The 51968-nt window shown below is 38.5% G+C and overlaps 2 protein-coding genes across 2 annotated transcripts in view; both read left to right on the top strand.

The window, feature by feature from the left end:
* The first annotated feature begins 258 nt into the window (after positions 1–258).
* On the top strand, positions 259–30309 carry chrnb1l (cholinergic receptor, nicotinic, beta 1 (muscle) like). Its single transcript, XM_041779759.1, has 11 exons — positions 259–358; positions 3413–3546; positions 7560–7604; positions 7987–8096; positions 10075–10183; positions 10270–10417; positions 10526–10711; positions 12681–12904; positions 12992–13170; positions 29782–29920; positions 30092–30309. Exons 1-11 carry the CDS (start codon positions 259–261, stop codon positions 30230–30232), a joined length of 1515 nt encoding a protein of 504 aa, XP_041635693.1. The 3' UTR covers positions 30233–30309.
* A 12116-nt stretch (positions 30310–42425) lies between these two features.
* The window catches only part of cldn7a (claudin 7a), a 21380-nt gene continuing 11837 nt past the window's right edge, over positions 42426–51968 (top strand). Inside the window, exon 1 of the mRNA XM_041779847.1 lies at positions 42426–42769. Within this exon, the coding sequence (XP_041635781.1) occupies positions 42547–42769 (223 nt within the window). The 5' untranslated portion in view covers positions 42426–42546. The remainder of the gene's footprint in view (positions 42770–51968) is intronic.

Raw genomic sequence — 51968 nt, 5'->3', positions numbered from 1 at the left:
GCCCACTCGTCACTCCCAGCACGCGCACCCAATCAGGCCATGGTTTTACCCATGGAGCCATGGCCACAAAGAGACGAAAGGACAAGAGGGAGACACGGTAGCTGAGCTCTGGAGGCGTCTACCAGCGACATTTCCACTGAAGGTGTGACCCGAGCTAGAAAGGTGTCTGTTAAGGACGCTTCGCCTCGACTCAAGATCAGGGCATCACTTTTCCTGAACAGCGGAGAACTGGGCCTTTGATTGGCACATGAAGATGCCATGACTGTAATGATTGGACAAATGAAGATGAGAATGAACTCTAATATAAGGATGAACACATTCATTTTAGTATGCAGCTGCATTTGCGTCGCTTTAACAGGTAAGTTTTTGGAATATGTGTGCTTTGGATTGTTATGAGACCGACTAGATGCGCCAAGTGATACTATCTTAATAGAATGATGACAAATCAGAGACTGAGGCACCTGACTTTGGCTTTTTCTTTTTTTGGATCAAGAAAAATTCAAACAAACTCCTGCCAGTCATATCAAAATATTGTCAATATGCTCTCTTTATGGTAAAAACCTGTAGTTCTTTAAGATTTCTGTACTTTAGGACACCACTGATCATGTTTGGTACCATGTGATAGGAAAAAGTGTCAAAGTTTTTCAGTGTGCATGTGGAATTTGTGTGGATATTTATGTTTTTTTTATTGTCTTAATCATTAAAATACTTTTTTTTTCAACTCCAATCAAACTTCAAGCATTTTCTAGTCCAAATTTGCAACTCAAGTGCCAGCTTTTACACTGTGTGACTTGAAAACAAAGACAAATGTTGGCAGTGGTGGAAAGAAAGGAGTAGATAGAGAAACAAAAACACTCTACTGTATTTGACTTTGACCGTTGACCCCATGCCATACTTGGGAAACAAATGGTTGCCCTATTTGTGTTTTTGACCTGCGGTGCATTGTTCCCATTCCTCTAGCTGTCCTAGCGCTGCCCCTGCACCTTTTTTCCTGCTAGGCTGCTCCTTGCAACCTCCATATGCAAGCATATTTAGGCGTTTCCGCACTCAGCATATACCTACTGCTCAATCAGATAACACTCCAGCAACTCCAATCCCGCTGCAGCCTGTCAGTTCAGTTAAATTGGTATTGATCCCACTTCCTCTGCGTTTTTTGGGGATAAAAATCATAATTGGAATCGATTTGCGATGACTTGGTCTTATCTGAGCTCGGCTGAAGGGCTTTGACTTTGACCTGCTGACCTCACAGTGGGAGTGAAAAGAAAAAAAGGAGCCGTCCTGGTAGTGTTTAGGAGCCTCCTCGTGGGACCATGGCAATTGGTCCTGCCTCTGAAGTCCTCCTGCAAGGCCTGCCTAACAACTGTTTTTCCCCAAAGGGAAGAAAGATAAATAGGAGACAAAAGAAAGAGGGAAGCCCATAGAAAAGAAGTCTTTCATCTGTGCCCTTTATAAGAGTTGTATAAGTTGTTATTTCACAGAAAAATCCAAGAGTATCCTGCTCTGGATCATATAATGAATCATATTAACAACTCATTGTTTGTTAATCAGAGTCTATTTTTGTCCCTGGTATCCCAGACATCCCTTTGATCCCATCCCCCTGCTGCATATCAATTACATTAGCTCAGTCACCTTTGCTACCCATCGAACAGCACCTGCCCTTCTGGTTGCTTCTTTTGCATGTCCCATCTGTCCTTCTCCATCTTTTCCACATTGTTCTGAACATATTTGGAATAAAAGTCACGCCATCATCTTTAAATACTGGAGCATTGTAAAACCTGCCGATGCAGCAACAGCCCACAGAGGTAATAACCACCAATGTGATCGCATCTGCAGCTTTTAAAGTAATAGTCCAAGAAACCTCATCTTTACAAACCCAATAGCATTCACCTACTACAAATGTAATCATTCACTGCAAAAAACAACAAGGAATGATAAAGGAAAATTAGATTTGCTTATGTCACGCTAGAAACTTGGATTTTTATTGTTGATATCGAAGATTAAGTTAAGTTGAATTTACTTTCGCCCAGATTCATTTTTCTTAGTGCAACAACATCCAGAAATACCACCAACTTGTCCAGGCTTGAAATGGAATAACTGATTTTTGCATGATGCATGTATCTTTGCAGATGCAGGTCCTCCTGCAGAAAACTCAGTTCTTCCAGTTATAAGCTTGATATAAAATATCATGGCTTGTTTAGGGAAGGACAGTGGCATTTAGCTTATGCTGTTTGCATTCCAGTCTAAAAGAGAATATAGATGTACAAACACAAAGAGTATAGTATTTATAGCATGGGTCATCCCTGCACAACTGCACCACTGTAACCATGGTAGCTCTGGCTCAATGTATCCAGGAGAACAATCATGCTGTGGATCGTGACCTGTGTAATGTGTCATGCTTTTGTTGTGATTCACTTTAACAGCTCTGGTCCCTCTGACCCCTCCTGAACCTTGAAACAGGGGGATCTATTTCCAGTTCATGACAGAAACCGAATAAAGGATGTAAAACTGAAGTTTCACACAGATGGGCAGATTTAGACGTTTGCATAGTGGCGTGATTTAACCTCTACCTTTTCTGGTTTGATTAAAACTTAAGTTTCTAATGTGAAGATCTCCATTCGGCTCCAAACCCTCTCTTCGGAACCAATGAGTGGTGTCGACACTAATCCCAACATTCCTATCCTAACTCACTGGCTTTAAAACTCTTGAAACCATTATGTGCTGTTCTCTTGGGTCTTAGCACCTGGACATGGTTTGTTGTAGCTGATTTCCTCAATAGTAAATGGACTTTAGCCTGTGTAGCACTTTTCTAGTCATCTGACTACTCAAAGCGTTTTTACACCGCAGGCCACACACTTTCACACCCATTCACTCACTGATGACATAGGATGGAGAATTAGGCATCAGCATCAGCTAATCCCATCTAAACACATCCATACCCATTTACACGCTACCAAGGAAGCAGTGAGAGCAAACGAGTCAGTATTTTTCCATAGAGCACATCGACATGAACATGCAGGAGCTGAGAATCAAACCCACAACCTTCCTGCAGGGTGACCAAATCTACCTACAGAGATACAGTCGCCACAGTGTGGTTATATTTGAAAAAAATATCAAATTTTAGTTTACAAACAAATCCATATTCATTTTTAATGTGAAACATCCTCTTACATAGTAATAACTAGGCTAAAATGCATCTGATCAGTTACAATTAAAAAAAAAAATCTCTGCTTTTAAGAACTTTAATCACCTTGAAGATACTTTAATTGAAAGAAAGAAGATACTGATATTTTTGGCCATGTATTTAGATTTTTGAGCTTTTTCTCAGTCTTTTCTTTCTGCTGATGTTAACCTTCAGTCCCTTGGGTCTGATTTTCCCTCTCATCATTATGTGTCTCTGCATCTGTTCATCCAGGAGCCTCAGAAACAGAGCGACGGCTCCATAAGAAGATCTTTGAAAACTACAACATGAAAGTAAGACCGGCTCGCTACTGGGAGGAGAAGGTGATGGTCCGAGTTGGGATGACCCTCTCGCAGCTGGTCAGCTTGGTAAATACACACAAACATGGTGATAGCTACAAACATAAAAGTACACAGTTTACTGTACATCCTTTATGTGTTGAGGTGTTGACTCAGCTATCGGATATTTGAAGGTAGGTATGTCATCTTCCTTAACCTCCTAAGACCCTGCATGCACGTATGAGGACAGGTAACAGTTTGGCTTCCCTACACCATGGTAGGTAATCATATTATTGATCGATTTTTGAGATAAGTGTTCAGAATGCCCTTTCAAGTTAGCGTGTAGTTAGGTACCCTCCATGGCTGGAATCCACCCACATTTGGCGGCTGTCAATATCAGCCCTGCCATCGGTGCATCAACTGTTATGAGTTATTCATACTTTACATCTCTCACACATGATGCCCCCATGGAGATAGAAGCCCTGGGCTACCATACCAGCCAGCCTGTGCACTAATGCACCTTTGTTCACAGCTCATATTAGAATAAAAAACAGTCAAAACTCATCGAGGATATTTGACCGTGCAACTTTTTTTCTCTCCTGCCCAAAGAGGTGGAGAGCAGAGCAGTAAAACACCTTAGACCAGTGTTACTCAACACCGCTCAAGCAAAGAGCCACATTGTTGAAAAATATCTTTGCAAAAGCCACAATCTAAATTGTGAAAAGTGGCAAAAACGGCTTGAAGCAGCAATAGAAATAAGTTAAAGGTTGCAAAAATGGTCAAAATGCAGCAAAAAAATGGGTGAAAGGGATGAAAATGGGTTGAAAAAGTAGAAGAAATTGGTGGGATGTGACAAAAAAATTATTTACAGTTGGCAAAAAATGGTCCAAAAGTGGCAAAAATGTGGCAAAAAAATGAGTGACAAGTGACTTTAATGGGCAAAAAGCAGAAAAGATTGGCATGAATGGGCTAGAAAAATAGAAAACGTGGTATGTAATGACAAAAGGTGGCTAAAATGGGCAAAATGTGGCAAAAATTGTGAAAAATAGCAAAAAGAAGAGGCAAAAATTTTGGAAAAAAGGAAACAAGTGATATGTAATGGCAAAAAGGTAGCTTATTTGGACTGAATGTGGTGAAAAATTATGAAAAAAAGGGCAAAAATTGGAAAAAAGTGTCAAATAGAGGAATAGGAAAAAGGTTTTTTTTTAATTGCAAAAGGTATCTTAAATGGGCAAAAATTGGCAAAAAAAAAAAAAGGTGAAAGAGGGCAAAAATTGGATAAAATGGAAAAAAATGGGAAAAAGTTGCAAAAAGAAGTTGCAAAACAGCTAAAATATAAGAAAAAAGGGTGTTTAATGGCCAAAAATGGCTTAAATGGGTGAAAAGTGGCAAAAATTTGTAAATTGGCAAAAAGTCTCTGCTTTTTAAGGTTTTCTGGGGGAATAATATTTAAAATTAAGACATAAGAGAGCCACAAACAATTACAGAAGAGCCTCACATTTAGTGTCACTGCCTTAGAGGGAACATAGCACAGGGGTTGTCATTTGAAATTTTAAAGGAATTTTTGGGGGTAAATTTCTGGGATTTATTTGGACATTTGGATGTTTTTCTACCATTTCATGGAAATTTGGAGAATGTATCTGTAATTTTTTTTTTAATTGTTAGGAAACTTTAGGGGGAATTTGCTTGAAAATTTTCAGAAATTTGCATGACATTTTCACGGCTTAATGATAAAGTTTCACTAAAAGATTTGGGGACCATGAAAATAAGTTTTGGTGTACTTTTTATGGCATACTTTAGAAATATGTCTGATAGTTTTTAACCAAAATTTTAGGTAATTTCTTTGAAATTTAAGTGTTTTTTTTTTTATTTTGAAGGAATTCCTGTTCAAGTATGAGGCTGATGTTTTAACTTATCAGACTTATCCCAAATAAATGGGAGAAGCTAAAAGTTCTTTCCAAACTAAAGCTCAGGTCTCAGGAGGTTTATCTTAAATCCAAATGTGTACTGCTCTCATCAAACCCTGCACAGGAAGAAAAATACCAGTTTACAGTAAAATTCAAACCCAACCGCAATGATCACAAACTTGTCAAAGAAGGGAGAGAGAAGAGAAAAACATCTTTCCTGCCATTAAAGGTTTTAATTTGGCATTTGGCTTTTGTCGTGGTCCAGTTCTGATAAAACTGCTGTGACTCTATAGCTACATCTGAGCTGTAGCTATAGCTACAAGGTGATTTTATCTTTACAAGGGAAAAATTAAGCATATAGTGTCAGTTTAAGGCATGCCATATCTTCAAGCACAGTCATATAATTGAGATCAGCTGGTCAAGCCCTCATGAGCTGGCAGTCAGCTGATTGGCTTCTACCCTGGGCATGCTATTGGCTAATCACACTCATACTGCCATAGTTAGCCTAATCTAGGCCAGCTACGCTTCGCTGCTCCCTTTGTAAGCAACCCTCCTCCACCCCAGCTCCTCCTTTTATGCTTCTTCTGACTTAATCAGTCTCAGTCTGTTGTCACTGACACCTGCTGTGCTCTGGGTTTTTTGCTGCCTAGGCTTTACTTGGAGGTACAGGAAGAGCAGGACCATGTGCTGTTTTTGCTTTATGGTTTCCATCAAGGCAGGGGTGTCAAACTCAGTCACAGCAGGGGCCAAAATCTGAATTTATGTCTAACCTGAGGGCCTAACAAGGTCAAGATTTAACCCAGAACTGTCAAGTGTGTTTTCACAGGTAATGAATTATAGGGGAAATTAGACAGTGATGATAAATGATTTTAAGATTTCTAAAAAAAAAAAAAAAAATTTTTTTTTTATAAAAATGATTAAATTTCAAAGCATCAGTGTTACTGTGTGTCCATGTCAAATAAATGCTAAATAAATGAATGAGTTTAAAGGATAAAAATCTGAGATAAAAAGTTGACTTTATAAGTCTTAAAAGTCAAAATACAAAAATAAAAGTCAAAATAAAGTTTTTTAAAGGCAAATATATGAGATAGAGAAATAAAATCATGAGTTTAAAAGTCAAGATATAAGATAAAATACAAAATCAAGAGATTAAAAAGTCAAAATAGAAGATAAAATTCAAAATTGTGACTCTTAAAGGTAAACATGAGATAAAATTCTCAATCAGGAGTTTAAAAAGTGAAAATATGGGATTAAAAGTTAGGAGTTTAAAAGGTCAAGATATGATTTTTAATGAAAAATTGTGAATCTAAAATGTCAAAATATTAGAGAAAAGGTCAAAATTATGAATTGAAAACATCAAAATATGAAATAAAAAGACAAAATTCTAAGTTTCAGTCAGAATCTTAAGATGCAAAATGAAAATATGAAATGAAAACACAAATGAATTTCTTCCCTTCATCCCTGACTTTTTATCTAATTATTTCTACTCTCTACTTTTTCAGAATTTTAAAACTTAACAAGGATTCTTTAAAAATCTTCAAGGTTAAATTTACATTTCTATACTGGAGGAAATCTGCAGACCTCATTCTGGTGAGCCAGTTCTATTTCAGATATGATATGATCATGCAGGCCGGATAAAACTGCACTGTGGGCCGCATTTAAGTCTGACACCCGTGCATCAAGGCCTGTGGAGGAACGGGGGATCCATGAACAGTCACACCAAATATAACAATAAGTGCAAATAAATAAATGCTGATAAAGAAAAAATTAATGACTGCAAACCATGGATGGTTGCTGACAAAGCGGTCCTGACTGAGCTGATGTTGACTTGGAAAAATACCTTTTTTTTCCAGGAAACAGTTGAAAACAAAAGCAACTGATTTTATGTTATTAGATTAAGACAAAATGTGCTGATCATAGAATTCTACCCTAAGTCTACACGTAAACAAATTAAACACATTCCAAGCATTTTAACCATGCTTAAGAACACTAGAGTGTGTTTTAACAGAAATAATTCTTACATATGCAGTGCTGTCCTTCAATAAAGCACTAATGTTCACAAACATACCAGCCGGATGCTGCAGTCCAAACCTAGTGTGTTTCTATGGAGCAACTATGCTGTCATAGAACGACCCATGATGGATCATTTAAGCGTGTCCCTCTCTCCTCTCCTCTCTGTGTCCCTCTTTGCTGCAGAACGAGAAGAACGAAGAGATGACAACCAACGTGTTCATGAATCTGGTATGCACACAGACCCATTCATCTTCATCACTGAGCCTCGCTCTGCTGCTCTGACTCTGCTCACTCTCCTCCTCCTTTCTTGGCTGCTCTGTCGCTCTGCCCCTCAAGTGGACCTGCCACTTTCTATAACCACAAATTATTTCTTGCTTTGTCTCCCTGATTCTCTCGCTCTCTCTCATTTCTGTCCATCGCCTTCGCTAATGAGAAATCAGGGCAGCTTGAGTGGTTGTGACAGCCACGTTTGAGCGTCTAGATTATCATTAGGAAAAACAGGACAAACTAGGATGTTAACGACAGAGCACTGTAGTCACACTTACATCATCTTTTATTCTCTATCACACTCATTTCTCTTCTGTCTGCTCTTACCTGCTGTTTCTGACAGGCGTGGTCAGACTACAGGTTGTCATGGAACCCAGAGGAGTACGATGACATCAGCGTGTTGAGGATTCCTCCCAACAAGGTGTGGCGTCCCGACATCTACCTCATAAACAAGTGAGTCTTATGAAACTCATAGCACATGTACTTTACACTTTACAATGTCAAAATAAAAAACAACTGCAACAACAACAATGCAAAGTAGACGTCTACTTTACTAATTATAGCATTTTGGGTTACAGTTTACTTTAAGGTACGTACAAATTGTCCTTGGTATGAAGTAATGTATGAGGCTATCGATATCGGCAGATATTAGCTTAAGAAGGCCATTATCATATCGGCAAAGATAACACTTCTGCAGATATTTACAACGGATATTTTGGCTGTGAAATTCAGTATATCTTGGCTGCAAATTCTTGAGATTTGTACTAACAGACAGTTGTTAGTAACAACAGACCTACCAGAGGTGCACTTAAGTACCTGAAGACCAGACCAAAGCTGGAGCAGCAGACTTATACCAGTAGAGGTCTTTTTCTTTGTTCACCCTGGATCTTAAAACCTTAAAGTGTGTTTAAGTTCAGTACTAAGTTATTTCTTTTTAAATCCTTATACATTAAGGTGTGTTCAAAGGACTGAAGTTTTAGGTCTCAAATACACATATAAATATCAGCAATAATATCAGTATTGGCTAATATGAATCTGTAAATACCAGATATCTGAAAAAAATCTTTCCTTTCCTTTTTTCCACCTTTTTGAATTTTCACTGCAACTGTAACACACGCCATGACGGCCAATTGTTGACAGCCAGGCTAGGATTTAGATGAAGTTTTTAGTTCGTCTGAAGTCACATTTGATCTCGCATGTCTCTGTGAGATCTTATGGTGGGGAATCTACACTGAGAGAATGTTTCTCCACAGAGGGAGTTGGCAGGGCAACTCTCACCACACACCCTGTGTGTCCTCAAAGGATTTGGAGATGAGAGCTCAGTTGAAACTTTCTTTTTGTTTGTGGTCCCCAACATTTTGTTATCATTTCAGGTTTGAGAACTGTCTCGTGGGGGCCAGCATTACAAAGAGGTTTTCTCCTGCCCCTGAAACTTTGCTAAATGTTGCAGAGTTTCTTGTGGACTAATGTCTGACCTTTCTTTATGAATAGTATAACGGAAAGTACAGTCTGGAACTATCCATTTCATAGTGTCTTGAGGTTATAACTGGGGGCTATACGAAGGAAGGAGTATGGATGGATGGATGGATGGATGGATGGATGGATGGATGGATGGATGGATGGATGGATGGATGGATGGATGGATGGATGGATGGATGGATGGATGGATGGATGGATGGATGGATGCATGGATGGATGCATAGATGCATGGATGGATGGATGGATGGATGGATGCATGGATGGTTGCATGGATGGATGGAAGCATGGATGGATGGATGGATGGATGCATAGATGGATGGATGGATGCATGGATGGAAGCATGGATGGATGGATGCATAGATGGATGCATAGATGGATGGATGGATGCATGGATGATTGGACGAAAAGTCAGATGGATGGACGGAAGCATGAATGGGTTGATGCATGTATGAGTGGAGGAACAAGTGCATACATAGATGGATGGATGGATGATGGGCAAATGCATGCATGTATGTATGATGAATGAATAGGTGGACTGATGAAACTGATACAGGCATATATCAGGAAATACAATATGCAGTGTTTTTTAACCAATTTGCCACAAAATCCAGTTCTTCTTCTCCTTTAGCCTGAATCTGAACGAAAGAAAGAAAGCTTTCCTGAGGAATCCCAAGGTAGAAATCCCAACTCTGTGACTCACAATCACTGAGGCTGACATAAAACTGTCTATTTAAAAGATCAGAACTGAAAAACTCAGGCAGAAGTCTTTGAGGAGCAAGTCTATGTCAGGTCTAAATCACATCTGTTTGCAACTTAAGTGTGACTTGCATTTAAGTTTGAAACTAGAGTCCCAATCTCTACCGGAAAGCAAGACAAGTGCAATGTAATGGATGCAGACATGTTGGAGTTATAAGCATCACATGTTTGTTTGGTTTTTTTTTTATCTCAACAGTAATGACGGTCAGTTTGACGTAGCGCTCTATGTCAACGTCTTGGTTTACAGTGATGGGACAGTCAACTGGCTTCCCCCAGCCATCTACCGCAGCTCCTGCTCTATACAGGTACAACCATGGATGAAATATCAGCCAGAAGAGTTTCATTCATAACCCCACTATTTACTGTTTTATTGTGATGTCCTCTCCCTTAGGTGTCTTACTTCCCGTTCGACTGGCAGAACTGCAGCATGGTTTTCCGCTCGTACACCTATGATGCCTCAGAGGTGGACTTACAGTACTTTCTGGATGATGACGGAAAAGAGATTCATGAGATTGTTATAGATGAAAACGCTTTCACTGGTAGTGCCAGTAGTGGAATCACACATAACCTCTAGTCTTATATGATGTGTCTTTAGCTACTGTGTACTCTGCTTTCCTTTTCATAGCTATGAATGAATGTTTTAACAGAAAATGGAGAATGGGCCATCTGTCACAAACCTTCCAGAAAGAACGTCAAAGAGGACCTGTATGAAGACATCACCTTCTACCTCATCATTCAGAGGAAGCCTCTCTTCTACATCATCAACATCATTGTTCCATGCATCCTCACCAGCGTGTTGGCTATTTTTGTCTTCTACCTGCCTCCAGGAGCAGGTCAGCTCACATGATACATTCTGACACCCTGACTACACATCACTGCCAAGACGTGATATAGGACAGGCTCTGATGACATGACACAGTATCTAATGTCACAGAGAACACAGGTCTAATACTGGAATACTCCATGAGGCAGGAGACCTTTGAAGGAATTTATTAGAGATTGAAGGGAAGTGACCTTGGCTGGAAATCAACTTCACTTGTAACAGGATTGATGCTAAACTATTTGAGCTAGCAGAATTTTTGAAGCACATGACTGTAAATTCTGTTAGAGTACACAAATTCTGTGAACATATGAAATTAAATTTGAAAATCAAAATCCTACATGGCTTTATAACTTTACTATATTGCCAAAAGTATTCACTCACCCATCCAAATAACTGAAATCAGGTGTTCCAATGACTTCCATGGCCACAGGTGTATAAAATCAAGCACCTAGACATGCAGACTGTTTCTACAAACATTTGTGAAAGAATGGCTCGCTCTCAGGAGCTCAGTGAATTCCAGCGTGGTACTGTGATAGGATGCCACCTGTGCAACAAGTCCAGTGGTGAAATTTCCTCACTCCTAAATATTCCACAGTCAACTGTCAGTGGTATTATAACAACATGGAAGTGACTGGGAATGACAGCAACTCAGCCATGAAGTGGTGGGCCACGTAAAATTACAGAGATGCTGAGGCACATAGTGCACAGAGGTGGCCAGCTTTCTGCACAGTCAGTTGCTACAGACCTCCAAACTTCATGTGGCCTTCAGATTAGATCAAGAACAGTGCGTAGAGAGCTTCATGGTATGGGTTTCCATGGCCGAGCAGCTGCATCTAAGCCATACATCACCAAGTGCAATGCAAAGCGTCGGATGCAGAGGTGTAAAGCACGCCGCCACTGGACTCTAGAGCAGTGGAGACGAGTTCTCTGGAGTGACGAATCGTGCTTCTCCATCTGGCAGTCTGATGGACGAGTCTGGGTTTGACGGTTGCCAGGAGAACAGTACTTGTCTGACTGCATTGTGCCGAGTGTAAAGTTTGGTGGAGGGGGGATTATGGTGTGGGCTTGTTTTTCAGGAGCTGGGCTTGGCCCCTTAGTTCCAGTGAAAGGAACTCTGAATGCTTCAGCATACCAAGAGATTTTGGACAATTCCATGCTCCCAACTTTGTGGGAACAGTTTGGGGATGGCCCCTTCCTGTTCCAACATGACTGTGCACCAGTGCACAAAGCAAGCTCCATAAAGACATGGATGAGAGAGTTTGGTGTGGATCAACTTGACTGGCCTGCAAAGAGTCCTGACCTCAACCTGATAGAACACCTTTGGGATGAATTAGAGCGGAGACTGAGAGCCAGGCCTTCTCGTCCAACATCAGTGTGTGACCTCACCAATGCACTTCTGGAAGAATGGTCAAAAATTCCCATAAACACACTCCTAAACCTTGTGGAAAGCCTTCCCAGAAGAGTTGAAGCTGTTATAGCTGCAAAGGGTGGACTGACATCATATTAAACCCTATGGATTAAGAATGGGATGTCACTTAAGTTCATATGTAAGTCAAGGCAGGTGAGCGTATACTTTTGGCAATATAAGGTATATACCTTTGTTTTAGACAAGAGCTGACAATCAAAATTGTTTCTATAGCACTTATAAAAAGTAGCAGTTAATACTCTTGACAACAGGACATTGAAATCTAAAACTAACGCTGTGAGCTCCATGGTATGTAAATCAACAGTAGGATTATGAGGAATGGCCTAAACAGCTTCAGTCAGACTGTTGGTATACTCTGAGTTTCATTTTCAATCCATTTAAGCTTCATGTGACTCCCAAGTTCAATCACGTTAATGCATTTTAACCATTTTTAGACACTCTTGCCAGTTTTAAAGACATGATGAAAGATATGATGCATTAAACTGAAGAAAACAGAGTGACTTTGCTGTTCCACTGCTTCCTTTATTCTCTAAACAGTCTCTGTTTTCTGCAGGAGAGAAGATGACCCTCTCCATTTCTGTCCTCATTGCTCTCACCGTCTTCATGCTCCTGCTGGCTGACAGGGTCCCTGAAACCTCCCTCGGCATCCCAATTATTGTCAACTATGTCATGTTCACGATGATCCTGGTCACATTCTCTGTCATCTTAAGTGTAGTCGTCCTCAATCTGCACCACCGAACACCCAGCACGCACATCATGCCAAACTGGGTTCGAAGGGTGAGGCAAAGCTAAACATATTCAGTCTGCATCTATCCGAGCTACCTTGATACCCTTGGTTACATATTTCTAACCTGAAATTCACAGGTTTTCATTCACTTCCTGCCTAAATACATTGGCATGATGCGACCAAACCCGGAGGAGCCTCTTTTAAAGGAGGATTCCAGAGAGGACACGCCCATCCCGAGCTACAACAGCAGGCAGCCTGGTGGAGAGTACTTCTTTCGAAAGATCAACCCTGATCTGGTCTTACCCTGGAGAGGCAGGTAAGAAGAATCCACTAGTGGAACGACCAGGGATGTCAGACTCAATCACAGCAGGGGCCACATTCTGAATTTAGGTCTAAGCTGAGGGCCTAACTGGGTCAAAATCCCCCATAAACTGTCAACATCATCTTCACTGGTAACCAATTATAGGAAGAACAAAAAAAAATTAACATTGATGATAAATGATTTTGAATAAAATAAATAAAATAAAATAAATAAAATTTAAAATCAGAAGTTTAAGAGCTCAAAATATGAGATAAAATTCAAAATTATTAGTTTTGAATGCAAGACATGAGATAAAATTCGATTAGTTTAATTTTTGAATCAAAAGGGTCAATGATTGGGAATAAAAGTTATATTCAAGAGTTTAAAAGGTTTAAGATGCAAGAAAGAAATTATAAATCAAGAGATTTGAAGGTGAACTATGAGTTTAAAATCCAAAATATAAGATAAAATTCAAAACAGTAAGTTAGATTTTTGAATCAAAAGGTCAATAATTGAGAATAAATGTTATATTTAAGAGTTTAAAAGGCCAAAATATAAGATAAAATTCAAAATCATAAAATTCTTAATGTGAGATGACATTTAAAATATTGAGTTATAACAGTTCAAAAGTGAGATAAAAATAAAATAGAAAAGGTTAATATTTTGGATTAAAATTCAAATTAATTGATTTAAAATGTAAAAATATGACTTTAAATGTTAAATTGTGAATCAAAATGGTCAAAATATGAGATTAAAGTCAAAATTATGATTTAAAAAGATTAAAATATGATATTAAAAAGTCAAAACCGTATTTTTAAGTCATAATTGTGATATACAAATTAGAAAATATTAAATGAAAACACAAATTTCTTTTCCCACATTCCTGACTTTTTATCAAATTATTTCAACTCTTTACTCTTTTTTAATTCTTATGACTTAACAAGGATATTTTAAATCATCAAGGTTAAGTTTACATTTTTATACTGGAGGAAATCTGCAGACCTCATACTGGTGGGCCAGTTATGATAAAAATATGGTATGATCCCGTGGGCCACGGACCAGATTTGGCCCCCATGCCTTGAGTTTGACCCCCCTGCTGTGTGCAATTGAAAATGTAGATTTCAAAGCCGTGGACACCGTCACTTTTTAATCATATTGTTTGAAGAAATTTTGCTGAGGCTTGATCAACTTCAGGTCAGAGTGTTTGGATATTAGAAGAATAAATTGCCAAAGTTTAATTTTAATATCCATCAGGTCTGTGAAATACCAGAGACTTGTAGTTTCAAACACATCAGTGGCCTAGTTCAGATGGGCTTCACCTTATCCTTACACCAGCAGAAAGCTATTTCTATCAACGTTAATAAAAACCAGCGCAGCCGTGAATCTTCTTTGTAGTGTGCCAGTGTGAATGTTGGTGCTGGCGCCAGAATAGCTTTTATAGTAAAGTACGCTGGGAGCCTGGCAGAGTTACAGCCGGAGCCAAAGCAGCTCAGAGACCCTGTGAAGACGCTTGCTGTATGTCTGCTTTCCTGCAGTCAGTCCTTATCAGCGTTTCTGATGATGTGTGCAGCACACCGTTCACATGAGACAACTGAAAGACACAAAAATCTAACCTCAAGTTCCACCAGTGGAAGTTTAAAGGGGAATTTTCTGACAGTTATTAATGCTCTGCACCCTTTAGTTACTTTATTGATCTAAATCCTCAGAAACACATTTACAGTGATAGATAACAATAAAACAATAAGAAAAATAAGCTTAGAATATAAAATCAATGAGGTAAGCAATTAAAACTTGGAATTGCCTTACCAATGTTAATGTAAACAATTTAAGGTTTTTTTCTGAGCATTTTCCAAGCTTTTGGGGCATGAAAATAAAAAGTAGATCTTCTTATCTCTGTGCAAATGTTTGGAACCTGGTATAATAGTTTCCCATGTTGTCTGTAAGTGCTTTATAAATAGATAAATATAAATGCTGATCTCTCCTTACTGACAGAGCAGACAGGCTGCGGTTTTAAGCCATATTTCTTCTCCCTTCACCCTTCTGTGAAAAGCATCTCCATAGTCAAGCACAGAGATTAAAACAGCTTCTATTACAGCCCCACATCCATAAAAGCTGGGGCACTGTGTAAAATGTAAAAAAACAAAATACAAGTCTGCAAATCCCATAAAATCATATTTTTTTTTCACAAAAGAACATGAAGATCATATCAGATGTTGAAAGTGAGATATTTTACCATTTCAGGGTAAATGTTAGCTAATTTTAAATTTAATAGCAGCAACACATCAAAAAAGTAGGGCATTTTGCAACTAATCAGGGTAAATTTGGAACAGGTCAGGTAAAGTAAAGTAACAATGAGCAGAAGTTCACCAATCTGCAAAAAAATGTCTAAAAATTGAGGAACAATTTCAGAAAATCTCTGAAAATACCACCAGATACACTGCACAATATCGTCAAAAGAGTCAGAGAATCTGGAGAAATTTCTGTGTGCAAGGGACAATACTTTAAGCTCATGATCTTGTGGCTCTAAGGCAGCAATGCATTAATCCCAGTCATGATTCTGTACTGGAAATCACTGCAGAGGCTCAGGAACACTTCCAGAAATCATTGTCTGTCAGGACAGTTCAGCGTCTTAGCTACATATTCAAGTTAAAGCCGTATCATATAAAGAAGAAGCCATATGTGAACAGGATCCAGAAATACGCCGTCTTCTCTGGGCTTAAGCTCATTTGAAATGGACTGAGGCAAATGGAAAACTGTTCTGTGGTCAGATGAATGGAAATTTGAAATTATTTTTGGGAACCACAGACGTGTCCTGAAACCTAAAGAGGAGAGGGATCATCGAGCTTATTATCAGTGCACAGTTCAAAAGCCTGCATCTCTGATAGTATGGGGTTGCATTAGTGTCTATGGTACTATCAATGCTGAAGAGCATAGAGAGGGTTTGGAGCAACATATGCTCCCATCCAGACAACATCTACTTCAAAGAAGGCCTTATATTTCCCAGCAATATCATGCTAAACCACATACCACATCCATCACAACAGCATGGCTTCACAAAAGAAGAACTGAACTGGTCTGCCTGCAGTCTAGACCTTTCAGAAGAAGAAAGCATTTTAGCATCATGAAAGGAAAATCTGGCAAAGCAGACCCAGGACTGTTTGGCAGCTAGAATCCTACATCAGACAAAAATGGGACAACATTACTCTCCCGAAACTCCAGCAACTGTCTCCTCACTTCCCTGTCATTTACAGACTGTTGTTAAAAGAAGGAGGATGCCACACAGTGGTAAACAACATGGCCCTGCATTTCTTAGATGTGTTGCTGCCATCAAATTCAAAATGAGTTAGTGTTTTACATGGTAGGGTAAAATGTCTCGGTTCCAAAATGTGCTGCTGTTTGCCAATTTTAGTCACTTTTCAATCATTTTGCCCCACCTTTTTGCTGCTTTTGGGCAATTTTAGACTATTTTTACTGACTTTCCCCCACCTTCTTGCCACTTTTTGCCAGGTGTAGTAATTTTTCCATTATTTTCCCCCACTATTTTACTGCTTTTTGCCAATTTTAGTCACTTTTCATTCATTTTCCCCCACCTTTTTGACGCTTTTTGGCAATTTTAGTCACTTTTCAATTTTTCCCCCACCTTTTTGCCAATTTTAGTCACTTTTCAATTTTTCCCCCACCTTTTTGCTGCTCTTTGCCAATTTTAGTCACCCTTAACTCATTTTCCCCTGTTTTTTGCTGTTTTTTTTTTTTACCGATTTTAGTCACTTTTCACTCATTTTCCCCCACCTTTTTTGCTGGGTTTTTTTTTTTTTTTTTTTTTTGCCAATTTTAGTCAAAAAACAGCAAAAAGGTCGCACCTGTCTCCTCCCTTCCCTGTCATTTACAGACTGTTGTTAGAAGATGGGGGATGCATCAAATTCAAAATGAGTTAGCATTTTACATGGTAGGGTAAAATGTCTCAGTTCCAAAATTTGGCGTGTTCTTTATTTCGTACTGTGAACAAAATATGGGTATATGAGATTTGCAAATTTTTTGTGTACATTTTATACATTTTTTGGAATTGTAGTTGTAATAAGTTTTTCTAAAAATAATCCTCAAGTAAAATAAAAGTAGTAGTAAACGGGTAAGTTCTCTGTGTATTTGAAGTTTCTGTGGCTTGCACTGTTTCTCTGTCTCCTCAGTTTTCCCCTAAAACTATAACACACTCTTTACTTACGGATCAATAAATCTCTACGCGTCAATGAGCAGACCCCAGATGACACGTCTTACTGTAAATCAATCAATAAGGGAGATTATCAACATTTTTATTCAAAGCTAAGACCAGGCTTCAAACTGTTCTGCCCCTCCAACCATGCTGGCTAATCTGCCAGTAGGCTCCAGCCTTGCCACCCAGCCCTGGCATCATAAACAGCTCCGTGGTTCCCTGAACGAGCCTGGTCCTGGGCAGCTCTCATCCCGTTCCAAAGGCATCAGATTCAGCCCCAGCTAAACCCAACACCCCCGTCCACAGTCGCCAGACACTAAGCCTCTGTTTAGGTTGGGAATTAGGGGGTAATCCCACAGAGAGGAGGTGGAGGGAGGGTACACAATAGATAGTGGGCAGATGAGTGGAAGGGAAGACCAGTGCTGAGTGATAGGGGCAGGGGAGGATTTCGAGGGTTTTGATGTGGAAGAGATGGTGGTCGCACTATCAGGCACCATCAAGTGTGTGTCATACATCTCTGTTTATCTCATGATTCTGTCACATGGTTAGTAAGGAGACGAGTGCTGTTGTTTGCGTCCCATTTATAAGAATTTCCTGCATGTTTGATGATCTGTTTGCATTCAAGCCTCCGATGATCAACTCTTAAGGCCACAGATAAGACTTAATGTTGCAGGCTTCTAGCAGTTCTATCAAACATGCACTGGTTTCTGGATTTAGGCTTTAGACATCATTAGCAGAATGTCCAGTATTGTCTAAATTTTACAGCATGGTTTTTGGAGTTGCATGTAATACTTAATAACAGACTTTGGGTTTTATTTGAATTGTGCTTTTACTTATTTTTGATGCATTGTAATGTTGGAGAAACCCCGTGCTACTTTCATTTTAGTTTTAGTTGTGTGTGGCAATGGAAGCAGGAAAAGCCTGAGAGTACTTTGACAGAAAAGGTGACACTTAAGTGCAGAGCAAAATATGTTGCATTCAATTTATATGGAAGCGATAAATACTGCAAATGACTCCTGCAGATCTCTTACTGTCTAGCCAGATGCAGGTTGGTAAGGGTCTTGAGGAGTCTTGTTTAGAGGCTAGCTGCACCCCTTGACAGCTTTTCTCCTTCATTTTGTCATAGACTTGCTTTGATAGAAATGGTGATATACTTTTAAGTAAATAAAACCTTGTGAGCCAAGCAACCAAGCACTGATGTGTTGTTCATGAACGAGCCAGTCCTAAAAGCTCGCTCTTTTATTCTAAGTACAGGAGATGGAATTTGAAAGCCAGTTTCTTTTTTGTTTAAAACCTATTTCTAAAGCCAAACTGGTACCGAATGAAGAGCTGTTTGGGAGTGAATAAAGTGGTTCTTATTACTGAGTTGATCCAAATGCTCCGATCACTAAAAAAGATGTTATTCCCATCTCAATGAGCAAGGCTGGCTGGACATCGGCTTTGGAAACACAAGCGAGATCAGGGTGTACTGTTTAAACCGTGACACTCTGACACTCTACCAAACCTGACTGCCCTATGGAAAGGGAGCGTGCATGAGCAATGACTGCCGCTGGGAGTTTTTAAAAAACTTTATATCTAAATGAGTTTTGGGACTCAGAAGTATCTCCTTTTTTAAACTGCTGGCAGAGAAATAAACAGCACAAAAATTTGCATTTTGATGATGCTTCTCTGTGCAAACATTTCTCCCTGCCCTTCAATAACTGAACATAAGACCAACTAAAACCTCCCCTGAGGACTGAAGTCAGTGGTGCAGTATAGTAGTAAGAGGATGCATTACAACAGCAGTGTCCAAGTTTTTGCACAGAGGGCCACATGGTGGGGCTACTTTCATATTCCTCGGTACGAGGGTTTTAACGTAAGTAAGACTTATCCAATGCAAGTTAAAAAAGGCAAAGTAGACAGTTTCAGGATTATGAGAAGCTCCCACTGGCTCTGCACCTATAAAGTTAGTGGTGCTGCTTTTTCCCGCAATAATCCATCAGGATGCTGTTTATCAAGATATTTTCTTTGTCAAAATGTTTGTTTACAGAATAACATAGTAGCCTTGTGCTGAAACTACAAAGTACAATACAGTTCAGCACAAGCTTCATGTTTTAATGTGGGCCATATTTCATTTTATGTCTAGAGTTTGCTATGGACCAATTAACAAATTGGCCAAGGGCCGCATTTGGCCCCTGGGCCATAGTTTGGATACCCCTGTGTTAGAACAATGGATCTTTATAGATGAGTTTATAATTTTTTTACTAACTAAGATGCACAGCACACTTTGCCCACAGTTTACTATCAGTGCATTGGCTGCTACAGTCTTTAATGGGACAGAGGGCTGAGAGTGGAAGCTTTTGTTTATTTCTGTTTACAAGTTCTCCTCTCTGCACGCTTGTTCCAGTGTGCATACTAATACAGGCAGGCATGCAGAAGCACACACATCCACACACTCTCATGTAGCAGAGAACAGGATTTATAATAAACCTTAACTATCACTGATGTGAGGGCCTCCTGCAATTAGGTCCACAGATGTTTCTATACAGTCATTTAATTGTAGGCCCTTGGGCCAGATCAGAGCCCTGAGGTCATTTTTAGTGGTCCTTTGAGTGGACTACTAATACTCAAAAAAGATGGCCCGCACATTTTTAAACAATGTACATTTAATATATTTGTGTGACAATTTGTCACATTAATTCTCTGATTTATTTGTCCCAGAATTCTCACCTCATGGTGCTGCAGTTTAACCCATTTTATACAAATCTTCTCATTCCTGCCTAAACAATGGCGCTCACTGCTCTCCTCCGCTGTCTCAGTGCACATGTCAGCACCTGTGTGCATGTTCTTACTTAGCATATAAGCCACTCAAAATTTCTTTTTCTACTCAAAACAAAAAGACTAAAAGCTGATGCAGAGAGTATGAAGTTCAACTATGAACAGATGGAGAAGTATGCATTTTTACTGTATCTGTGTGTGCAGGAGCTGGGCTCACTCTGTGCATACTAGTGTGTAAGAAATACAATTTCAGAAGGCATTTCAAAACAATTTGTTCTAACTTTAATACTGCATTTTTTCACTTAGCCTCAGTGTTTGCAGTGAGAAGATTTTGGGGCAGCCTTATGTTAAGAGCAAAGATGTTAGATTTAAATTAGCATCACTAGCAGCGGCATAGATTTGAAGTAAGAGAAGAAGCCATCTGCACATGCAGAGACCGTTAAATTGTGCTTGCCTCAGTTGAGGAGGAGAAAATCCCAAACACTTGAGATGAATTCTTAAAAATGACCATGCATATGTTACTGAAATATCTCCCTGGCCCTTCTTTGGGAACTTTTCTTAGGGACTGGCCCTCATTGAAATCTAACTGAGTCGCCCTGCTGTACACCATCCAGCACCTTTTGTGCACTCATTAGAGAATAAAGCCATGTAGCAAGAGAGAAAATAAGGAGATAAACATTTACAGCCTACCTTTATTTGATGTTAAGCTCACAGGCATTACTATGAATAGTCCCGGTCTGATCCTGTCACTGTGTCTGGACAATATAATCATTAAGGAATTTATGCGTTTGTGTGAAAATGTTTACCACATCTTTTTTATTATTTCTGATTCTGTTGGAAAGCTTACAAAATTTAGCTTAAAATCCCTCATGCTAAATGTATGCAGTGTTGGTGTGTTAATGTGGGTTCAGTGGCACAATGGAAGGAGAGATTGGTCATTGTGCTTTATGCACCCCAAAAATAGGGCCTAGTATGTTTCAATCTCCAATAGGTTATAAGCACTCAAAATGAGAATACAGTTCACTGTGGATCATTTAATGAAAATAACCACAGTATATCCCTGTATAACTATACAGTACCAGTGCCCTGCATGCTGTTGTGTAAGGTTGTTTTTGTGTTGTAGTGAAAAGGCCTCCATGTTTCTGCAGTAATGAATACAAGCAGTGGAATGTGAGTGGCATGCAGCATGTAGTGAACCACATAGCAGTGCTCTGAGCTGTGACCACACCAGCTCTCTCACACAGCGCCCCGACTACAGGACCTCTTCGCTTTTATTGTCCTGCTAGCCATGTGTTGTCACGCCGTCTCCCTGTGACTCTGATAACTTGTCCTGTTCCTTCGCTGACGCCTGACACTGGCTGCCGAAGTTTCTGCACTTTATTAAAAACATCAGACACAATGTACACCCTTCATACACTACATGCATGGTCTTTGGAGCTGAAGCGCCAGTCTGACAGGTGCTCTGTGGCGCCTTCGGACGGGAAGACGCACTGATGCAGAGCCAAAGAATCTCAGAGATGAAGACGCATTACGAGGTGCTTCTATGATAAGAAATGATCTTGTGTCCTGATGTATGAGTGGATCTACTCCTGTTTACCCTGTTAAAACAGGACAACAAAAACAGAACAGCAGCACTGAAACACGAGGTTCCATTAGGCTGAATTCAGGGGTTTTGACTCAGTGAGGGCCAGCCAAAAGAGCCAGCCCTTTGTTCTAACAAGTCTTTAATTGTTGTTACATGTGACAATAATGCACCAGAAACCCTGAGGTTGCTGTTGATAATCTGAAGAAGTGGCTGTTTGATTCCCAGCTCATCTAACCTACATGTCAGGGTGTCCTAATGCTTGGGTTCTCAACTATTGGATCAGGACCCAAAGTGAGTCGCAAAGTAGGTCACACATCTTATATACTAGATAAAAAATATACTGAAAAATCATGAAAATCAGATATTGCTGTTGAATTGGGGTTTAACAGAATCATGTTTAAAACATTCTAACGAAACTGGCCAAGATTAAAATGATGGTACCCTATTAAAGACTGAAAATAATGTGACCATAGGGACATGTTAAACTGAGGTGTGTCCTGTAATTCAGTGGTTCTCAACCCCCAAAATAAAGGTGCCAGAGACCGGGGACCCCCACTGTACCTGAAGGTGGCTGAACACAGCCATGAACATTCAAGAAGAGTCATGCGGAGACAGTGCTGCCCGTAAGGAGGGATAAAGGGAAAGGTTTCTGGGACCCAGCCAGATGGAAGTTAGCAAAACCATGGTCCATTGTGAAGTTAAGCTGTGAAAAACAGATTTTATATTTGACCAAAATAATAACCACTCTTATCAAAAAAACAAATATCTCTTTATATCCATTTGTGTAGTAAATAGCCTTCTTAAAATGAAAATAACTTTTGTTAAAAACATTTAAAATGGGTGAAAAATTGCTTAAATTAGTTAATAATGGCAAAAATGGTGGAAAAAGTGTTGAAATTGGATTTCTAAAGAACATAAATGGGTTAAAAAGTGGCAAAAATTTGAAGAAAAGTGGCAAAAAAACCCACAAATGGATTAAATTGGAAAAAACGGGCACAAAAAGTGGTAAAAGGGGATTAAAAAGTGGCTGAAATGCCTTTAAAATGCAAAGAAACTGGGGGAAATAAGGTGGACTGGGATGAAAAAAAATCATATGAACTGGCAAAAATGGGTTAACTGTGGTTAAAATGGGCAAAAAGGGGTGTAAAAAGTGGTCAGTAGTGGCAATAATGTGGCAACAATAGAGAGAAAGTGTCGAGATTTGGTTTAGAAGTGACAAAAACAGGCAGAAAAAATGTGATGGAAAGGATATAAAAATGACACAAATGGGTTTTAAGTGGCAAAAATGTGCAAAAATCCGTGTTAAAAAGTAATGAAAAAGGGATCAGATTTGGTAAAATTGGTGTAAAGTGGCAACAGTGTCATTTAAAAAAAAATTCTTTGTTTTACTTAAGTATCTGGTGACCCCCTCTCAGAGTCTTACGACCCCCTTGGGGTCGGGACCCCAAGGTTGAGAACCACTGCTGTAATTAGCATCACAGGCGTCTTCAAACTCGTCATCATTCAGTCTGCCTATTTAAAGTCTGAAAAGAAGTCCCTTTACTGTTTGGTATCATGGTGTGGACCACACTGAACATGGAGCACAGAAAGCTAAGGAGACAGTTGTCCCAGGAGATTAGACACAATGATAGACACGCATGTTAAAGCTACAGGCTATAAGACCATCTCTCAGCAGCTTGATGCTCCTTGGGACTACAGTTGGCCATAATATTCAGAAGCTTAAGGCCCACAGGACTGTAGCCAACCCTCCTGGAGACAGATAGTAGGAATGGAAACCAAAGAGAATAGAGGTGAACTCCAAGGTCAAGGTACATCAGTGTTAGAACACACCATCCGTCTCATTTGACCCAAAGTGGCCTCAATAGAAGACAACTGAGGAAGACTCCACTGTTGAAGGAAAATCATAAAAAAGAGAGACTGGAACAGTGTTAATTTCGTCAATAGACTTTTTTCCATTAGAAAAACTCAACTAAGACTGACAAAAATAGATCTTTGACTAAAACTGCATAAAAGTAAGTTTAGTTTTCGTCAAGATGACTAAAACTATACTAAAATGTAATGTAGTTTTTGTCTTACATTCAAAATCTGTGATATTTCTCCACAGCGGGTAAATCTGTCAAAATACAATGCAGCTGTATCTCTTCTGCCTCCCAGCTGTAGAAACCAGGGACCCCAGGTTTGGCAGGGTGCAGAGAACACACTACCATGATTTGGTACCAGATTTAGGCAAGAAAATAAACGCTTTCACTAAAAGTAAAGACTAAAATGTGAGGACTAGACTAAACTAGACTAAAATGTTTTTGAGATTTTGTCGACTAAAACTAAAAGGGTAGAAATGACTAAAATGTGACTAAAACTAAAAGAGATTTCATCTTAAGACTAAGACTAAAATTAAAATATCTGCCAAAATTAATACTGGAGTGGAATTTGCCAAAATGCATATTGACAAGCCTCTAAGTATTCTGGGAGAATGTTCTTTGGAGAGATGAGACAAAACTGGAGCTTTTTGGACAGTCACATCAGCTTTATGTTCACAATAATGAAGCATCAAAAGAAGAGAAAACTGTAGCTTCTGTAAAACATGGAGGAGGCTCAGTTATGTTAGGGCTGCTTTGCTGCATCTGGCACAGGGGGTCTTGGATCTCAAGACGATCAAGGCATTCTGGAGACAAAAGTGCTGCCTAGTGTCAGAAAGCTTGGTCTCAGTTGTAGGTCAGGATAATGGTGTAAAGCACAGAAATAAAAACAGCCAAGAATGGCTAAGAACAAAACACTGGACTGTTCTGAAGTGACCCTCTATGACAGGGGTGTCAAACTCAAGGCCCGGGGCGAAATCCGGTCCGTGGGTACAGTTATATCCGGCCAGCAAGATCATATCACATTTTAACTATAACTGGCCCACCAGTATAAGGTCTGCAGATTTCTTCCAGCAGAAAATGTTAGAAAATGTAAAAATGTAAACTAAACCTTGATGATTAAAAATATCCTTAAGTCATCAAATTTAGAGTCAACAGTAAAAACAATCGAATAAAATAAATTGTGTATTCATTTCCAATTATTAATTTTGCATCTTACAATTACAACTAAAACTTAGGATTTCACATTTTATTTCATATTTGACCTTTTAATGAATAATTTTGGCCTTTTAAACACACAACTTTTTAATTTCATTTCATATTTTACATTTTAAATTCACATATATTCATTTTACCTCATATTTTGGCCTTTAAAGCTCATGATTTTGAATTTTACCTCATATTTTGAGCTTTAAAACTCATGATTTTGAATTTTACCTCACATTTTGGCCTTTAAAACTAATGTTTTTTTATTTCATCTCATATTTTAAGCTTTAAAATGCATGATTTTGAATTTTATCTCATATTTTGAGCTTTAAAACTCATGATTTTGAATTTTACCTCATATTTTGTCCTTCTAAACTCACAAGTTTTTATTTCATATTCTCATATTTCACCTTTAAAATTCACAGCTGTGAATTTTGTCTTATATTTTGATCTTTTACATTCATGATTTTGACTTTAAATCTCATATTTCTGCCTTATATATTTTTTTTTCTATTCTATTTGTCTTTTTATTTTGTGTTTTGACCTTTTGAACTAATAAGTTTGCCTTTTTACTTCAGATTTTGAGCCTTTAAAACTTATCATTTTGACTTTTTTATATTGACAGTTTATGGTTAAATGTAGACCCTGTTCAGTCCTCAGGTTAGACCTAAATCCAGATTCTGGTCCCCGCTGGGATTGAGTTTGACACCCCTGATCTATGAGCTCTTATCTAAAACCTTGTGAACATCTGTAGAAGGAGCTGAAACATGCAGTCTGAAGAAGGTAGCCTTCAAACCTGAGACAGCTGGAGCAGTTTGGAGTGGGCCAAAATACCTGGGACAGGTGCTGAAGTCTCATTGAGAGTTACAGATTGCCTCGGGATTGTGCAACAAAAAAAATAAGTTAAGGGTACCATCATTTTAGTCCTGGCCAGTTTCAATAGTTTGCTTTTTAAATGATTCTGTTCAAAGGCAATGTCTGATTTTCATTTGTTAATTTTCAGCACATTTTTATTGACTTCTTTTGTCAGTTTTAAGTTATTTCAGTCACAATAGTGGACGTTTGTTTCATTAATAGAAGGGTACCAATGATTTTGTCCACGTGTGTATATTTGTTTTTGTTGTTTTTTTTTTTTTTTAGTGTGCAAATTAAATTTCATAATTCTTTGAGTGAACTGTAGAGTTATCCACAAAGGCATGAAGGCACTCCAAGAACGCTGTTAATAAGACTCCGCTCGTATGTTTTGCTTCGTGGAACAGCTGTCTGAGAGGAAGAATGAAGGGGTCAGAGGTCACGGCATCGCATAAATGTTGACCCAGCAGTGTGTCAATGTCACCCCTGTGTGTGTCAGCAGTGTGTTGCTCTTGTCACTCAGTGCTCAGAGGAGCCGGGGCCTCGACATGAAGTTGTGCTTGTCACCGGTTAGAGGATAAACACAAGGACGAACTGTTTGTTATGACGCGACAACACTGACATCTTCCTCACTAATGAATGTCCTCGAGCAGACAGCTAATGTCAGCGCTGGTTTGTTTCAGCAGAGGTGAATCACGCTGTGCTAGTGACTCATGACATACGCAACATAAATCTGAGCTCGGGGAGAATTTATGATGGGTGCTGCTGCATTTTTTAAACCTTTTCCACAAGTAAAGGTCAGCAAGATGCTCTTAACAAGATAAATATCGCTCAAGTTGTTTACCAAAACAGAGCTTCATCATCATCTGTTTGCTTTACCTAACTTTAGTTAGGATTTGAATGACTGAAGTATTATCTCTATCATAAGAAATTGTGTGGTCGCTTCAGACTGAATTTTAGTCACAGAAGGTGTTCTGCATTTTTTTTGAAGTGTTCATGTTAGCTTGAGCTGCATGCAGAGAAAAGTGGCAACGTCCTGCGTTGAACAGTAAATCTAACGTTGAAGTGCAAAAGTTGACTGACAGGATAGCTGTTTGCCAGCAGGCTAAAGGCCAGCCTCAAGTTTTTTCTCATTTATTTTAATTCTACCTCAGTGTACCAACACTTGGTGTAAGGGTTAATGCCCTTTTAGCTGTCCAATCATCAGGGATTAATGGACGACATGGAGGCCTAAACCGTCAAGCATGCCTCCGGGAAGTCCATTAATCTCTGATAACTGGACACCTCAAAGGGCATTAACCACCGTGGTCACTTGCCAACAAAAATAACTAATAAAACCACTTATTCATCATTTCATAAGTTTTTGGATCAAAATAAAAAGTTTTACTAACAATTCATTTTCCCTAGCAGTCAGTGGGCTTGACTAACAACTGGAAAAGTCATTCCAATCCCATAACTTTCTTAGGGGACATAAACATTATTCAGTGCTCCAGTAAATAAGATGGGCCGTAGATACTACAGGTGAAACGGAGATGTCCACGCCCTGCAGGTGCTGATTCTCTGTTAGATACACGTCATTACTTATCAGATATTATCAGGCCAGTTAATCAGAAACACTTCAGTTGTTTCTACAAAGAAATGCTGGCTTTTTTTTTTTTTTTTTTTTTTTTGGTTTATAGACGTTAGAACTGGAGGGAAGTGAGGGTTTTTTTGTGACTCCTCTCAGTGTTAAGGTGAGCGTGGAAACAAGTCGGATACAGGAGATAAGACCGTCCTGCATTACTGGTGTTAAACCTGGAGTCTGTTTTCCACTTTAAACCCCTTTTTGCCACATTTCAATCATATTTCACCCCCTCTCCTGCCCATGTGAAGCAATTTTTCCATATTTTAAACCCTTTCCACCACTTTTTCTGCCCCCTTTTGTCATGTTCAACTCATTTTGCCATTTTAAATACATTTTGTGTCATTTAACCCATTGTTTTTTACCACTCTTTTGCCTTTTTGCCACTTTTAACCAACTCTTCACTTTCAACCCATTTTATTTTTGGACTAAGAAAAGGAGTTTACATTTTGAAGAAGGTGTTATGCTACAATCTTTATTCAAAAACAAATTGTTACTTGGTTTTTATTTGTGTTGAAACAAACATATGGTTATCCCAGCTTAACTCTACAATGCACCATGGGCCCCTAGTTTGGCTGGACCCCAGAAAGCTCTCCCTTTTATCCCCCCCTTATGGGCCGCCTTGCTATAATCTCTTCACTTCACCTTCTTCATGATACTAGTCAACAGTCTTGTAGTACAACTACACTCAAGCCAGCGCCTCTTTCTCCTTCAATGATGCTAATTGGTCCAGTCAGTCTCTAGCTGGGAACAAGTGTTTCAGCTCCAAGCTCGGCATGAGGACCCGCCAGCTGGCAGATCCTTTTCAATCCATCATCCTGCGAGGTCAACACAGACTAACTCTAGAGAAAATCACTGATAATATCTCAAGCTTTATAGATCATAGCCTATATGAATGTAGTGTGGGATAATGTCACTGTAATAACAGAGTGAGTCAAACTCCATCTGGGTTTGTTGTTCTTAGCTCTGGGTTAACACAGATTGAAAGGTGCAACCTTCAGCTTGTGTTCCTTTCAGAGGCTTAAACTGGTTTCAGACTCTTCCCTCTACAACCAAAAAAAAAACATAAAGAGTGGACTGAGAGAGGTATCCTCCATAAACAGGCAGTGGTTATAAAGTGTTCAAGTATCCTTGATGTCTGCGCTCCTGTTCTTGGTAGTCCTTTGCTGAAGTTTTCATTCAAATGACCAAATATGCTCATCAGGCTACACAAAGAAGCATTCATGGGTGTTCTTTCTTTACTGTTTTTTTCTTACATCCAATGTGGTTTAAAGTTACCAGTAATCTCCGCGGTAACGGGGCTAAGTACTGCTAGTGCTGTGCACATGGTGATAAACGCTGGGTTTTATTATTACAAGCCACAACAGAGAAAAAAGTCTAGACCTGCCCCCCTTTGTAAAGTGTCTTGAGAAAACTTGGATTATGAACTGTTGCAAATCATTGATTGATTGATCGAATGATTGATTGACAGGGTCCAGTTTTTTACAGTAATACTGATGTATCCTTGCATCAGCCATAGCTCATTCAGTGCTTCTGGTGCAAATCAGACATTGCTAGGAAGAGTGTTTTTTTTCTGTATAAATTTACTTTATCAGATGATTTTCAGGCATTTATTGTTGAAATTTCAGAATGCACATACACAGATTAAGGACTTTGTCAATAGGAGTGTTAATTTTGCACAAGCATCCAGTGAGTAGCAGGCCCGCTTTGCCATCTAGATAGGGGAGGGAACAGACTGGAGTCACATGCAAAATGTCTCTGCAAGCTGACTTTACAGGTCCATTATCTGTAACATTGGTGTGTTAAATACATTTGAAACTGTACTTAAATCCAGTTTAATTTCTATAATGCTGAAGGCCGAGGATTAAAAAACTGGGGGAAAAAACATATTTTCTTGTTTAAAATAAACTCCTCATCTTTCTTCTTCCTGTGTTATTTTTTAATATAAAAGGATTTGCAGGCATCTTTCTAAACTTTCTCTTTTCAAAATGTGCACTACACTAGGGAAAACTATTTTCATGTCTAAAATCTTCTCTTTCTTGTGTTGATTTTTTTTTCGTCTTGTATTATGAAAATATTTTTGCAAAAATTACTTGCAGGTTTCTAACACTGGCATTCATGCTTGCTAAACTTTCATCATTCAGAATGTACACTACACAAAAAGCAAACTTGTTTTCTTGTTGAAAAATTCTTCCTTGTCTTCCTTTTGTTGTCTCATTTTTCAACAAAAATATTTGCCAGCATCTACTACTGACATCACAAGCTAGCTTAACTTTCCATGTACAAAATGTGCACTACACAGACTACTGCATGAAACTTGTCTACAGGAGTATTTATTTAGCTGTAGCATCTGGTTTGTACTGGGCAGATTTTGCCATCCAGACAGTGTCGAGGTCTTTACAAGCTGAAGTCCATTCTCCATAACACTAGTTTGTTAAATATTTTTGAAACTGGACTTAGTGCTTTAGTAGCCAAGGGTTACCAGACGATAAAAACAAACTTATTCTCTTGTTTAATCCACCTCTGCTCCTCTGTATTTTAGATGTGAGAGCACAGTTCACCTCCAGCGGCTCCCGGACACTGACAGCTTCTGTCTGATCCTCCCTCCCAACCTGAAGTCGGCCATCGCCGCCGTGACATACATGGCCGAGCAGCTGAAGAAGCAAGACACGGACGACACGGTTAGAAATGTGCACGGCATGACACGCTGTCAGACAGCTTGTTCTTCAGTCAGTCAGTTTGAGCACAGCGTGTTCCCAACATGCCCCACGATGTTCATGTGTCATTGCTTACATACAGTACAGCGCTGACTCAGGCCTCTCACAATGTGCTTTTGTGTTCCTTTCCTCCAGATGACAGGAGACTGGCAGTTCATCGCCCTGGTAGTGGACCGCCTCTTCCTCTGGTTGTTTGTCATCATCACCACCCTGGGCACCCTGGCCATGTTCCTGGATGCTAGTTTGAACTACATACCTGAAAACCCCTTCCCATAGGAGACAAAACTCACACAAACAAAGTGCAGCTTTTTTTCCTGCTGGTGATTTCTGAGATCACCTGATCCAACTTTCCATACACAGCCTAATTTTCCTCTTCTTGTTGTCGGGTTTGAAGGTTTTCTGAGACACAAACGACATGATAACAACGTCATTATGTAGATTTATAGAAGATAAATGTATATGTGCAAACATTTTTGTCTGAATCCTGTTTTTAACATCTCTTGACATTTGTTATTTGAGTGTAAAACTTTGAAATACAAGCTCTTTGAAAGTGGCCATGTTTGTTTTCTTGAAAGATTAACTTTTTTTATTGGACAAAGTTTTCTAGAAGAAGAGGAAACCCAGCTGTTTGGGTGCTTTTAGTCGAGACCGGTCTAAGACTGTAATTTTGGACATTGAACACCAGAGGGCAGTCATGTAATGTTAAGATAGAGGAGGACAAAACACTGCTGTAGAAAACAGGCAAAGGTAAATACTGCTGGGAGTTTGTGTGAAAATAAGGGATTTTAGCTCACTGGACATGACTCCTCTTGTTTTATATGTAGAGTTTTTAACCGAGTTTCTAAAGTTGTTTTATTTTAGAAGTTTCTCCTCAAAAACGATGCATTCAATAAGGCAATGCGATTTTATGGATCTGACCAGTATTAAAAGATATTTTATTTACAGAAACAGCCCAATAAAGTACTCATGTTTTTATAGACTTGTCTCAAACCTAACCTAACATCCTCAGAAACATAATTCAGACCTTTACATGTGAAACTAGTATAATTTAAAAATCAATGATTTTTCTGTTTTGACAATATTTAACACACACATTAATGATGCTTGTTAATTTTAGTTGTGTATTCGTCTCTTACTTTCATGCATGAAATAATTAATGAACTGCCCTTACAGGTGCTTGCTGAGACCCTCTCTGACTTTAAACAACCTTTAACCTCCGTATGATGTTATTAACAAACTTACAAGCTTGAGACTCAACCAGACAAAGACAGAGAAATTAAAAAAATATATATAAAAAAGACAAAAACTACAACCGTGGAGGTATGAATTGTTCAAGCCACAAATGAGACACAAGATGATAAAAACAGCCACAAAGAGATATTGAACAATATCATTTCCAAACCAACACAAAAGAGGCGTAAAATAATTGGGGGCATATTTACCACAAAATGTCTAACATTGAAATTGTCTAAGTGAAATAAGGTATCAACACAGGTGGAAAAATCATTGTTTCAGACAAATACAAGTCAAAACTCAAGACCAGAGTACAAAAAAAAACATAAAATAAACACAAAAAGAGAAGAAACAAGAGACAGAAACATTGAAAATCAAAGAGACATTTCTAAGACAGAAAGTAATGAGATAAAACAACCTCTAAGCAAAATAATAAAACAAAATACAACTAAAAAAAAAACCCCAAAAACAAAAAGCCATAAACCAAGTGAAGCCAAAGATAAAACGATCACAAAGACGCTTTAAATGACCAAGACACACAAATGAACAGAAATACAGATTAACAACTACAGAGAGACTTTAAACACAAACAAGAAATAAAACAACCTCTAGGTAAAATTACACAACGCACACAGAATCTCAAAGACACAAAAGCCAACAGCAAACACAATGCAACCAAAAAGTGACAGCAAATAAACACACTAAAAAAACCTACAAAGAGACTATAAACACCAAACTGTGTCAGAAGGAAGTGCTGTAATTTGCCAGTACAACATATTTCCAGTGTTAGGGTTTTCTTTATTAAACTTTATTCATGAACAAAGTCTAGCAGTTACATCAATGAAAAATACCAGAATGCAAACATTACAGACTGAGAAATATTTCATAAATGAAACAGAATAAGGTAAGAGGTCGAGTCTGGGATTAAACTGTGTACAGATCCAGTTTAAAAGTAGTCACCTTAATGATGGCTCATTTTAGCTTGGTTTGGTTTAGATAAAGCTAACATAGCTACGCTATCTATGTTATTAACATATTACATGAGCCAATGTAGCTAAGTTAGCTTTAGAATGAAAGCCAAAAAGCAGCTTTGTGTGCTTAGCTTTAGCTATATTAGCTATGTCTGCTATGTAGCTATGTTAGCTGCATTATCTATAAAAAATTAGCTTTAGCAACATGAGCTTCTTTAGCTACATTATTTACATTAGCTACATTGCTCTTTTATCGAGGGCTAAGCTGTCTTAAGCAATCTGCGCTTCACCAAATGTAGCTAAACCTTACATAGCTATGTAGATAATATACCTAATTGGGAACTTTGGCTTTAGCTTTGGCTATGGTACCTACATTTGCTACGTAGCTTCTTAATCTATACCTAAGTTCTCTTTAGCAACTTGAGTTTCAGCAAACAGCTACAGCTAACTCTGGGTGTCTTGGGGTCTTAAGAATTTTCAAAATGAATCTATTTAGTAAAAATTAAGCCTTTTGAAAAAAAATAAAAAGTCTTGAATGCAAGACTCTAAGATCTTAAATTTGTAGCTTTCCAAATGTTCATTTTTACCTCAAGGTTGTAACGTAGTTACCATCTTTTTTGTTTTGTTTTGTTTTGTTTTTAATTATTATTATTCTGTTTTTTATTATTTTAACCACATGTGAGATTCTTTTGGAACCATACCAGATCTGATGGTGCTGAACTGACAGTGCGTCCTCAAAGCTCTGCTGCATCCCTAGTTGGCACTGAAGTGAGAATTTGGGAAAAGGTACTTTAAAGGGGTCCATCTAAGAGGGTCCATTGAGTTTGTCAGGGGCCCAGGCAATTCCATGGAAAGATCTGTGTGCAGACTACTGACTACAGCTTTGATTTCAGCCTCAAGTTCAACAAATATCATGTTTTTGTTTTACGTTTAACAAATTTTAGGTAAATACTTGCATAAAAATGGGTAAAATATACAGTTTAAATTCATTTTAAAATATTTGTAGTTTTTTAAGGCATCTGGTGACGCTCTCTCAGTGTCTCATTAATCCCCTTTTGTCTCATTAATTAAACTTTTGGTATCCTCAGCCATTTAGCTTGTGTTTCCACAGGCTAAAAGGCTGAGGTCAGTGATGCTCAACACATGTGGCTCTTTTGTGAGAATTTGTGGCTCTTTTATGTCTAAATTTGAAAAATGATTCCCCCAGAAAACCATTTAAAAGGAAACTTTTACCTCAAAATTATCCATTGCAATTTGTTTCCCACACTTATACAGCAGGCATTGTCAGATTTAATTGTCAGTCTTTATTTTTTGTCTGTATATTTTCATTGCCCTCATTTGCATTTTCTTTGTGCCAATTTTTTCCTTTTTTTGCCACTTTTTGCCCATTTAAGGTGCCTGTTGTCACTACATGTTGCTTTCCCATTTCCCCCCACCTTGTTGCTGCTTTTTTCCAATTTTAATCACTTTTAACAAATTTTTTCCCCACCTTTTTGCCAATTTTAGTCACTTTTCACTTGTTTTTTAGCCATGTTTTTGCCACTTTTTTTTTAACCATTATTGCCACCTGTAAGTCATTTTTTAGTCAGATCTCACCCATTTCTGCCACTTTTTCTCCCCATTTTTTGTCACTTTTCACACAGTTTTTGCCATTTTCTGCCTATTTAACCCCTGTTCACCCATTTCTGGCCACTTTTTGCAGCTTTTTTACCTATTTTAACAGCTTCAACTTATTTTTATTGCCGCTTTCACCCACTTTTCACCATTTAGATTGTGGCTCTTGCAAAGGGATTTTTTCAACAACTTTGTTCATCTATGACAGTAATACTCAACTCTGCTCAACCAAAGAGCTGCCAGGCTGCCTTGATATAAACACAAAATATACGCCTAGAAAACCCTCAAAGAGCCGACACCTTCAGTTGAATATTGCTAACAGTTCTAGTCTAAACAGCCTAATGGTGCTGGTTTAGGCTAACAGAGTACTTTAACAGTGCTTTATTGACCTTAGTGGGTAAATATGGCTCCATGTGTGTTTGGCCTGTGTTCACTGCCTCATACATGATCACTCTAACTCAGTTTAGTTCCTACTACAGTTACTCTGTAGTCATTTTCAGGCTCACTGAGCTGCAGACTGTTTTTGTACTCTTTGCTTCCAAACATGTTGTTCCCCTTCGTGTCGCTCTTGCGAAGCTCTTCAGGGGGAAGAAAGCTCTCTCCGTCATTACCTCCAACAAAGACGAGAAGAATGAGTCCACAAGACTTCGGACACAATCTGTTGGTCGTGTCCTGCTGCTGCTGCACAAAAGCCGAGTCTTGTTGCATAAGGAGACTGAAGGTGATAGAGACGCGGGACGTGTAGAGAAGGGCGCCATCCCCCTCATTTGTCCACTCTGAGCTTTTCAGGGAAAAGCCATGGGCCCAGCGTGTTTTATTGCTAATGCCTCAGTGACTTCCAAGGGCACTTAAAGGGCCTCAATCATTGGATTTGCACTCCACTTGCTCACTTCAGATCCAGGGGAGGCCTCAGGAATGGGAGGGGAGAGCCCCTGAGAGAATGTGGTTGGTGCCCTTCTTTGGGCTGATTTAGATGTTTTCTCTTTCAGCTTCTATTGAGCGTTGGGCAACGGCTAAACTGGCGGGACAAATGTGTGTTTACGCTTTAAAAAAAGAGTAGTAAACGGGGGAAAATGAGGGGGGAAAGCAATGTTCTTTTTGTGTTCTTTGCAGTCCAGGTTCTCAGTGGAATCGCAGCCAAGAGGACATCAGATAAATCAGGTTACCAGTGGCAACGGCACTGGTAGCCCCGTGATCTTCTTCCCACTCATCCACCTCTTCTACATCTCTGCCAGCTCTTTCTTATCACCTATTTTACCTTCATGCATTAATGCTTTTAACATCTCCTTCATCTTTCTACCACTGAAAGTTTCCTCGACCCTCCAACTGCCCCCTTCCTCCTCCTCCTCTCAGCCTCTATCAAAGTGAAACACATTCCTAGAGCGGCGGGGTCAGTCCTCCTCAGCAACAATAAGGCATTTGTTGGCCTAAGACTTGAGGCCTGGGTACAGTATAGGAAAAGAGTTATAGCGAGAGAAGACGTGGGTGAAAGCAAGGAGGGAAAGGGCAAGAACGTGAGAGAATGAAAGAACAGTTGAGGAAGGAAAAGAAGAGAGCGTGGAGCTTACCACACTTAAATCCAGTCAATAAGTGAGCACGTTTCCATTAGCCTGGCAGTGGGGATGACTTCCTCCAGGATTATGGCTTATTACTTCCTCTCCCATTGCTGCAGCTCTATTGTTCATCCACAGTGTGAAGTCACACACTCTGCTGACCGCTCATATGGACAATGCCTCCTATTGTCCACTACGTTTTGTCCATTCACTGCTGGAAAGGGATACAAGCTGCATGCTAATGCACCTAATGGATGCCACAGTGTAAAATAACCTTATTGATCTCATTAAGGTTTAAGCAGCACACCAGAGGGTTTGCAGACTGTAGTCTACTGCAGGAAACCTTCAGTGAAGCAAAATTCGGACCAGAGCTCTTTGCATTATTGTTCATTAGTTTGCAGATGTTATGCAGCTCTTCAGTTCAATAAAAATGAAGCAGAAAGAACAACTAAAAATGTTTCTACAGCCCCACTTCTGAGAAAAGTTGGAATTAAAACAAACGGAAATAATTTGCAATCCTCATACCCCAAAGCTAGAAGAAAGACAAGACATCAGACGTTAAAGCTGAGAAATTTAAACATTGGATTTATTGGCAGCAACACATCTCAAAAAAGTAGGGACATGTCCATGTTTACCATTGTATAGCATCCTGTCTGCCTCTAACAACAGTCTCTAAAGGACCTTCTGCTGCTTTTTGCCAATTTTAGTAGCTTTCCACTCATTTCCCCCCATTTTTTGCTGCCTTCTTGCCAATTTTTGTTGATTCTCACTCATTTTTTCCCCATTTTTTGCTGCTTTTTCCCAAATTTAGTCACTTTTCACTCCTTTCCCCCACCTATTTATTGCTTTTTACCAATTTTAGTTATTTTTCACTCATTTCACAGGGAATTGAGGAGAGCAATTGCTGCAGCTTTGGAAGGGTAATGTTGTCCCATTCTTGTCTGTTGTAGGATTCTAGCTGCTCAACAGTCCTGGGACTTTGCTTAATTTTTCTGCTGCTAATAGGCCTGGACTATGGTTAGGCCAGTTCACCTGAACCCTTCTACTGTGAAGCAAACAACAGTCAAGGCCTTCCCTGAAAGAGATGTTATCTGGATGTGAGGATATGCTGTTAAACCTCTACATCAGTTTTACTCAACCCTGCTCCACTAAAGAACCAAATAGTTGAAAAATACCTTTACAAGAGACACAGTCTAAGAGGGGAAAAGTGACAAAAATGGCTGTAATAGCAAGAAATAAGTTAAAGGTGGCAAAAATGGTCCAAATGCTGAAAAAAAACACATGGCCAAAAATGCAAGCACCGTGACTGAAATGGGCAAAAAGCAGTCAAGAGTGGCAAAATAGGGCAAAAAATAGGAAATCAGTGGTATTTAATGGAAAAAGGTAGCTTAAAAGGGCAAAAAATGGTGATAAAATGGTGAAAAGGAGCAAAAAAGGTCCAAATGTGGCAAAAATTTGGCAAAAAATGAGAGAAAAGTTACTAAAATTGGCAAAAAGTGGTCAAGAGTGGCAAAATAGGGCAAAAAAAAGAGGAAACAAGTGGTATATAATGGAAAAAGGTAGCTTAAATGGGCAAAACGTGTTGAAAAAAATGGTGAAAAGGGATATGGGATTAAATATGGGACTAAAGTGGCAAAAATGGGGAAAATGTTTCAAAAAGAAGTGGCAAAAATCGGCAAAAAAAAAAAAAAGAAAAAAAGGGGGACTTAATCGCGAAAGGCAACTTGAATGGGCAAAAAGTGACCCAAAAAAATAGTGAAAAGGGGTAAATATGGGGGAAAAGTGTCAAGAAGTAGTGGCAAAACCAGTGGTATTTAATGGCAAAGGTAGTGTAATTGGGTGAAAAGTGGCAAAATAGGGTGAAAAAGGGCAAAAATGGGATAAATGTGACAATTAAGTTTGACAATTAAAGCCTTCTGTATAAGTCTGGGAAACAAACTGATTAATGTGATTAATGTCTGAGAGCAAAGTTTCTCTTTTCTACGGTTTTTGGAGGAATAATATTTCAAATAAAGACATAAAAGAGCCACAAATAAACACAAAAGAGCCACACATTGAGTATCACTGCTCTATGCTTTCAGCACTGATGTGTTGCTGCCCACACCTTAGGCACTAATGAAACCCCAGACCATCAGAGATGCAGGCTTTAGAACTGTGCACTGATATCAGGCTGGATGGTCCCTCTCCTCTCTCGTCCACAGGACACAGCATCCAAAAAGGGTTTCAAATGCTGATCCATCTGACCACAGAACAGTTTTCCATCTTGCATCCAGGGCTTGACATTTACACCAGCCAACTAGTCAAATGCAGGTGGATTTCAGCAGTGGCAGGTACCAGATTGACTTCAACTAGCCACTTTGGCCAGTAGAATTTATCGGTGTCACAACCTCAGCATTCTCTGGCAGATATTTGTCTGAGTGAGAATTAGATGAAACCAACTGCATTTCTGATTTCTTGAATAAAGTTAATTAAAAGTCAATGTTTCAGTATTAGTATAAACTTAGTATCCATTAGAGAAAGAAATGGAGCATGTGTTTCATCTCATTCCAGACATACCCATTTTTCTTTCCCATCAACGCAATTGTGGCCAGTGGAGATGCTCAGTGGCTAGTAACTTTTCAAAAACAAGTAGCCACAGTGGCCAGTGAGCAAAAAAGCTAATGTCAAGCCCTGCTTGTATCAGTCAATTTAAATAGAGCTTTGGCCCTGAAAAGATGACAGTGTTTCTGGATCTTGATCACATATGGCTCCTTCTTTGCATGATACAGCTTGAACTTGCATTCCTGAATGTCATGGTGAGTTCGTGCATTGCCATTCAGGAGGTCCAAAAATCACAAGCATGCAATATTGAACTTTTGCAGTGGCCCTTCTCTAAATTCTGTGAATCTTTTGATGATATTAGGTACAGTAGATGGTGGGTTGGTCAAAGCCTTTTTTTAATCTTACACTGAGGAACATTTTAATAAAATTGTTCCATTATTTAAGACAGTTTTTGGAGATTGGTGAAATTCTACCCATCTTAACCTCTGACAGACTCTGCCTCTCTGAAAAGCTCTTATAATACCCTGTCATGTTACTGACCTGTTGCCGGTTAACCGAAGCAGTTATATAATGCTCCTCCAGCTGTTTGTTATTGGTGCCACGTTCTTTTACAGCCTTTTGTTGCCACGTCCCATCTTTTTTGAGATGTGTTATAAGAATGCCAGGGTAAGATACTCAGGGACAGAGCACTGTGATACTTTACAGTTCTCTGGGATATCTAGCAATGGGAAAAGAGCAGACAGTGCCTATTTCATCACCTTTAGTAGCTAGAGTCAAGCAGCAGGTGTGGGTGGTCAGTGGGAAAAAGGCTTGTTTGACTTTTAGGTGAACTAAATACTAATACAGGCTGTTTAGTCTGTGCAAGATGGGATGCTAAAGAAAATATCAGGCACATTTTTAGAGTTTTCCTACTTCGCCAGGAAGCACTACACCTCTGCACAAACTTCACCACTTATGCCAGTGATTGTGGGTGAGACCTAGTTTGGGTTGGTGGGGAAATTATTATTATATTACGGCAAGAGAAGTCTGAGTGAGCTGCTTCAACTGCAGTGTAGGACAGACTGCTTTTGGCATGATCCACACAGCAGGTAACAGTGTGTTTTTACATTTTTGAGAAAATATTATTGGTAGCGTCCATGGCCCATCCTGCTGATCTTGTTGTGATCCACAACAATCTTTTACAGTGCCTTGAAGTCTTTAACCTTTCTGCACGTAGGTGCTGTGGATGCCTATTGCCTCTAGCTTAGCCACAATGTCTCTATGAACCTTCTAGTTGCAGGTTAGCCATTAAGTTCACCATGAACAACCCTCTTGCTGCAGACAACGATGAGCATCGGCATGCCAAGAATCGGCCATTTCTTCCACTGCAAAGTTTCTTCTTCTTCTTCTATTGGTAATCTGGCAGGTATCTCAAAGTTTGGTGCAGCAGCTGGTACTTCAGCTGGTGTGCTTGGAGGCGGGACAGGTGTGCTTGGGCCCTGCTTCATCTCTGCTCACATGCAGCAGAGAGGTCATGAATCTGCTCTGAACCTGTGATGGGTGACCCCAGCCAGGAGGAGGGTGGGGCTTCAGTCTGTATTGTACAGAGACAGATACCTGAGTTATAGCACCAATCTAGGTCATTGGGTCTTTGTAGACTGTAGTCACTTTGTACCCACACAGTTTACAGACCAAGTAGGAGGTAAAAAAGCATCAGTTAAAGATTTTCCAGGTCAAATGTGTTCATAATGGTTTGGCAAAGTCATGCTTTCTGTTAAATAATTTTATTAAAGTTTCATGCTTTTAAATGTGATGGTAAACTAGAATAAAAATAGGACTCTTTAAAACTCTCAACCCAATTATCTACCTAAATGTCCTCATCTTACTTTTGACTAAACAACAGTTACCAGGTTTACTTTACAACGCTGATTCGATAAAAGTTGGGACACTGTGTAAAACGAACGTAAATACAACACAACAATCTGCAAATCTCATAAACCCACACAAGAAAATGAACATATCAGATGTTGAAAGTGAGACACTTTAACATTTCAGGAAAAAAAGTATTAGCTCATGTTCAATTTGATGGCAGCAACACATCTCAAAAAAAGTAGGGACAGCATCCCCTCTTCTTTAAACAACAGTCTGTAAATGACAGGGAAGTGAGGAGACCTGTTACTGCAGCTTTGGGAGAGGAATGTTGTCCCATTCTTGTCTGATGTAGGATTTTAGCTGCTCAACAGTTCTGGGTCTTCTTTTCTGGTTTTAATGATGAGCCACATGTTTTCTGTTGCTGAAAGGTCTGGAGTGCAGACAGGCCAGTTCACCTGAACTCTTGTGAAGCCATGCTGTTGTGATGGATGTGGTTTAGCATTATCTTTCTTAAAAAGTCATGGCCATCCCTGAAATAGACGTCTGGATGGGAGCGTATGTTTCTCCAAAACCTCTATCAACTTTTCAGCAATGATAGTGTCTATCCAGATGTGTAAGCCGCCCACAAGGTAGGCACTAATGCAACCCCATACTATCAGAGAGGCAGGCTCTAGAACTGTACACTATATCAAGCTGGATGGTTCTTCTCCAATTTAGTCCACAGGACAAAAATAATTACAAATTTGATTTATTTGACCACAGAAGTTTTCCATTTTGCCTCAGTGCATTTTAAATGAGCTTTGGCCCAGAGAAGATGGCACAGTTTCTGGACTGTGTTCATATATGGCTTCTTCTTTGCATGATGCAGCTTGAACTTGTATTCCCGGATGGCACAGCCAACTGTGTGGACAGACAGCGATATCTGGAAGTGTTCCTGAGCCCCCCTAAGGACATTAGGAATACAAGCAGGGCACGAACAACATGGACATGACACATGGGGTTTGCAGGGAGTGCCGCATGAAAATTAATACTTTGGAAGTATGAAAAACATGCCGGCAAGGCTAATGCTATGTCAACAACAGAGTTGAAAAATGGTATAGAAAGCAATGTATGGTATCACAATACTAGATGTGAACAATGTTCAAAATCCTAACAATAAGGAACGGTGGCATACGTATCAGGATAATATGGTATCATGAGGCCACTAGTGATTCCCACTCCTAGTAGACGGTGGGATATTTTAATATTTTTGATTTTTTGGGAATATGGGTTGTACATAAAATGTACAAAGCCACAGTCAGCAATTTAGAGTTTGCAGCAGAGTGCAATTAATGTGCATTCATTTTTTTGCATCATATTTTTTCCTGATTCTTTCTGATGGATTAATTAATTAAATGCCTAAAAAACATTAAAAAAAACAACCAAATCAAAAAAATAAAACCCGTTGCAAACTTTTTATTTTTGGATTTGGATTGAATTTTATTTTTTTTATTACTTATTTTATTTCTTATTTTATTTTATTTTATTTTATTTTATTTTATTTTATTTTATTTTATTTTATTTCAGTATTTATTTAATGGAATTTGAAATTACCCCTTGTGGGACTAACAAAGCAATATCTTAAATTATCTTTATTTAATTTTGTTTTGTTTTATTTTATTCTATTTTATTTTATGTATTTATTTATTTATTAATTTATGTAATGGAATTTGGAATTTCCCCTTGTGGGACTAATAAAGTAATATCTTTATTTTATTCTATTTTATTTTATTTTATTTTTTTCATTTATTTAATTAATGGAATTTGGAATTTCCCCTTGTGGGACTAATAAAGGAACATCTTTATTTTATTTTATTTTATTTTATTCTATTCATTTTATTTATTTATTTAATTAATGGAATTTGGAATTTCCCTTTGTGGGACTAATAAAGGAACATCTTTATTTTATTTTATTTGATTCTATTTATTTTTTTCATTTATTTAATTAATGGAATTTGGAATTTCCCTTGTGGGACTAATAAAGGAACATCTTTATTTTATTTTATTCTATTTTATTCTATTATTTTATTTATTTTCAGTAGCACGACACATACAAGTCTACACAAAAATGTTCGAGTTTGGATCATTTAATGGCCACTTATGATGAAAATCTGCTAAAGATTGTGTCTTAGGATTTGCAGGTTTTTTTGGTGTCTCTGACTATAAACTGACATTTTTTTTTTTTTTTTTTATCATTAACTGCATGAGAAAATAAACCTTCTTTTGTTCAATCCAACCTTACATCCCAGTCTCTAAATTCAGCCAAACTGTAAATTTACCAAGATAATAAAGCTTGACTCAAGCTGACATACGGTGGATTGCATTAGTAACATTTCAAGCAGGATGTGTGAAAATCCGGCTCTGAGGTTTATTTTCTCCTGTAGTTTTTTGTTGATGATTTGAAATCATTCATCCTCCCATGTGGTCATTAAAGGCGAATCGAGCATGCCAACAAAATGTTCCAGTAATAATTCAACATGAATGTGTTTCCGGAAATGTGCTAGAAGAGGTGTTGGACGGACAACCTGTTACTTTGCTGGAAGCAGAGGGGGCATTTCCCAGCAGCACCTCGGAGGATGTCATCTCCATGCATCAACAGGCAGCAGAGTTACACACCCACTTCACACCATCATCACCCACAACCCCGAAGCCCATCCCCGTGTGAGGACCCCCGATCCACAGCTCAGGAGCAGAGGGACTTTAAGAGGCAGAGGGACTGTACCATCATTAGGAGCGTTTAGAGCAACTTTAGATTTGCAGAGAAGTCGCAGAAAGTTTTCTGGATACGATGGCTAACTCTGGTATCCAGCTGCTTGGATTCTTCATGTCTTTAATCGGCATCGTTGGGCTGATCATCGGGACTATTTTACCACAGTGGAAGATGTCAGCCTACATAGGGGACAACATCATCACAGCGGTGGCCATGTACCAGGGACTGTGGATGTCCTGCGCCTTCCAGAGCACGGGACAGCTGCAGTGTAAAATCTACGACTCCATCCTGCAGCTGGACAGTGAGTAGGATCATAGCTCAGCCAATGAGAGTCCGTCATCTCTGCTAGAAGATGCTTTTTAAGCTAGTAACTTCACAGTGTCTCACTGAGCTCCTCCACCTGCTCGTCCACGTGTGAGAGCTCAGAGGACCACACTGTTATCACGTTTCTGCCCCAGTGTATGGAAGGCCAACAGTGCCATAATTATCAACCACAGGACACTAGAAACAGTAATTACTGTAAACTGTCAACACAGTGGGGCTTTGTCTTCACAACAGAGCTGGACAACATAATGAGCTTTCAATATGGGATTTATTTTAATGAGATAGATGGGTAGGACAGTGTGGTAACGATAGAGCTGATGTTAATGTTGACTGAGAAAAAAAGACGCCAAGCACAATGCAAAAAAAAAAAAGTTGTGAAAGCTCAAACTTTTAAGGCTTTTTTGGTAATTAGGTTTTGCTCTTTAGCCAGCTCAACTTCAAACTCTAATTTTTGTTGACTCAACTGTAAGTTGCAGTAACTTACAATTTTATATCATCATAAATAAAAATTCTTAATTCTGTTACCTACACTGTAAAACTGAAGACGCTGAAACAGCTTAAAGTTTTTGTTGAAACTGATAACGTCACATTTTTAAAGCAGTGGGAGTATGTTTTTTGACTAATCATTACTCCGACATTTATGCACTGCAGGAACTTTCCTACACTTAAAAACCCGAAACATGTTTCAGTGCTTTTTATGAAGCTATTAGATCATTAAGCTCTGAAAATTTCCCTTAATTTTTTCACAAACTGTTACCATGAACATTTATTCCACTCTAGTTGGCTGATTTTACTGATAAATGACAGTGACAGTCACACCACACCATCCATGGCACCTATCTGACTGAGTCAGTAACTTCACTCATGGTGCTGATGTTCTAATGTCCAAAGGCATTCTGGGAAGAACCTGCAGGTTAAGCAAACACCCAGGCATCTCTGGTGCACTTTACCTGAGCTCAGTTCTATGTTAAAGGAACAACTCACAATTTCAAGTTGAAAAAGCTTAAAAAAAAAATGATAAAAAAACTGAATTAGATTCACACAAAACATGACATTATTTCAGCAAACACTTTAATACACTTTTTAGAGTAGAAATAACAGTAATAATAATAACAGAGGTTTACAAAGTGCTTTGACAGAATCGCAATTTAGTCAATAACACAAGCAAAGAACAACAAGAAAGACAAAACCCAATCAACAGAAGAACACAGGAAAAACTGTAACCAACATCATAATCAACCCAGCAGACACATTATAGAGTTGGAAAACATGTCAAGTTAGAAATACAACATAAAAAACCCAAATAAATAAAATTCCAGAATAAAAGTAAAAACCGAGAATAAGAACCCAGAATGACCTGGACCAATCCAGACAACAACAAGAACCCAACTACTCTCTAAAAACAGACCTGAGGGCCAGAAATGTAAGAGTGTAAACAATATTAGGAAGAGACAGAAAGAAATAAAAAATCAAAATAGTACAATAGAATAAAACAATTACAATGTGTAGAGATTCATAAGTCATGATAATAATAATAAAACTCATAATAATTATACTAATCAGGTAGAACCAATACACACACACACAAAGGAACGTCTTTGGTTGACTTTCTTGCAGACAGTGTCTACCTGAGGCTCAAAGCTTAACAGTACCCACGTATTTATACTGGCTCACTTTTTCCACATGTTTTAGAAACATTAAGGAAGGATGTCTCACATCATTCAATAAAATCAGCTCAAATGGGGCCATGATTCGTGTCATCATCGGAAAGAAGCGACAAGATCACTTAGTCGTCTGCAACTTTGATTATGAGCTGTTTCTCATGTCGACTCTGGCATTCATTTTTATATAAAGCTAATAAAAACAGTGAATGAACATCCCTGTGAGCCGGTAGAATAGGGGTGTCGAACTCAAGATCTGGGGGCCAAATCCGGCCCCATGGTACTGTTGTACCTGGCTCAGCAAGATCATATGATATTTCTATTGTAATTGGCCCGCTGGTATGAAGTCTGCAGATTTATTACAGTATAAAGATGTTAATTTAACCTTTGAAAGTTTAAAAAGTAAAGAATAAAATATTAAGATTAAATATAATATTTAGATAAAAAGCCAGGAATGTAGAAAAGAAATCAATTTGTTTTCAGTTCATATTTTTAATTTTGCATCTCACAATCAAATTTATTGTTTGACCTTTTATTTCATATGTTGACCTTTTAAATTCATAATTTTGACTTTATATCAAAATTCAACCTTTTAAATTCACAGTTGTTAATATAAAGTCATATTTGGACCTTTTCAACTTGCTGTTTCAAATTTGAGCACACCATTTGACCTTTTCAACTCCTAATTTTGACTTTTAATCCCATATTTTGACCTTTTAGACGGACAATTCAAAATTTTTAGTCATGTTTTTACCCTTTAAACTCATGATTTTGAATTTTATGTAATATTTCCATTCTTAAAACTCCCAATTTTGACATTCTATCTCATGTATTTCCCCTTTAAAATCAGTATTTTGACTTTGAATTTTGACCATTTGAACTAATAGGTTTGACATTCATCTCAGATTTTAAGTAGTTAAACTTATAATTTTGACTTTTTAAAATCTTAAAATCATTTATCATCAGTGCCCAGTTAGTTTTCCCTATTTTTCACTGGTGCAAATCACAGTTTATGGTTAAATGTTGATGCTGTTAGGCCCTCAGTTTGGACTTAAATTCAGATTCCCCTTCTGTGATTGAGTTTGACGCCTCTGCAGTAGAAGAAATACTAAAGTCCAATAAAACACCACTGACTCTCACGCTGAGTTCTCCAAAATATAAAGTCCATCAGCCGGCCTATCAGTCTAAGATCAGTGTCGCTAAAATGTGAGGCTGAAAACTGGAGAAAAGTCAATAAAAAGTAAACATACCAAAGTCATTGCTCCCTGGAGGTGAGTTAAAATGTCCTTAAAGATTGTATTACTGAAGAAGTGAGTGCTGCAGGCCTGTGATCGTGAAGAAGGTGCACTAATTTTTGGAGTCTTTCTAAAGTGTTGCGTCTCTATGAAGCTGCAGAGATGAGTTACAAATGAAACTAAACTGAAATTCCCACTGACCACAAGATAATCTGTTTGAAACGTTTTATCTTAAATGCACATTATCAACTTCTGTATTTTATTCAATTTAGCAGCAGAATCAGAGATATTGATATCTTTTTTAATACCACTACAAAAACACATAGAAGTCCCAAACACATAGTATTGGGTTATATTTTTTATGATCAGAAATTGTAGGTAAACTTCTGCACACTGTTTAAAATTGCACAAATATGTTGGCGACATTTGTAAAAGTGGTTCAAACAGTCAGTTCCCTCGCTTCACACCAGATCAAAATGCTGCCATCGTATTTATCCCAGTGTTAATTTTTTGACTCAAACTATGACTAAAAATGTTTGTCGCCAGCCTTTTTTTCCATGACAAAAACTAGACTAAGACTGACAAAAATAGATCTATGATGACTAAAACTGACAACAACTAAGTTTAGTTTTCATCAAGATGACTAAAACTAGACTAAAATGTTATTTAGTTTTCATCGGACATTCAAAATCTTTGATATTTCTCCACTGTGGGTAAATCTGTTAGAAAAAAATGCAGCTGTAGCTATTCAGCCTCTCAGCTGTAGAAAGCAGGGACCCCAGGTTTGACAGGGTGCAGAATACCCACTACCATGATTTGGTACCAGATTTAGGCAAGAAAATAAATGCTTGGACTAAAAGTAAAGACTAAAATGTGAGGACTTTTTATGGACTAAAACTAGACAAACTAAAAAGGATATAAAACTAAAATGTGACTAAAACTAAAATGCATTTAATTTGAAGACTAAAACTGTGACTAAAATTAAAAATAGCTGCCAAAATTAACACTGATTCATCCATTCAGACAGCGCTCGCTTTCTCTGTGGTTAAAACTGTGGCTGAAAGGAGTGTGAATGGTTTGGTCGCGCCCCAGGTTAAGTCCAGCCTGTGGCTCCTGTCCCACATGTCCCTCTTACTCTCTCATCCCTGTTTCTGCTCTTTCTATTCCACTTTTCTTTAAAAAATAAAGGCATTAAAAGCCAGAAAATATTCCCGAAAATTGGCCTGAAAATTATGGCAAAAATCCCGCTCAAGATTTTTTCCTTACTAATTTTACTCATTTTACATGTATTTTCTGTGCATCAGATACAATTAATAGAGTTAACATTTCTCGGTTTATAGATTTCTTAAGGAATGCCTCTATACATAAAAGGCTGGAGAGATGTGGACTTAACTGAGTTATTTAGGATGCAGGTTAATGAATATATGAATCATTTCTTATTTTACCGGCTTTCTATCATGTCTAACTGACACAGCTGATTTGATTCTCTGCAGGAGTCAGAGAGTGAGATCTTAAACATCAGCAGTAACCTGATGATTAGAATAACTAAGATAGAGTGCAAATGGCCTGAGATTGATGTCTGTTTTTTGTGAGTAAAGTCTCACAGGGATCTGCAGGAAGGTCTGCACAACTTTGCAAAGTGACTTCAGTGACTTAATAACTGTCCAGGAAACAATTTCAGAATAAAAGGATCACCTGAGAACACATATAGTCTTATTGTCTATAAAGCAGACTGCGCTTTTAATTTAGAAAGCATTCCAGAAAGTGTGATTCTCTGTTCACCAATAACACAACAAATGTGCACATGTATTTATTTATTCAATAAGGAAGGGGCATATTAATTAAACATAGAAGAGTTGGCAAAACTGCTCATTTACACCCATTGTCCTTTAGCAGGTAACACATGGACAGCCAAAGAACAATACTACAATATTCAAACACACATTAACTTCATAAATGTAAACTGTGCTGAATCAAATGCATGGTATAAAGAACACGGAGGATGTGGCAGAGCAGTCACTTATTTTTGGTGTTTGTTTTTATACTTTGAGAAAACTAAAATTGTAATGGTCATTGTAGATCTGTTATCACCAGCATTATGAATCATTGATGGTGTTTAAGAGTGAGGATGTTCCTAAGCGTCTATTTCCCCATTCAGCTAAACGCTCATTTAAGTTGCGTTAAACAGTCTAAAGAGGAGAAAATCCTTTCAGCAGCGGTTCCCAAAGTGGGGGTTGGGACCCCCAGGAGGGTCATGAGACAGTGATGGGGTCATGAGATGCTTCCCATAAAACAGAGAAATTTCATATGATTTAAAATTATGAATTTGATCTATTATTTTACAAAATATTGTTAAAATGAAATTAAAATCAAAATGCAGTAATTGGGGGATATTTGTGCTTAAATGCAAATAAAAGTTAGCGCTTTATCCCACTCAAGGGAGGACAGGGGTCCCCGATCTCTGACGCCATTTTTTGGGGGGGTCATGGGCTGAAAGTTTGGGAACCCCAGTCACATTCCTAACAGGGTCAGTGAGTCAGCCGCTGTGTGAGCCTGATATACTCTACAGCATGGCTAACATTAGCAGCTAGCTCCACTAGCCTCTGTTCCACTTTGAAGATTAATATTGTGCTCTGATGTGTGGCCTCTTTTCACTTTGGTTAAGCAGTTATACATGAGCGAAAACTTCGACAGCCTACATACCAATTTATCTCCATTTATTATTAAAAAAGCCGTCCTACCACGCAGTTCCTACTACATGCTAACTGCTAAGAGACCTGAGACCTGCCAATCAGTCTGCAGTGAGTTTTTTTCCTAAATATAATCTAAACCATTGTGGTACGAAAAAATTCACCCCCCGTACAGTGAGAGCACATGAAGACACTAGCTCATGAGACACGTGTGGTGTTTTGAACCAGGCTGTAAACCAGTTAATTTCTAGTGTCAAAACCGGCTGTTTAACAGGTGTTCATACGGGACTTCTGGTGTTCCTGCAGCCAGCCTCAAGTGGACACTCGAGGTATTGCAATTTTTTTGCACTTCCGCATTGCCTTCACTTTACAAGATGGGAGGTTGCTGCTTGCTGCTAAGCTGCCACTTAACTTCCCATGCTTTGTGGCCATTAACTAAAGCTACAGCGGCCTCTAGTGGTGGGAGGTTCATTACAGTTTAAAAGAGCATTATAGACCAGGATTTTAAGACCTTGTTAATAAAAAATTGACAAGTAATTAGTTTACCCAACTCCAAAATCTTGCGTCAGTTAATTTGATAAATGAATTTGCAGTTTAACCGTGCACATCCTGATTTAAGATTATAAAAAATCTCAACAACCGCAGTATATTTATAAATTGCCACTGTTTTTTTGTGCAGTATTGGTTGTCTGCATCTTGTGTTTTTTTTTCTTTGCTGTGGTTTCAGACTGATTTAAGATGGTTTGGATTCAATAGAATCATATTAAAGTTTATACTTTTGGTATTGTGCCATTTTTTTAATGTTGTTACGTACAAAAAGAATAACGAGATGTACATCATGTATCAACATTCAGTTAAAATATTAAGCCATGATTTGCTATGACAGTTGTGTTGCACAATAAAACATAATTTTATTTTAAAAAATTGAGCTTCAACAAGAAGACACAATGCAGATTCCTGAATCTGGTGAAAAAAATCCATAATGCAAAAAAAAGTTTTCTTGCTTAGCATGTGTACATTTTATACAATTTTATGCACTCCAATAAAACGTAAGGTGGTTGATCTGTTACCCTTGGGGTATTTGAAGCAAATTTAGTGATACATTTTAGTTTCATGAGAAAATGCTGTAAACAGATAAGCTAAAGCTAATATGGATTTTTTAAATCCTTGATCTCACTTAATATCATTATTTAATAAATCTAAAAATTTTTACATCACATTTCATTGTCCAGTAGTGCAGGCCTAAAAAGACAAATAACTAGATTATGGATTTAAGATGCAAACTGCAAGAATTAGTTGCTGATACTTAAGCCAATCAACACTCACTACATTGGTAATAGTGTCTAGTATTTTTCTTATCACTATATATATATATACTGCAGAAAATAAAGATTTCATACTGTCCAGTCTTTTACTATGCTATTCATCCCTAGCTGACTGTGAGCGGTCTCAGGTGAAAGAGTTTAAAACAATTCATCTTATTCCTCAAAGCATTCTTAGAAACCTCACCCTCACACAGGAACATTCTAGGAAACCCTCTCACCCTCGTCTTCACACCCCAGCACACACTGACAGAGCATGGAGGCTTAATCAGAGCTAATTTTGTGATCCATGCAGAAGCCTCTAGGATGGGTGACCGCAGGACAACCACACATGTGCAGAGATAATAAAGTGCTTTGCCTTGTAGATACAGACCCACTGATACACTCCTTGTTTGGATCTGTTTTCCTCTGTTTATATTATGCGTATTATGACCTCCTGCATCGATAATAAGCTTCAAATATTCATAGGAAAGGTCACCATGGAAACTCTGCAGCTGCAGCACGTGGATCTAAACAATCTCATTCTCACCACTCAACACATTTTCACACCAAACAATAAAGAAATGCATCCTAGTGCAGTGCATTTTGGGATGTCTGGGTTTGTGCAATGAAAAATGGAAGAAACCTGCAGACTTTGAGCATCAATTAATGATATATGAGCTGTTTTCAAGCTGTTAGATAGAGGAAAAACACTCTTTTTCTTACTTTGAAAATATCTGATATTATTATTTATGATTTATTATGTCAGATAAAGTACAGTACAGTATACTTTGTGGATGCCATAGGAGAACTTTAGTTCTTGAAATTCCTCTTGGGATAATAAACTGTATTGCATTTTCTTAAGAGACTGTAGTGTATAAAGAAAAAATGATGAGCAAAATAACTAACCAGGAAATAGTCTTAGGCTGCAGACAGTCAGGGTGTTCAAATGCCAAATTGTGAATGATTTTGTTTAGAGTTGCCACACAATACCTCATTTTAAACTCTGGTATGGTTCTGGTAAAAATCAGAAACTAAACTAACACAAGCAAAAATAGAAGCCCAGAGCAGCGGGTAATTTTTTTTTTTAATGGCCAAAAATTGCTGGGCAAGTCCTGCAGATTGTCTAAAGCCCGGCACAAGGCACAAGATTTTAAACATATGAAATGATTTGATGTATTTAATTGCAATTTTGTTCTTATAGTGCGGTGTGCAATGAGATGATCAACACACACCAAACAATCCCAGATTTATCCTCAAATAACCAGAGTCTCCACTTCAAATCACTTTAGAGTAGCTTAATGTGGCTAGCTGTTAGCTAGCTAGCTCCAGTATAGTAGTGATTTTGGTCCAGCTCCTCTCCTTGTTTGGTTGAATTGAGGTAAGTTTAATAGTACATGTTGTATAAACCTTCATGTTTCATGCTTCATGCATTTGCTGTTGTTTCCTCGGCTGTGTTTGTTGTGCTTCCTCCTTCAGTCAGCTTGATTCAGGATTGTTGTCATTGCGTGCTTTCTTGGCTGTCCTTAGTCCCCCAAAAGTCACACCCACTTTTTGCTGGTTGGGAATGCAGTAGAGCAGCTGTGTGGCCTTCCACACTGCAAATAAACTTTATTTTATTTGTTTCAGTGTTTGCTTACCTAACCAAAGCACAGAGCCAAGACAGATTGTGGGTGCTGATAGGAGGACCCAAAATCCAAATATATGTGTCTGTAGTCAACACTTTATCATCTGTAACTTTAAAGTAGTGTTTACCTTATCCAAGCAGGGTTTTCATTATTTCAGGGGTACCACAAATTAAATCTATGGATATGATTTTGAGTTAATTTATGATATCTACCAATAATGGAATTTTATCTCTTACCCAGCAATTCAGCCAGGCAACAAAAGATATCTGGGAATAGCATGTTGGGCCATTCCAACAACAGTGGACATGGACTCAGTGGAGGATTACCCCAGCCCCAAGACATGAGCCTGACTCCAACTTTAAAAAATTAATAACATTTATTAAAGATTTACAGCTGATAGAAATGTTCGTTTTTTCCAAAACTCAATCCTGCTCAACCAAAGAGCCAAACTGTTGAAAAATACCTTTGCAAGAGTCACAATCTAAGTGGTAAAAGGTGGCAATTAAAATAGGTTAAAGGTAGTAAAAATGGTCAAATAGTGGCAAACGCTGGGAGAAGACGTGGCAAAAATGGAAAGAAAAAGTGGTATAAAAGGGCAGAAAGTGGCAAAAATGGGTAAGAAATGACCAAAAAATGAGTCAAAGGTGGCAAAAATGGTCCT

The sequence above is a fragment of the Cheilinus undulatus genome, linkage group 22 (assembly GCF_018320785.1).
Source record: "Cheilinus undulatus linkage group 22, ASM1832078v1, whole genome shotgun sequence".
Taxonomy (NCBI): domain Eukaryota; kingdom Metazoa; phylum Chordata; class Actinopteri; order Labriformes; family Labridae; genus Cheilinus; species Cheilinus undulatus.
Note: the sequence above shows the minus strand (reverse complement) of the source record. Positions and strands in the feature narration are given on the sequence as shown.

Coding starts and splice junctions, on each gene's coding strand:
- chrnb1l (XM_041779759.1), top strand. CDS start 259: ATGACTGTAATGATTGGACAAATGAAGATGAGAATGAACTCTAATATA. Junction 10,184..10,269: donor GCAGCTCCTGCTCTATACAG/GTACAACCATGG, acceptor CCTCTCCCTTAG/GTGTCTTACTTCCCGTTCGA. Junction 29,921..30,091: donor AGCAAGACACGGACGACACG/GTTAGAAATGTG, acceptor CCTTTCCTCCAG/ATGACAGGAGACTGGCAGTT.